The following is a 68,862-nucleotide window of genomic DNA, read 5'->3' as shown; positions in this document are numbered from 1 at the left end:
AAGTGCCTGGCGATAGCTGGGACTTAGCTGGATTGATATGTTAGACCCTGTGTGTAACCACGTATGCGTATATGTGTCTGTGTAAAGTGTCTGTGTGTGGATACAGGCTCTTACACACACACACACACACACACACACACACACACAGAACAAATACACATGGCACTGAATGAGCAGTTATTGCAGCGTCTTCTGAAGGATCTGCGGCTGCATGTGCTCGAAGTGCTGCGGAAGCTCCAATGAAGACGGAGTGTGAAGGTGAGTGTGGGAAGAGGGAGGAACGCTGGATAGAGCCAATCATCTCCTCGTAATGACGGTTAAATCTCACCCAAAATGGAAGAGAGCTTGATCCTCCACATTCAGACACCAAGGCCAGAACACCGACTTTACATGACTGCCTTCATTATGCAACACCATGCACCATGTTGCCATTACCATTCACTGGGTGATCAAAATATTGAGGGTTTCAGTCATGACTCTGCCCATGTTGCAGTTAATATCCCCCCAGCATGAAAAATGACTTCAACTTGCACTCAGTCAATAATTGAGGCCACACTAGCAGCCTGGCAATTTTGGTCGGTCGGCCGGTCCACCACTTTAGTTCAGACTGAAACATCTTCACAAATGAATGCTAAATTTACTAATGTACCATATAAACTTCATAAGGTGATGTTAGATGTTGCGTTTACAGTTTGTTCCGCTGCCCCCAACTGGCCAAGTAATTCATTTATTGCAGTGTTAAAAAGGACAGTAAGCATGACTCTTTATCTTATGATGAACAAAACATTAAGGGATAGATAACACAACAAACGAGAGGGCAATGGACTTTACAAATATGCAGAGGCCTATGGAAAGCAAGAAACCTCCAGGAACAAAAACAAAAAAAGTAAATCCCTGTTTTTGTCAACAGAATTTGTTTTTCAGTTCTTCTGATATATAAAGCTTAAAATGTTCCTTAGAGACGGAATGCCAGGCCTTAGTTGCAAATAACTGAGCAGACTTACCGAATCCAGTAGATGATGTAATCAAGGCCTTATATCAACTGCTATTTGACAAAACTTATGGTGATCTGCAACTGATATAAATAATGATACAATACTTTAATGATTCATGAGTTTAGGTTTGCAAAGCGGTTGGCAGAGTGCCGAAATTCCTCTAGCCCATGAGTGCTTATTGCAAATGAGAATATGGGCTGGAATTTTGTGGATATATATTATACTAATTTTGTGCTAGTGGTAGATTAAAAATTGTACCTACTACCCTTATATAATTTGATTTAATATAATTTAAACAAGCAGAGAGATACTGGAAAGAATATGAATCTCTTTCTCTATTTTCTAAAGGGACGGAGTTTAAATTATCCATAATGTCCAACCTAAACAGCCTACTTAGCTACTGTGTTTGCCTCATTAGTGGATATGATAAGAGGGGAAATTCGTGAAGTGACAGATTGTACTTCATTATTCAATTGTTTTTCCATTTTGGTGGGGAAACACTTATCAAAAGGGAAGGGGATTATGAGAGAGGCTGGGAAAGTAATGTTTGCCAGCTGATATCACGGGAATTCCTGAATAAATCCAGCACACAAACACAGATGCACATGCGAGCACATACACAATCACACAAATGACTGGCCCTTACTGTTCCCACGACATCTAGTCGAGTTGGTCGAGTAGGAAAGCCACAATGATCCCTCCTAGAACACAAGAGGAATTCACAAAAACATGAGTGAGTTGGCCCAGAACAGAAATAGATGAGTGGATATGAGTGGCTTTCGTGAAACTGTGCCATTTTTGTCATCTTATTAACAGATGATTAGCTGTACTCCTAATGTTTTAATACTAAGAATAAAGATTTATTCTTACTTCAGTAAATAACTCCATGGTGAGTTGTTTCAAGCATGTATTTTGTGTATTTTTATTGTTAACAAAACCAATTAAAAGACAAAAAAAACAATGTGTTGTCTATCAAAACTTCCCAACCTCTGAACTCTAAGTCCACTCATTGCTATTGACAACCCCATCTCCTAGAGATTGTGTTTATAAATGACTAAATTGGTTTCCCAATTATGTTGTGCTTGCAAACGGTGTTCGGGGTGAATGGTGGATGGTGGCTCAAGGGGGGGGGGGCAGCACCCTAGCGCCCTCTATTGACCAGCCGCCACTGCCTACCCGGCTTTGCAGGAACAGTGTTGTTTCTTCATTTCATTGTCATCTGTCTTGATCGCCAGGTGATCTGCTGGTTCACTTTTACACTGTGATCTGTAGGGTTATAGTTTAGCTTCTGTCTTTATCTTTTAAACCTGCACTGCTGAATCACTTTGACATCCTTCGAACATATTGAAGACCCTTCTGTCTGCTTAGCTCTGTCGCGGGGTTCAGTTCAAAGAGAGGTCCCAAATGCAGGACCCAAGGCAGACAGATAGGACTTAACAAAAAGTGAGCTTTTGAGAACAAAAAGCTGGGAACAAAAGTTAAAACCGACAAGAAACTACAAACACAAGGAAATCACCATAACTAAATACACAAGGGAAGGAAGGTGAAAACGAGGGACAGGTGAAACTAATCAAGAATGGGCACACAATAAAAAGGGCGGGAAAACTCACAAAGGCAGGCAGTAGAACCAAAACATGACACAAGAAAAGAGGACTTTCAAAATGAAGCAGGAAATCACTATTTCGTCTTTCCAAAAATGTGATCATATGTATGCAGGGAGTGCAGTTAGTGACAGTGTGGGCTCCATGGTAGCTCTGACAGCTAGACGGAATAGCAGCGGGGGCAGGGTTTAACGAAGGGTAAGGGGAAGCATTACGTTTTCTTCAAAACTTATTTCATGTTGCAAATGAACTGTATATAAACGTAATTCCTAGGTGATACAGTTTCTAATGAAGAAGTAAATCTGGGTCTCAATCATAGACTGTATATAAGAACATAATCATCATGACGTCATCCATTGGTTTGTGGACTGCCGTTTTGAAGCCTTGAGTTCAGTGATTTTGCCATCGCCATCTTGGGTTATGACCGTCGCCAACTTGTTTTTTTTTGCAACCAATGACCGGAGATTACCATATGTAGAATGGGGAGGAGTGATGTAGAAATGCCATTAATGGTTCTGGTAGCGGCAGTGACCTGTCAATCATAGTGAGCCCGCCCTAAGGCGTACTCATCTTTATGGTCTATTTTACTCTAAATGGACCATAATTTACTAAGTGAACATCATGCTGTATTGAAGAAGATGTGGAACTAAAGATTGAGACCATAAACTTATGTTTACAATGTTTACTGAGGTAATAAATCAAGTGAGAAGTAGAGTAATTTTCTCATAGAGTTCCATACAATTTGACAATTGTTTTTTTCAACCGGAGTCACATTGTCTGGTTTATTTGTTTATTTGTTGACACAAAGATTAACCTTTTGATTATTTTATCAAGCCATTACTCATGGTACACTTATACATTCACACATATACAGTATATATGGCAACAAATGAGGTGAATGAAGGAAGGACTATTTATTTAGTTTTTTCTGTTGGGTTTTTTTCTGGGAATGCGGCTCTTTCAGATGAATTTGAGGAGTGCCTTTAACCATTCTGTATCTCGAAGGAACACAAGCGAGAGGTGTAATACAGTATTTCTCCAAAGTTGTTTTGCTTTTAACATACACTAAACCGTTTTAATGATGTAACATCACTCTGAAGTTGCCTTATCCTTTGGTGAACTTAAAAGTTGCCGTGCCTCTAATAGTAACGTGGCAGTTGCATTGTGTCGAGTTTTGTTGCTCTAATAATGACAGTATTTTGCGGAATTCAAACAGCATCATTATGGGTTCTGCCCATGAGTAAGACATCCCGTTGCGTTATGATTGTCATAGAAACTGTTTTATAGACTGCACTTTGCTTTATTTGTGCGGCCCCCTACCAATCGGTACCACCACCACTCCCAGTCTCCCGCAGAGCTTGACTCTAAAAGCTGTAAATATGAACCTTTTTATCAGGATGCACTAATGAAATATAAAAGCATTTGAAATGTTTTGTTGTAATGTTTTCTTTGCAAATTATAAGCTTAGAAACGCACCTCGGCTGTTTTTCAATATGCGACATGCGGTTTGTTGTGCTTTGCAACTCAAATCGTTCTATTACTCTTGCTAAAATACAGTGAAAATCTGACTTTAGAGTGGTGGCAAAATGGAAAAAACTATCTTGTAATATACCTGTAATTCTAGACAGCTTAATCAGTGTTTGCGGCACAAACAACATTCTCTCAGATGTAGAAACACAACCAAAGAAAGCAAGGGGAGTAAATTGAAAATGAGGCACGAGCAGTGAAAAGAGCAGAGAAGGAATACATCAAACCTTGCCCGTTTGAAGTCGATCATTGTCTTGTGTTTTTTTTTTTTTTGCACAATCCCAGCTGGCAAAAGATGATGTGCTGCTGAAAAGTCTCCCTGAAAGAAAACAAACAAACATTAGCATCATAAAGCAAAGGCTGACACATACGTTTCTCTTTGGCAATGATGGTCAACAATTACGAAGCAAGCACTGTGGCTCTATCAATTGTTTTTTCATGCCATGAGGAATAGATTAGGACCGACTGGTGACAGACTGTAGGCGGACAATGCTAGCCTGGATCGAACAACCGCGGAGCACTCCTTATTTTTTGTTTTCACCCACATTAGTCACATGGGTAAAGAATAAATGCGAGCAAATACATAACCGGGGATTTGTGAAAGCGAAGCCAGGCTTGTGGATTGTTCATCGACAATGTTTTTTTATACACGTGTGAACCAATTATTTTTCATAGCAGGGGCATTTCTGCTCCGCAAAACCATGAAAAATCTAGTTAGTGCAACATGGCAGTGTGAGGAAAAAAGTGGGCCTCCATTCACTCAGTAAAGTGACACTTGAAAGCCTGACAGCACAGCACATTGACTTTCTTATTTTCTAACTTTTAGGAGAGATGTTGGTGAATATAAATCAAGAACTAACTGTAAAACACTTGGGGGAAAACAAAAAAAATCCATTTTGATATTTTTGTGGTAAGCAGATATTGTTTTGAAGACTTTGTCTGTGAACTGCACTGTACTGTGGATGGCAGTTATTAAAGATGCAATAAGAGAATAGAGAATGGGAATGCAGAAGAGAAAGTGACACACAAAACAGACTTTCTTGTCCGCACACACACACCCACATCAGTGGAAATGATGCGTTTGAAAGGCTTAATAGTGGAGATTATCCTGACACACACACACACACACACACACACACACACCCACACACACACACACACACACACACACACACACACACACATAATGTGTGGGCTCCTCAGGAGTTGGCCCTTCTGTGACATTTGGAAAGGGCGAGGGGAGCATCACTCATACACACACACACACACACACACACACACATACGGCTTTGACCTCCACACCATCAGGTGTCAGCATGCCCCCCACCCCTACCCTCCCATGCAGAAGCTCAATACTCAGATTAACATCAGGCACCCGGATTAGCTTCGCCGCCTGTGGGTTTTTTGGACAGCACACACTCGTCTCACCTGGCTGCCCCGTGGCGCCCGGGTGCCGACCACGCAACCGCGGCGCGTGCATCTGGCGGCGGCACACACCAATGCATGTGCACACACATGGATAGGTTGAGAGTTATTGTTTGGCATTTGCTGATTAAGGCCGACACAAAGCTAAGGGAACGAATTCAGTCACCGAAAGGCCCTCACAAGTATAGCGACATAGATGTGTGTGTGTGTGTGTGTGTGTGTGTGTGTGTGTGTGTGTGTGTGTGTGTGTGTGTGTGTGTGTGTGTGTGTGCGTGGTGTGTGTATGTGTGCATGTTTTTCAGAGGAAAAGGCCTTTGACCCTCGCTGTATATTCATGAAAATCCCCCTTCTCCAGTTACATAAACAGCAGAATAATGCATTGATGCCGTTCGTCATCTCACATTCACCAGCCTATAAGACTCATTCTGGGACATTATTTCTGCTACGAAGTACAGAACAGTTGAAAGAAACTGCCTCGGCAACAAAAACTCTGGCCCATCCTTGAGTCTGTGCTGTCTTACATAACGATGCCTCACCAGCCACCTCGCAGCAAGTGAGCTTGTTCAAAATCCTTAAGAGGCGCCTCTTCCCTCTTTTAAATTGTCCGATTTAGCAAAGCACTGCCTGCCTCTCACCAGTCCGTCAAAATTAGATCATTGATTTCTCCAATGCGAGGTTTGGAGAAAGGGCACGCTGGAAGTGTCTGAACAAAGCCTAAGACTGCTGGCCCTGGTTTTGGAGGTGTGACAGCATGTAAGACCTCTACGTCTCCTCCATTAGAGAAGCTTCGCTCCGTGGTCTTCTCTCTCTCTCTCTATATATATATTTAACAAGGAAATCTGGATGCTTCTGCAGCCATGGTGTGGGTTTCACCGGGAGAGGTTAGAGGACGAGCTGCAGCCCTGAGACCGGGGGTCAACACAGCAGCTTTGACTGTTTTCATCTTCTCTGTCTGTCTGAGAAAGGCTGCGGCTCCTCTGGTTCGATGAGTCACTCGCCGGGCTGCAGCAGAACATTATGCCGTTCTACTGCCACCTTTTGGCCACTGTAATCGTAAGAGCTCCAGTCCAAAATCACTCCTCACAGAATTATCTCGTCACTTTGGCACTTCTCAAGGTACAAAACGTAAAATACTAATTGATATTATGCATGAATGTGAGCAATGTGTTCACAAATTCAATACACGGTACCTTGAATCTACTTTGATACCAAAGTTAAATATAAATAACTTACATAATATGAAGCTGATGTGAGTATTGTAATGGAGTCAACACTATGTGGCCAAAAGTATGTGGACACATACCTTTGTGTATTTTTGGTTCCAGGGTTATATTTTATGGTTTGAGCTTTAAAGGTGCTAAATTCTGTTAGCTAAAAATCCTGTATCTGTGGCTGTCGCAGGACTGTTTAAAGCCTGTGCAATCATTTCATTCGGCACAAATGTAATGATTGGACCTGCCTTGTCTTCCACAACCTGCTAGCTTAACAGTTGTGAGTACTAACAAAAGACATTATGTTCATAAAGATAATTATGAACAAAAAACCCAACTCTTTTCCAATGTAATTAACTAGCAGTGCTAGCTCCAAAAGTCGATAAATAGCAAGAAAGTCTCCATGGCCGAGGGAGGCCTAATGGGACAGGCTGTCGGTGTTGCCGACTTGGTAACTTTCTTGCTAGATTTAGCTACTTTTGGAGCTAGCGCTGCTAGCTACTTTCATTGGAAAGGAGTTGGGTTTTTTCATTTCGATACGTTTTAAAATATAGTGTACAATTGCTAGTTTAAAAAAAAATGACCAACCCTGTCTTTAGTCATCTCAGCCGTCGCAATGTTGAGAGCCATTAAGCGGCAAATCAAAATGCTCCTAATCTCGTATTTTGAGACTATAATTATATTCAGGTAAAATTATACAAAAATATTTTAAACAATAGTGTGCTTCCAATCTTGAGGCAAAGGTTTGGGGAAGGCTCAGTCCTGTTTCAACACGACATACACACAGCTAGGTCCATAAATAAATGATTTTCAGTTTGGAGGGGAAGGATCCTGACTGGTCTGCACAGAGCCCTGACTGCAAACCCATCCGACACCTTTGAGATGAAGTGGAACACCGACTGCGAGCCACGCCTTATCTGCCCGACATCTCTACCTGGCTCCATGCTCTCGTGGGCTAAATGGGGGGGGGGGCAAATCCCTGCAGCCAGCTTCCGAAATGTTCGCGAACGTTTCTTCCAGTAGAGTGAATGTAGTGTTTATATTAAATAATGAAATAAATAAATGAACGTGTTGTTCTCCTTGCTCATACTTTGTTCACTAGTGGCCACTGATTCCCTCTCAGTAAAGGCTGCAAAACACAATCTATATCCATTGAACACTCTCAAACACTCACAGGCACAGATTACATACACCTACACAACAAAACGCATGGTAGTACATTGAGTTCCAGTGTGCAGTACCTGCCTCTTCGTTTCTTTTAGGGTTTAGGTCCGACAGCCCAGACACCTGAGAATACAGCACAACACAACAAATGTGAGAAAAAGACGAGAGAGAAAGCAAATGAAAAAGGAGAGAGAAACAGTGAGTGTGTGTGTGTGTGTGTGAGTGCATGTGTGTGTGTGTCCGTTCTTGTGTGTACAGCAGGTACTTTCAATTCGGAAGCTGTGACATCAAACTGTCAGTGAAGCCCAGAAGTGCTGACAGGTAGCGCACACACACACACACACACACACACACACACACACACACACACACACACACACACACACGTTTCCTCATACTGTTGTAATTGAAAGCTGTCACTTTGAGATTTTCTCCTCCACGGGGATTTGCACTGGTTGGCTGCAGCTCCAGGATTTCACTTGTCTCTTGTCTTTGATATTACTCCTCACCTCTAGATTACAGTGCTGTCTTTCTCTCTCTCTCTCTGTTACTGTAGTACACCAACTCTCCCTCTCATTCCTCTCGCACGGAGACCTGCTAATGAATGACCGTCCCTCGCAGTTTTAGCAGTGAGAAACAACCACACAGCAAATAAACCTCCACAGATTGATAAAGGGAACGCGGTGACTGCTAAAATGAATGCAGTTCAGTTGGCTCCGTAGTGACAGCATCGGTCTAATTGGCCGTGGTTACACCTCGACCAGCCGACCAGGTTGCTGTGGCTTGAAAGTGACTGCAATTGAATCAATGGTGAGGTTGAGGCCTTCCGATGCAGAATAATTTATGTTTGTCACTTCACAAGTCTCGCTATTCTCTGATGTCTAAATCTCCTTCGCTCTTTCCATTCTCTCTCTCTCTCTCTCTCTCTCTCTCTCTCTCTCTCTCTCTCTCTCTCTCTCTCTATATATATATATATATATATATATATATATATCTCTGCTATGACTAAACAGTGCAATTCATTCATTATGGATTAGGCCCTAAATTAGGTTAGCACATATTTAATCATTCATGTGGGCTCACTTCTTTGACTGGCCTGCTGAATCATTAATTAGCAGTTTTGGAGATGCTAATTTGCTCTATGATCCGCAGGAGCATCTGAAAGTCGGATGAACAGATGTCAGTTTTTATGTCCTGCTCGGTGCACATAAAGACAGTGGCACCCCCCGGAAAGTGTTCGTCGGGGTGGCCAGACTGGGCCACTAAAAAGCTAGTGTGTGTGTGTGTGTGTGTGTGTGTGTGTGTGTGTGTGTGTGTGTGTGTGTTTCTAAAAGTTGATTTTAGAAATTCTGTAACGCTGTTGTAGAATATAGTCAATTTGAGACTTAGGGAATCGCATACTTTGCTTTCTTATTTCACAGTTAATGTTAATCATTATCCAGCCTGACTCACCGGATGTAGACTATGGGTATAAGACTGGTGTCCATTAGCCATGTATCAACCTATCCCCCCTCCACAATCTGCGTGATCAATTTTGCAAAGGAACCGCTGCTGCACCCTGTGCTTAGCCTTAGCCCCACTCGAGACCATTGTGATTAGGGGGTAGCCAGAAAGGCTATGCGAGAGCACTAATTGACCCTCAGCTAAGTCCCGCTCTGGAACGCAGACTGGCTAATCATGGCGTAGCGTCTGTTAGCTCTTACCAGGGTCTGACTGGGCTGTGCTCCATAGACTGTAATCGCTTCAGATTTGAATGATTGTAACAGTGAATACAGACTGATTGCATAAGGGTGCCTGGCCACCCCTTGGCTGCGCCACTGCTTAAATAGTTTTCCACAATATTTGTCATCTGAGGACCTTGCAGAAATGTTTGCCCGACCGAGGACTCGTGTCCGCTCACCCACACGCAATTAAACAAACCTGAGGTCAGACTGATTTTTCCAATATCGCCATCTCAGGCCTTTGATATGAAGGCACAGGAACAGATGGAGGATACGAGATAAGACAAGTCCAGAGCAGAATATCCAGCTAATGTGCACAAATAAGCACACACGCACCTATTCAAATTTTCATATCCCTACGGAGTAGCTAATAATACACTTTGTGTGCTACAGTGTGTTGTGCGGTGTGTATAAAAAAAACCTAACTCTGGCAAGGCTTTTAAAACTGAGAATACAATACACATCAAAGGTAATCAGAGAGGTGTTGCAATTTACAATTTTGGTCATTTTCTCTCACTGTGGGTTGTAAAAAACAGTTCAAAGAGCATGTAGAGCATCCGTGAGAGTGGTGTATGAACGGAAATTGTGAAATTGTTAGCTTTTCACCCTTTCATTACAATTTGGTTTGTTATTTTTTACCCATTTCCGAATCACACAACGTACTTCATTAGCAGGGTTGTGTGTCCATGGAGACCTGCAGAATGCTAAACAACCGGTAAGATGATTGTGTTGAATATATTTGTAAAAGTGCCCTTCACATTTCTTTAAAGGGCCTAGAAAATCATCTCCTCAGTGAGATTGTTTTTTTACTATAAGCAATGAGGTTGTTCATGAACACACTATTAAGGCCACAGCACTGTTTTCACTTTATCTTTCTGTGCTGCTCTCGATGTCACATACTTCCCTGTACCAATCAGGATGTAACTTGAATTATTTGAATCGTTTTAATCTGGTGTAATCTGGTGGGTTGTTTGGTCACTGTCAAATCACTTCTGATCACAACACACCCATACAGGTAAAGTGTTCTGAGTGTTAAACTGGATGAAATGTTGAACAGACATACTGTGACGGCCCATCAAACAGAGAAACTCAGAAATGCTGTGGAACAAAAAGATCAATGCAAAGGAAAAACACAACGGCAAGTCCAAGCCAATCACACCCACTGTGAAAAGCTTCTTTATGTTAATATATCTAAGGAGCTTTTCACATTGCAACAAGTTAATGCTTGAATAGCATGAGGCAGCATCTTTTACGTTAAATCCCCTGCAAATTAATCTATGCGTGAAAGCTTGTGCATGCGCAGGCCTCGAGAACTCTTTTGGGGTGAAATGCCCTTCGCTCCTTTCTCACAGTTTCCGGCCACACCGGGTCTCATATTCCACGCTGCACTGCTCCTGGCTGCTTAGCTCTTCATTTTGCTTTGGTGACCTGGTTTATATACAGCGGCCTTATCTCACCCCCTCTCACTTGACTGCCCAGTGGTGAGGTTGCTGTTCCCTCCTCTGTCAGCAAAGCCCCAGCTTCAGCTGGATGAACTGATGCACTTGGTTTCATAGCAACCGTCGGACATTAAGGCCTTTTTTAAAAAACTTACACCAGCTCCAGCTTCCCACATGGCCCACATCTTTGAATGCAGTGAGCAGGGACCAGTAACGCTGAATCATATTTATTGATCAGCGCGCAGAATAGATTATGGACTCAGCCATGGCAAAAGTTGCACTATCGGCACATAATGATATCAGTTCCTCTGGGGAGTGGATTTTTTTTCTTTGAAGGGATGCCAGAGGACACCAATGGGCTTATGAGTGCTGAAGGGTTTGCCTCCATACATTAATCCCTAGGACACTGCAGAGATACAGCACTCCTTCTCTCACAGTGGATGCCAGGGGGTTTTCATCATAGCAAACTTCCCACACAATCAAACATGTTTGTACTTTAATTTGAACAAACACAGATCTCTTGTTGCACTTCATCTGATGTACTTTATATCTTTTATTTTTACCTTGATGCTTTTATCTTTTCTCTAATGACTTGTACTCTGTTCCTGATGAAACATTATTAATTTGAACAGATGAAACAACAGATACACATAATCCTGAAGTCGTTTCGCCACTCTGTTGTGATATTTAGGGGATATTACTAACCAGGCAGCGTGAAAGCTCTGGTGGTGGTCATCTGAGCTCGATAAATGTAGCGGCACATCAACACTCAATTATTTCTTTGTTGGCAAATAGTCAGCCTAATAGCAGGCTATGTCAGTTGGTCACATGCTTTTCTCTCTCATCTCCCTATCTGTTTATTGTCAACTTGAGAGTCAGAATAGAGAGTCTCTTCATACTTACCCTGAAAGGCCTGCATGTGCTGTTTGGGTGGCACGTCACAGCAGACAATTCCTCCACACTAAAAATTCTCCACTTTTAGTCAGCTGAATCAGTTTTTTTTTTTTTTTTTTTTTTTTGGGGTGGGGGGGGGGGGGGTGGGGGCACACATAATACTTCCATTATCCTTGGAAGCCAGAGATGAAAAAGACCTACTGTACAGCTGTTCGTGTGTGATGGAATAGCACAAACCAACCACTGAGTGGCGCCCTTTCCCTGTGCCATCCACTCCCTGGATACATGGACAAGATGCGTGATAAACGATCACAAACCCAACAAAGTTTAACACATTAAACTTCCTCAAAATCTGCCCCCCCCCCCATGTTTTAAAACATTCTCTTTCTCCAGTGGTACCAGTACCGTTCATTCAAATTCAATGGGTGAAGTGTATCTCATTATCTATTGTCTCATACCTATTTAATAAAAATCATTTGTTCTCAACTATTGCTTTTCTTTTGTTGTAATAATAGCCTAATAGTGTAATATAACTCGCATACTATTATCAAAGGACTTGATTGATAATGGTATACTTTATACTCTTATTAGCATACGTGATGACGTCGTCCAAGGATTTGCTGTCGATGTCCGACAAATCGAACAAGGAACGGAAGTGCAGCATGAGAGAGAAAAGAGATGTTTTGTCTATGAAGTTAGTTCGCTAATGTTAATATATATTATCATTAAAGGAAGAAGTGAAGCGGCGAATTGCTGAAGGACGCGTTTCCTTCTTTGCGATAGCCCGACATCAGATAGTCCTCCTGGACTAACCCGTCACTGTCTCTGAGAGCAGCAACAACTCAGGTAACGTTACGCTCACCAAGCTCATCAAGCTAACGCTATCCGACGTTAACGAGCCAAGTGTCAAGAGTGTGTGGCTACGTTTGCTCACCTGTGTTATTCAAATAACCAAAGTAGTCAGCGACGTTCGGTGAAGTGGACATCGTCAGCCATGGTTATGTTGCGAGTTCACATTGCCACAATGACAGCAACAACGCCAGGCTAACTTATAACAACGCCGACTAACGTTAACTGGTTAACCTAACTTAGTTGTTAGCCGGCTAGAAATAAGATAACTAGCTTATGTCAACGTTAGCTAACCTAGCTAGCTGTTAAGCTAGCGTAACATTTCGAGGGTCTTACCTTGGTCCCCTGCTCGTTGGTGGTGATGTAATATTTACATGTCGTCCAGGTTTAGCTGCTAAGACTGTGGTACAAAGGTAGAGCTCAGCTATGGACAACTTTACGCCCAATATGTGGGCAAAACAGGAGTCCTTTATTATTTATATATATATATATATATATATATATATATATATATATATATATATATATATATATATTCATCCATCCATCCATCCATCCATCCATCCATCAGGTGGCATGATGAAGTATCATGCCATGAGGCAATGAATGTCTGCCTTTATGAAGAGACTCTGTTTCTAATGGAGCCCTTGCTTTATTTACTGGCTTGTTTTGTCTTGAAGCCATTGCTGTATTTTGACATGTTTCGTGTGCCCTGTCAGCCAGGATGGATCCAGCTCTACTGAGGGAGAGGGAGCTGTTCAAGAAAAGAGCTCTGTCCACTCCGGCTGTAGAGAAGAGACAGGCTGCCTCCGACTCCGGATCGCACAAGAAGAAGAAGTCCAAAGTTGACAAGGAGAGCTCCTCTGGGTCCAAACACAGCGCTGGTAAGTGAAGAAGGCTTGCTTACCTCACACGTTTGTTACAGCAAATGGTTTCCTCCCAGTGTTGTAAGTGGGTTGTGTCGGGATGGAAGCTGACATGTAACTGTGGTGCCCATCACTGTGCTGTAAGTATCGGTAGAGATGGAACAATCACCATTTTAATGGCCGTAATGGCCATGTACAGCTTACGTTTCAAAATCGGAATCGCTCCTCCGAAATAACGTATATCTCTATTATCAGTTTCATCCTTCTGAACTTCTTAATAAGCAGAGCACAGCTTAAATAGTAAAAGGATTTTTTACTAAACAGCCACTCTATTGGTGGATGCATTGCAGTTTTGTATGCATGTAAACAGAGGAGGAAAACACGTCAGTTCTGTTGCTGCTTCTTCTGCTTTAAGCATCCATCAGCTTACAGCCTGTTTTCCAGTAACATGCACTTGAGGTAGCTCTATGAGGTTCCCTCATCCGTCCTAACTTCTCTATGGACCGCTACTTTTTCAGTATCTTGACCGTCAGCGCTCATATCGTCTGAGCCGGCTTTGTCCTTCTCATATTCCAGTCCTTCATTTTAAATCATCCGATTTTATAAATGGCACAAAAATAAATTCCCCATCATCAGTAGCCTATGGTGCAGCTTCATCTCCAGAGCTACTGTCATCAGAGCCCTCCGGTATCAAAGAAAAGGCTGCTCTGCACTAAACCCAACACTCAGGTGCTGCACCTTGTGTTACATAGACAGTAAGCAAACCTCTTCATCATTGTGTCTGTATCTATTCATAGTTGACAGTGAGACAGCAGTGCCATCAAGAGGCCAAACAGGGTAAACACATTACTGGCTGCTATGAATACAGAAATGTAATGCGTAGACTCTACAGACCTCAGGTCTCTAGATACTCAAAACACTTTATCGAGAAAAACAATGCATACAAAAGCATTTTAATCATTCTGACGCCATGCAGAACATTGTTAAACAAATAGTTTGAGGAAAAGCAGGGAGTTGTGGCTCTAATGGAATTAAATTAATCAATTAGACAGGGTGTAATTACCAGGTTGCGAAAGACCCGAGGTCTGCATTAATGATTTAATTGGAGCGAAAACTGCAGTGCGATCACTGTTGTGTTCAACACACACCCATACATACATACAAGTACATACAGAAATAGAAACTGCGCTTGTCTGATAAATGTCTGCCCAAGTATGAGTCTGTAACTCTGACATGAACAATGTCATATTTGTAGTAGTGGGCTAAAGTTAAACATCGAAAATGTCATCTTTCCGTGTTGTCGGTTGACAGAATCAGTACTGCACACATTTGAGATGTCAAACTGAAGCGTTTCAGAGATGGAGAGAAAATGTTGTAAATTGTTGAAACCATTAACAAAATTTACTCTCCAACTCTGAAACGCTTTGCAAGTACTTTTCTGCTGGATAGTTATAGGCGTCAAAAGATTTATTTGCCTTCAATTTGTCTTAACTATGTCCTTACAAGGCTGCCGCTAGCTACCAACCCGCTATTGGACTAATTTTCTGCAACCGTGGTAGCATGAAAGCAAGGTGGAATGGGCAGGCTTCCCGTGCTTTCATGCTGCACTGGTAACAGAAAATGAGCCGAACAAAGACAGTCATCCGGCGATGTGCTTTCCTACGCCGTGTGGATGAAGCATTGAGCTGTTAAATTTTACTCATTAAGCAGCTGGCTAGTTAGCTACCTTGCTAGCTCCACCATGCTTTCATGCTACACCGGTTACAGAAAAGGAGCCCCCAGCAGGCTGGTGGCCAGCGGCAGGGCTGGGTCCCTCAGACTGACTCCTCGCCGCTCAGGAGACGGACTAGCTAGCTAGCTAACTAGCCGTCCTCTCCGGAGCTCTCGTCTGCTCTCCTCCCGGCGTAGGCGTCAGCTTATCTGGTCCCGCCAGTCAATATTAACTTTCCTCGGCTAACACATCCGTCTTCCTCGCAAAGAAAAGGCTGGTACATAATTCAGTGACAATTTATTAGGCATTTTGCATTTAGGCCTATGAAATCATACATTGTGCTCAAGACGGCATGATAAATGTACAGCACTGTGCAGCAACCAAGTGTCATGAGGCAATGCTAAACATGTTGACAACACTTGCATACAATTTACTAAAGAGCAGAGAAACGCAGGTTTTATTCGATGTTGTCCGAGTTAGCTTGATCATTTGTTTGTTGTTCCTCAAATCCTGGTGTGAAACTCGGATAGTGTCTTTAACTTGGGACAGCGTTTTCTAACCGTACACAACAATTTACCATATCTCTTATAAGCGCATGTGCAGCCGGCTCAGTGCAGTACTCACAGGGCAGATGTCATAGAACAAGAATACTGATATTGGGTCATAGTAGTGTTTTTATGTCAACATGGCCACTCTATGAGAACTATTTCTAGCACTAATGTTAATCGACTGCTCTGTCTGTTTCTGGTGTAAAAATGTGACTTTCAGAGCCCCCTCCCCCCCGTGTATGTGGCAGTGAATGGAGATGTGTGAAGATTCCCTCCTAACTGAAATAAAAAAGCTAATTAGACTCGCCCCAAATCGGTGACAAACTGCCCCCTTCTTTCTGTTTTTTTTTTTTTTTTTACATTGTTCTGTTACCTCATTCTCTGCATCCTCTCAACTGTCAGCAACTGAACCACTAGTGGGCACTTTTATTAGAAGTTCTTTCCTCAGGGCATCTGGGTCAACGCTGTGGTATTGCCCAGTTCAGAAACCTGAATTCCTACTCTTCCTCATCTTGGTCCTCGCGGCCCCCTACACCACCTCAGTGCGGGATTCTGGCTCCTTGCAGATGCTGGTCATGAGCTTGCCGCAGCCTCCCGGCCCCTCCTCCTGTAGCTGGTGGTGTGTCTTCCCTTTGGCGCAGCAACCGCAGTCCAGCAGCTCATAGAGCACGGCCAGGGCCGCCAGAGACACGACGGTGAGGATGAAGAGCAGCAGGATGATGAAGCAGGCCACGTTCCAGCCGTCATGGAAAGGGTAGACCTCCTGGACCTGCAGGGAGACACGGGGTACAAGGACGGCCTCCGGGTGCCACGGGAGACTACTTGGGTGTATGGCAGTAGTGCTGTTGGCCATGATTTCTGGGTAAAGAAGCAACAAAAACAGGGAGAGAGACAGATTGTTAAACGCCTGCAACAGTGTTTGGTTCTAGGTTGTTCTGGGAACAGCAGCAGGGAGCACAAATTAGAGAGGTTTCCATGGTGAGAGGATGATATAGGAAATTAAAGTAGTAGAAGAACGCCTCCCTACAGATCGTGTGCCTGAATTTTATTTTCACTTTTACACAGATAATGTACTGTTTGACAAGTACGTAGTCTAACCAGAGACATAATTGTGAGTTAAATGAGAAGACGGTGTGTTATTAGAGCAAAAGTTTATATTGCAAAAGAGCACAAACCCCGCTGAGGCCATCTGCTCGCAACCAAAATAGACTTGAAAGCCTGGAAGAAAAGGATGGCTGCACAAGGAAATGTGGCTTTTACGGTCTATGGTTTGCAACTCTATGGCCATAATGTAAATGTTGCGATTGAGGAACTGCAATCTAGTAACGAAGTTAAAAGGTGTTCTGCAACATTCACACTGTCAGCTCGTTGGTCTTTCCTCAGATAGCCTTTCACATTTTCAGCCAAAGCCAACCATTTAAAAATCCACAGGGAAGAGCACGCCAGTGTCTCTGTACACACACACACACACACACACACACACACACACACACACACACACACACTCTGATTCACTCATGTGCACATGCATGCTCTAAACACACATATGCACACATGCACACAAGCGGAGACATTTTTATATTGCATACTGGCACCAAGGAAGCTGACCCAGATTACACTTGAGTGAGCCACAGAGATGAGTTGAGGAAGCATAAGTGCTTCTCTTTAAGCTGTAAGGTTACTTATTTATTTATTTTTTGGCGTATTTTCTTCTTTTACGATTATTGTGACTTGGCTTACCGTGTGTAAAAACACCCATTTGTCGTGTACGAAAGTAATAGATTTGTGTCGTCTCATGTGACCTGCGTGTGTGAGAGTGTATTCGGACGAGTGCTTCCTGTGTGATGGTTTTTTTTCCGCGTTACTTGACACTAATGTCACAGAACCCCGTCTGTTGTCGTGGCTTCAGTTGTCTCAAGGGGAGGGGTAGTAAGCTTAAGTGCCAAAATACTTACACGGTGACGCGGTGATTTTAAAGTAGGCTAGGTGAGGCAGGAAAATGATGTCTATCAAGGGGGGGCTCGGTTTATGTGAGCAGGCTGAAGCACATCCGTCAATGCACAGAATGTGATGCAACTTTTACTCCCTCTTTAACATCAACTCATTGCCATGACAACAACCTCTTTTTACTAATTTGTCTCGGCCGGTATTGCCCCCCGCCCCCCCCCAGGTCTCTCTGCTCTTTTCTTCTGTCACATACGCAATGACAGATTGGCTCCCTACAGCATCTGTTCACCCCCCCAAAAAATGAGCCCCACCCCAGCCAGGCTCTTAAGGTGTTACGGGATTGTATATTGCTCTCTGGATACACACAGCGGCCTCCTCTCACGAAAACACACACACACACACACACACACACACACACACACACACACACACACACACACACACATTGATGCACTCCTAATGCCCCTGGCTGGCTCCTCACAGCTGTCGGCCCCTCATTGATTTTTGCCTCCAGAGCTGCAGTTTGCATCTCCACAAAACAACAGACAGGATGCACACGAGTGTCTCCCCACACACGCTGGCATTCCAGCGGGGACACACATCCATGTTTATTTAATCCATTGCGTGTCTGCTCAGCTCTTGGCCTAAATATTACAGGTGCCACCTAAAGCTCTCAGTGCAGTTATTGGTACAGCATGAATTACATTTTCCATACATAGTTAGATATAATGATTTGCAGTTTTAGATTTCTCTAATGCAGTCAGGAATTGACTTCTGCTGTATTTAAAAAAAAATAAAACTAAAATGCTTGATCCCCCCCCCCCCCATATGTTCATCATAGCTACACAGTGAGACCATGAGCCTGTAGCTTAAATTCACGCTGTGGATTGTTATGATGTTTTGATGTCAAACATGCGCACGTTATTCTGATGATGCAATGATTGGAAGAAGGAAGAAGAAGAAAATGCACACTCACCGGTGTATCTGGCTCAGTCTTCAGAAGATGCAAGTCAACAAATGCGGCTCTCCCTTCTTCTTAGTGCTCCACCTCTCGCTCCCGTCTTCCGCTCTCTCCCTCCTCCGCGTTCGCTCCTCGACCTGTTTTTCCTCCTCGGCACTCTCTCTCGGGCGCGCACTTCCAGCCGCCGCCGCCGCTCGTGCACCCGCCCCGCCCCGCTCCCCTCCCCGCCACTCCTTGCGGCTCCTCGCGTCCCGGCGCGGCCTCCGTCTCCCCCGCCATTGGCTCTCTCCGTGTAGCCCTGCCTCTGCACCATTCGTTCGCCGGTCTGTCACAATTTCCAGCGTCCCGCCCACAGCGCAGCTCACGGCGGCAGCAGCTCCCGCCCACATATGGTGAATCATTCACGAGCCCGGTGTCTGATTTCAGCTTTGATTGGCCAGGCCTCAGACGGTCTAAAGGGGGGGAGCATTGTTGGACTCCAGCAGAGAAGAGGACCGGCTGGCAGGGCTGCTCTCATGTACTACTCCTGCAGTATTTATATGGTATTTTTGCTACATTAAAGTATCAGGCAGATGATAGTCATAATTTTTCATGTGGTCACCAAATCCCATAAAAATACCAAAACTTAGCAATGAGTCTATCCAACTAACAAGTTGTGACTGTCATTTTCCTCTGTGCCATGGAATGATTGGTTGTTATTAAAAACACACATAAACACGTGAATATGGCCACTACAGATTATTTGAGTCAATTCCACATGCCTGCTGCTATAAATACTGGTTAGCCCTCCTAACGTGTTAACTCGCCCCTGGAAATAGTCTCCAACTTTAGAGAAATATAAATATTGTGATCCTTTTTTAACAAATTACATCTTCAGCGGGAACAACTAGGCTTGAGTGCCACAGAATGCACTGCTTTGTTGGTTTTAGTCTTTTCACAGCATTTGTTGACAATAAAAAAGATGTAATTAAAATGTTATACCCATTCAAAATAAAGATTAGTGACCTCCATAGACAGTAATGCCAGTTGGGCTTTGTCTCGCGATGGTTTTCTCTCCACTGGTTTCAGCCTTTACTGTCGATAATGTGTGACATTTAAATATTTTTCCTGAACCTTTTTCTTTCTCTCTTCCTCCACAGAGTCTAATAATGGCAACTTTAACATCAAGACGAGCTCTGGGTACAAGTTTGGCTGCCTCGCCAAGATAGTCAATTACATGAAGGTAGGCCTCCCTCTCCTAGAAAAGGAACGTTCTCTGGTAATTTACTGGGGATTGTATTAAAGCGACGGTTCACCCCGTAATAGAAACTACATGTTTTCCTCTTACGTGTACTGCAATGCTGTTTATCAATCTAGATCGTTTTGGAACTATTAGGCATGTATTTGCTAGATTTTAAGCTTGTCGTCATCTCATCTGTGAGTCAGTTGAGTCCGCTGCGTAACATTTGGTCCCCAGTCTTTCTTTTGGTCCGCTAACAGCTTGTTTATCACGCTGTGACACTGCAAAGAGGCAGCCGGGCCCCGTCACACATAGCTGTCTGAGTCATCCCCCGCTACAGAAACTCGCGCCCTCCAGTTGACAGATTTTCCTTTTAATGTGTGCTTTTGTGGTGTCATCTGTTGAGCACACAGTTTCGTAAACCGTGTAAAGTACCCCGACATTTGGATGTCAGGCGCAAAAATCGCCGCAGACGTTTGGCTGAAAGGTGGGAGCTGAGAATTGCTTACATCTTAAAATTAACGCAAAGGAAGATTTTGTACTTGGTGTGCAGGTGCGTGTGTGCGTGCGTGTTTTCTTTATGTAAATCTGTGTGTGTCTCTCTCCTTGACTCTCAGACTAGGCATCAGAATGGTGATACACACTGCCTGACCCTGGAGGAGATTCTGGATGAGACCAAACTTCTCGACATCGGCATGAAACAAAAACAGTGGCTCATGACCGAGGTGTGCTTCACGTTTCCTGAGTATTCGCACACATCACCCAACATTCAATACCTTGTGTGCATGCTCCGAAAGGTGAATACGTTCGGTTAAGTGTTTCCTCTCCCACAACCGGCCTACTTGTTCAGTTCGATGCAGAAACAGACACAGAGGTTAGAGTTAATTCCCCGACACATATGCACATCGCCCAGCTCCACCACTTAAAGCTACTTTAGGAACTTTCTTTTTGCGTCGAGTAGGGCGGTCTCTGTGGACAATTCAATTTAATTGAGACCGTTTCATAACCAGTTAAAAGTTCCTCACAGTAACTTGAACTAGAGACTTTAAAAACCTGACATCTACCGCTTCACTCTCCAACAATGTCAGGCCTTGGTCAACAACCCGAAAATCGACGTCCGCGATGGGACGTATGGCTTCAAGCCCAAGTACAACCTGAAGGACAAGAAAGCCTTGCTGAGGCTGCTGGACAAACACGACCAGCTGGGCCTGGGAGGAGTGCTGCTGGACGACGTGGAGGAGGGGCTGCCCAATTCAGCCAAGGCCATCAAGGTTACCACGCATTACATGTAGCACACGCGTGCCTGCCAGCTAATGTATACTGTGCATTGTGTTTGTTAATGGAAAGGGACGTGTTTGTGTGTCCTGCCTTCGAACACGGTGGAGACTTAACAATAAAGACATTTTAGCAGAAATGTGAGCTGTGGTGTGTTCGCAGGCTTTGGGGGATCAGCTCATTTTTGTGACGAGGCCAGATAAGAAGAAGATCCTCTTCTACAACGACAAGCACTGCCAGTTTACGGTAGACGAAGGTGAGCATAATGTCTCGGTCCACTGTAACACGTCTCTCTCTCTCTCTGTGTCCGTCCGTCTTGGCTGTATTTGACTGACTCTGTTTTTATAAGATTTGGCTGCTGGAGGTTTTGATAATCGATTGTTTAAGTCGTCGTAAAAATTTGAACGTCAAACCAGCCTCTAACAGACAAATTATTTGGGTTTAGCTTTCCCTCGATCTATTTGATATCATTGGAACATAAATATGTTTGCCACTTTGAACTGCTGGTCAGATAAACAAAGCATTATTGTCTAGTATGTTTGGTCAAAACCGTGAAATAATTTGTAAGACCATCTATTGGATTGGAATGTTTCTGGATCAAAAAACTTGTCTTTAATTGTAGAATTCCAGAAATTGTGGAGGAGTGTTCCAGTTGATTCCATTGATGAGGAGAAGATTGACGAGTACCTGAAGAAACAAGGCATCTCCTCCATGCAGGAAACCGGACCAAAGAAAGTGGTCGGTGTCCCCTTGTCTCCCACCTGCTTGATTTTCATTCTAACTTCCCAACTCTACATTTGCTTTCTCTGGTTTATTTCACTGGGAAAAAAAATATTTTCAAATGTAAACAATTACATTTCTACTTTATCGATCAAGCATCTTAATCAGTGCTGACTGTGTTTGTGTGCTCTCTGTGCAGTTACCAGTTCAAAAGAGGAAGAAGCAAGGTGGGCAGAGGAAGAGACACTTCAAGACCCACAACAACCACTTGGCAGGCGTTCTGGAGGACTATTCGGAGGGCGTTCCTGTGAAGAAGTGAGAGGCTTCCCCTCGCTGCCTTATGCCCTCAGAGAGGTGATGGAGCCCCTGACCACACGACAATTCAGAGACTATTTCATGGCAGCCTGTTGAGCTCATTTTTCTTTCTTCGCATTCCTGTCAGTGATCGCCGGCCGTGTATTACATGGAGTGAACTGCAGCTGTGTTGTGGAATCCTTTTTAGTTTATTGATCAGTGACAACTGCAGGAAAAGAGTACTGAGACCATTTAACCAAAACCACCATCCTTACCGGGAGAGGCAACCCCACTGTTAGAATTCAGATGAGGTTTCTTCATTTTATTTCGTTTATTGCAAAGAGGTGTGTCTGTGTGTTTGGAAGCTTTTATTTTGAAGGGCGGTAGTCCTCATCTGATGGCAGCCTTCCATCCCTTTAATAGGACTAGCAGCAGACAGGCTTGTGTTGTGCAGTGCATCACATTGAGCTCTCTCATCCAGCATGAACCATCTTACTTCTTGTGGACTTTCAAAGTTTTTCAATTCTCTTGACTTTGCAGCACCATGCGGCGTAGTGGTTTAAAATACTACAACTTTTTGGAACTTATTTTAATAAATGACACTGTTACAAGATACTGTGTCTTTGCTTGATTCACATGCACTGCGGTGACTTTCAGATCAGTTAGTTTACATTTTAAATGCAAACATTTAAGTGTTTTATATATTAAAGTCATATTGACAATTAATGAAAATACATGAAATGTCTCAGTGTGATGTTGATGAACACTGAAAACTAACAATAAATTCTATGTATTCTTACTGCACTCTTTACAACAGAGTGATGAAATGACCAGTAACCACAGTGGTCATATACGATGTCTGAGGTTATTTAATTAATCAATCATAGAAAAGGGTGCATGAGCAGAGCAAGATGAAGATGAAAAGCTTTGTGGTTAGAGTAGAAAATCTTTTTCAGAAAGTGACAAGCTAGGTACATATTATATAATTATATACAGTACATTCACGCTTCCTTCCAGAATGACCTATTTAAATACGGGTCTGCTAGCCATTTACAAGTCAACTTCAGAAGCATTCAGTTGCATTCTAGCTGGCAGTGTGGCCGGCTTTAACTGTTTTCTTCAGATGGTGGTAGTTCGGCAAAATCTTCATCAGAAAGTCCAGCTGAAGAGTCTGAGGCTGTGAAGGTGAGAACAAACATTAATAAGCTGAGGATTTATGAGTGGTGTTTTTCACATTGGAGATTTAATTTTTTTCCTTTACTACGCAGGAATGTCCAAATCCTAATATGAACCTGCAGTGTAAATGTTATTGCACACTTTTTTTAGTCAGCGGAGAGCCATAAAAACATAGCACATTTGCTATGGATTTCACACAGGGTGCTATTGCACGAACCATGGTTGAAATACTTTAAATATTTATTTATGTAGGAGCACTTAGACGTGAAATATGTGCTTTGAAGACGAGCAATATCTGTGATCATATAAACACTAATGCAGGGCCCATTCAAAACTGGCAACCGCTCGTACAAACTACTTCACGCTCGACGCTGCATTTCCTTTGGTCCTGAGAGATACACCGGCCAAGCGTGAAGTACATCGGATGAACTCCTTCCATCATTTAGATGACCAAATGTGTAACCAATCAGCAGGGATTCACCATGATATACAGTAAGACCTTTTAGTAACTTAGCAGGACAGGTGTGCCAGTGAAATCTACTACAAAATACCACCTCAGGCTCCTGCCTCCAGTTACCAATGAGTTAAATCAACCCCTCTCTGACGGCCTCAGTGAAAGAAAACACACATTTTAATTGGTCCACCTGGGAGCACAAAACTTAATGGATCGCCACGGTACCTGCGGCCTCTCCGTCTGAACCCGCCTCATACATCCAGAGCCGTAGATGACCGTGTTCTCTGGTATGACTTCACAGGTGTTGACCTGACAGAAGGCTCCAATGATACAGCCGCCGGTGAGGATCACATTCCTCCCGACGTCAGCTAGACAACAAAAAAGAGGAGAATTGAAATAGGGTGATCTGATTGGTTTTATTTGATCAGATAAAAAAAAAAACACAACTATGCACGGCAGTTATTACACATGTTAAAAACAAAGATGAAAACGCAATAGAGGCCGAAGGCTTATGTCCATAGCGGTCCTGCAGATGTTTGTTATTCACACATAAACATACGCTGAAAGAAAACAAAGACACAAACATTCTACCTTTGGATTCAATCACGTTGTTGTCCCCAATTTTCAGGGCTTGTGATACTGTGAGTTGTCAGCTAAGGCATTTTTTTTATATAGTTAATGGTCACAATATGAAATTATTTGACTTCTAGAATAAGAGTGGTCGGAGAAGTCAAAAAGGATACCACAGCCAACTTCAAACACGTTGTTCATGCCGATGGTCATCGTCTTTGGTTCCACCTCGGACTCCGGTGTGATGTTTTCTGGGTAACTGTGGGGTAGAACAAACAAGTGTGTTATTGTCCTGATGCAGTCACAGGTGAATTCAAAACAGAGACAGCCCCTGTACCAAGAGTACCCATCTTATAACAGTGTTATAGCCGACGTGTTACACATCGAGGAACAAGGAATCGTGAGTTACCCATTAATGATCAGAGCTTGCTCCTCGATCAAGTTGCCTTCTCCTATCACGATGGGTCCTGCCTCTGCGATGATGCGTGCTTTTGGGTGGACTACTGTCCTTGGGCCTGAGGAAACACAGATCATTACAACAATAATAATAAGTTAAGTTAAGTTAACGCAACGTTAAACCTGCAGAATTAGTTCAATTTAATCCGATTGGAGGTTAAGAAATGCAAGTTTTGTCAAGTCAGCATGTCTACGTCTACACCTTACCTATGGTGACATCTCCTCGAATTTCACTTTCAACACAAATTACGGCTCCAGCAGCTATCTTGACACTGTAAAAAAAATAGTAAAAAAATAAGTAAAACAGTGACCGAGGACACGAGAGACGAATAAGGGTGAAAATGTTAGCTAACGTTGCTAGCTAGCCAATTCACTAGCGGTCTAAACAAGGTACGTAGTTACTTTATTGTGACCATTTAGTCACTTTTTTGTTTGTTATTAACTTTAAACTTAGCGGCTATACAGCATTAATGGGCTAACATGACTTTTACCTTTTCTGAGCATTTGGTTTATCAGCCATTGTGACCGAGGGGAGGCACGGTTGATTCACTCGATTATCGATTTGGTGTCCTTGCTATCACACCGCTATGCGCATGCGTCAGTCGACTCGATAATAAGATGGCTCTAATTCTAGCATGGTGATTATCTGGTTAAAGATGGGGATTGAGAAGAGTTCAGCTCACTTCAGAAACGTCTATAGTCTGTACAAAATGACCAGGACGACATACTTAATAACACAGATGCAAACTAGTTAATTATGGGAGGAAATAATATACGTTACTATAGTAACAGACAGCCTCATTTATGACCTCAGCACTCCAGTCATTGGGCCACACAACATCATTTTATCTTTAATTCAACAGTGAGGTGTATTTTCCGTGATCCACGGATCTGTTCGTTTGTATATAAAGATAAAGTGTTTCTCCAGGGCAAAAACAAAACAAATAGCAACGTGTAAATTCAACATTTCCACATACTGCATCATCCAGTGCCGCAGAATTAACGCACAGTAGGAGAATAGGGACCGCGCAGTCTATCTTCAGGACATACATGTGGATCACATTAATTTAATTAAAGATACACACAACTGGCTCAAATGTTTTCTAATATTAACTGGGGCCAAATTTACCATAGTAAAATAGTGTCGTTAGAGACACTTGCTTAAAAGTGATTCTGTGATACATTTGGTTAATCATAAATCACACACACTAGGTCATATCTTATTGTAGCAGTCCGGAGATGTAACGTTAGTGGTGGGATTGAACATTATGAGCCATATGTGGTGACCTGTGGACTTGTGAACCTTTGAGGGCGACAGACAGACAGGTAAGTTTGCGTTAATAATGTACTTTGACCCTCATCGCTCCCACTACAATGTCAAAACAAGGAAGGCTCGGAAGTGGCGTCTGCTTGCTATGGCAAAAGGGAAGCTGAAGAAGAAATCAGAAGACACATCTTCAGTCATAGGGGTGAACCAGGCAAGCCAGAAAGAAATGAGACAACCAGAGAAACAAATGTTTTCCCTCGCTGCCCTCGCTTTGGTCGTAGCCGTTTGCGTGGTACCGCTGACAGCTGAAATATCTACCTGTAAGTATCCACGACTGTTGACAAGTGGAAAATAAAGCAGCATAGTGCTTCGTAGCTAGGTTAGCTATAGCTAGCTAGTTAATTCACGCTACCTAGTTCGTTAATGTCCAGCACAATATGACATTACTTTCACCTTATTACGCGTTTAAATCGCATTTCATCAACCAAGTGGAGCATCGCCACGATAGATACGTCGCTTAAGTATTTGACTATTAAGTCATAAAACCGGTTAGCTCGAAGCTAACTGTAGAGCAACTATAACAGCAACAACCCAAATGAACAGTTGTCAGTCCCAGAATGAGTAATTTAAACTTCCCTCTTGGGGGTAGTTTACGGATTAATACAGCATGTGACCACGGGGGCTGTGCAGCCATAACTTCAGCCCTCTCACATGCTTTGCTATTCCAGGCAGCAACGTTAGCTGTAGTTTGCAGTTGATACTGGGCAGTTTCGTCCCTCTGCCTACCCAGCTAGCTAACCCTCTCTCTGGTATGGAATAGGCTTGTCGTCCATAAAGGTAGCAGTGAACCACAGGTTTGGGGTAAGTATCAGATAGCTAGCTGCGCAGCTGTAACCTCTGCTGAGGTTTTTAAAAAATGAACGCCTTCACTGCACGATTTCTCTGACTTGCACGATATGTAGGTCAACATGAAGTCAAGGGAACTGTGGATTATTTTGCGCATGTGCCCCCTGGTTCTAACTTTTGCAATGACAAACGTATTGCAATCGGTTTCTCGTTCATATGAATAATGACCACAAGGTTTGTTCAGTGAACATTGCCTTCACACAGTTGGGTGTGGTCAGCTACACTTGATGCGGTTGCATGTGGAAAAAAACAAAAACGTTTTCAACTAATGCTGCTATTTCTTACTCCAGCTGGCCACTCTCATCAAAAGCACATAGCCCTGAAGATGGATGAGGCGATTCTGAAAGTCAACAATGAGCTGGACACTGACGTGGTGGTGTCCTGGGTGTCAGAGCGATGCTATCAGGTACACACACACACACACACACACACACACACACACACACACACACACACACACACACACACACACTCTAGATATTGTCCTGCTGTTGATTGTGTAGTTATGAGACTTGATTCAGATGAGGATGGTGTTCTGATCTGGACCCATCGTGTCCCTGTGTGCTAGTGTTTGTACCAGCAGCTGGGGGTGCTACCCGCAGGACCCGGTCCTGGCCAGCCCAGTTCAGCAAACTTTGTTGTGAGCACACAGCATGAAATCACACTACAGCTCAACAGCCCCTCTAGCAACCTGCAGCTTTGCACGTGAGTAAAAGAACACAGACATGCTTCACAAACACCAGAACTGGCAATATGGTAAAACATATACAGTGTAAACGATTCAGAAATTTTACCTTGAAATCCATTCTTAAAGTGATTTACAGTACATCTATAAATTAGTGTTTCATAAAATACATTTCTTAGTTTTATATGTTACTAAACAGGTATTCTTTAAGGGGGATTGAGTATCTTATAGGATTCTAATGGGATTGATGCCCTCATGGACATGATAACACAGCTGAGCTGATTATGAATGAATATAACATTCGAGGGTCTTCACAGATCCTTCACAGTTCCACTTCACCGCTGAGATGCACAAGCACATCTTAAATATAATATTTCATTGTTATTTCATAACCATATAGGGTACATTTTTACAAAGAGCAGACTGGAAAGTTCAACATTGCAGTGGACATCATTTTCATTTATTGGCTTTTATCTAGTCTTTTATATCTTGTATTTTTTATTTGTTCTTATTTAGTTTGATTTTATACAGTGTTTTTAGGCTATGGTTTATACATATTTTACTTCACTCTAATTTTACTTTTTATTAACTTCATACCGTATTACCATGCTCCATTTATTCAGGTTTGTATTTCATTTTTTATTATTTTCTTAACTTGACGTGCGTTAGTCTCTTCATCTTCTCTCCTTTTAGTCTTGTTTTATGTGACTTCCTGTTTGTTTGTGTCATTCATTTGTTATCCACTTTGAATTGTGTTTGATTTGTTTGAAAGGCGCTATACAAGTAAAACTTGACTGATTGATTAATGATGTATTTGACAAACAGTATAATTTCTTCCACATTTCATCAGGCTTAGTGGAGTGCATCAACTAGCCACCCTGTTATCAAAACATTGTTAAATGACCATCTACATATATAGAATGACGGATCCATGGAATGACCATGAGCATATATACGTATATCAGTCGGCCTGGTTGGTTTGCTGCACGGCATTATGCATCATTTTACCATTTCAGGGTTCCATTCCACTTTGGGGAGCACGGGAACTACTCTCTGTGGGTGAAGAATCTGAACGACCCCTCAGTAGTCAACTGCTCCATCGTGACTGATGCGGACCCCGTCAACAGCTACATCTTGTACGACGTGCTCATGTCTGGAGTGTTTTAATGCCATATTCATCCCTGTCACGCTGTACAAACAACGTGGCACGTTCAGATAATGATCTCTCTCTCTCTCTCTCTCTCTCTCTCTCTCTCCACACAGCGATCTCGGTAGCTTTCGCTATCTTCGCTGGGCTGGCCTTGGCTTCTGCCATCGGAACAAAAATATTAGGGTAAAGTGATAAACATCTCTTGCTGAGATTACTGCCGAGTACAGATAAACCCTCCTGCTGTATTCGTGTGTCTCGAGCGTGAACTGTGAGTGTGTGTGTGTGTGTGTGTGTGTGTGTGTGTGTGTGTGTGTGTGTGTGTGTGTGTGTGTGTGTGTGTGTGTGTTGTGTATTATAGACTTACTCCTAAACTGGTTGATTTGCTTTTTGTCCAGGCTTGACGTAGTGAAGGGTATCCTGTTCCGAATCAGCGGCTCCATGGAGACGGAGAGGCTCATCAACTCTGTGAGTGTTTGTGTAGAGAGGATATTTATTCCAACCACAAACTATAGGACCTGATTTTGCCAGCTAAATGTCTTTTATTTATTTATTGTGGTTTGCATTTGAACTCTGCATTAAAAATCTCTTTAAGAGTTTGAAAAATGTGACATGAATACATTGTTTAAATTTTTTATGATGCATCACTTGGCTCTTAGGGGCTGTTGACACTAAAATAATTAAAGGTTTAAGTGGAGAGTATTGTTATACTCCTTCAAAATAAAACTAAATATTGAATAAAAATGTTCTTCAAAAACCTCATAGTGGTCAAATCTTCATGGGAATTGTCTTATCCATGATTTGTAAGTCCAGTGTTGATATCTAACTTTCATATTCAGGAGCTGGGCTCCCCTGGCAGGACGGTGTCACTAGTGGCCGACAACATCCTCCCTCCAGCTCCCAGCCCCAGCAAGAGGCTGCGATCTCTGGACACATTCAGAGGGTAAGCCCCTCCCCCTCTCCCCTCCTCACCCTCAGCCTCCTCAAAGACGGATATTAACTGAATTACCAGTTGGCCTGATCTTTCATATCATGTGATTTTTCACTGCAGAGTGACATTCATTTTAGGTGACTGACACTGGAAATGTGACTCACTAATAAGCCCCTACTGATGATGTTTCTGTGGTATTTTAGCGGTGACGCATCTATTGAAACAAATATGTCTGTGTAACTTTAGTTCTGTTTGGTGTAACCTCGATGCTTTTCCTCTATTTGCTGTCAGTTTGTCCTTGGTCATTATGGTGTTTGTGAACTATGGAGGAGGGCGGTACTGGTTCTTTAGACACGAAAGCTGGAATGGTGAGCCCCACCTGGTTCTACTTTTTATATGTTTAATCAGGTCAGAAATAAATCACAGATCTTTTCTGGCTTGGCGTTGCGGTTGATTTTTAAAGCCTGTGTTTTTCCCATTTTGTCTTCTTCCAGGCCTGACTGTTGCAGATCTAGTCTTCCCTTGGTAAGCCTTCATGCGATGTTCACCTTCTTTTTCTCTGCATCTCCTGATCTCACTCTTAGTGTCCCCCCCCTCGCCAGGTTTGTGTTCATAATGGGGACGTCCATCGCGCTGTCGATCAACTCCATGCTCCGCGCAGGCTCCACCCGCTGCTCGCTGCTGAGGAAAGTTGCGTGGAGGAGCGTGCAGCTCTTCATCATCGGCGTCTTCATCGTCAACCCAAACTACTGTCAGGGGCCATGTGAGTACGAGCTCACCGCTTCGCTGTCGACTTTAGTATCGCGAAACCATTCAGACGATTGACGACGCCTCGTTGTGTTTCTGCCTCACGCTGACACTCGTCCACTCCACAGTATCTTGGGACAACCTGAGGATCCCCGGTGTGTTGCAGCGCCTGGCCTGGTCTTACCTGGCTGTGGCCTGTCTGGATCTGTTGGTGGCGAGAGGTCATCTTGACATCCTTACAACGGTTAGCCAATGATGGAGCTCTGTCGTTCTGATCTCTTGTTTACCTGTGATGTATTTAAATATGTGTTTGATTGAGGGGCGTCTCTGTTCCCCAGGATGCTTGGTGGTCCCCTGGCCTGGACATCGTGCTGTACTGGCCCGCCTGGCTGTGTGTGCTTATCTTAGAAGTCATCTGGCTGTGCCTCACTTTCCTACTTCCTGTACCAGATTGCCCAACGTGAGTAAAACCGGGCGTGTTTGTGACCTCATAAAAAGAGAAGCGCTCAGCAAGCCACAAGGATTCGACCACTTCTGAAAAGTATTTTGTCTACGTGTCTTCCTTTGGGGTTTTGTAGGTGTTGGTGTGAAATAATCACACTGAAATGCAATGGCAGTTCAGTGTGATTATCAGGCGACGCTTTACTAGTGTCTATCAGTATGTTTTTGAGTCAGACCCAGGTTTTAAGATTTTCCGTCACTGAAATATGTTTAGGGAATTGAACAGCCAACACCATAAAGGAATTGGTAAAATAATAAAGAGTTGAAAAACCAATCCCTTAAAATGTAATCCTTAGTTTTGTAGTTTTCAAACCATACTCTTAATCCCATTTTTGGTCTCTAACTGGTGAGCCTGAGAGCACCATCTAGTGGGCTTAGAGGTACTGCTAAATGGTTAGATTAAATTAACAAAATATATATTTTTTGTGGTAACTTACAAAGCTAATAGGTATATCTGAATGTGCTCAACAATTCAAAGACATAAACTGAACAGTTATTCAAACAAGGCATAACTTCAATGACCAGTTACGTTTAAATATCAGCACTCTAATCACGACACATCATCAGAGAGGGGAAACGTGTTTAAACACTGCAAGCTAGCTCACGTTCCTTCGGATACGGTGACTCAAAAAGGATCTGGTTTCTGAAACTATAAGTGATGTGAAAAAAAAGGTTGAGAGGCTGATTCTTTGATCCCACATTGAAAACACTGACTCCCTCTGGTTCTGAACAGAGGCTATCTGGGTCCAGGTGGGATCGGGGACATGGGCTTGTACGCCAACTGTACCGGTGGAGCGGCCGCTTTCATTGACCGATGGCTGCTCGGAGAGAGCCACATCTACCAGACTCCTTCGTCACGGGTTAGTGACCAACAACACAACCCAAACACACCAAGAGCGGTGATACGATACTCGACTTTACACTTGAGTTAGCTTTAGTACATTTCAAATTCTGTTTCCGTTTCAAAAAAGGTGATTTATGCAACTCGTGTGCCATACGATCCAGAAGGTGTTCTTGGCAGCATCAACTCCATCCTCATGGCTTTTCTTGGACTGCAGGTATGTCGCCTCTGTTTGTCTGGTTCTCTCTTCTTTTATCCATATTTCTGATGTCAAAATTCACTATGATATAGCTGTTAATTGTTTTGTTTTTTTTATTGTCCCCCAGGCAGGAAAAATAATCTTACACTACAGAGATCTCCACACAAGTATAATGTCAAGATTTCTTACATGGGGTCTCCTACTGGTAAGCACATTCTACCGTATGCACACATGTGTTTCAATTTACTGTTACCGTTTAATTATATTGCTGAATATGATCTGAGTCTCAATGTTCGTTTGTTTGTTTGAGTTTAAATTTTGCTTTGCTGAGTGACTAATAAAGTGTCTTGTGACACACAGGGAGTCATATCAGCAATTCTGACCAAGTGCTCCACCGACCAGGGCTTCATTCCTGTCAACAAAAACCTCTGGTAAAGTAAAACCTCTGGTAAAGTCTGCTGTCAAACACTTTCAGACGGGACGGGTTTTGCAAATCAGTTGCTTTTTGGTATCTGTTGATTTTGAATGTTTGAGGAAGTAGCTGCAAAGTAATAGGCAGTTTAAAAAAATAATAATTAGCACTGAAGGGCTGTCGGACTGTTTTTCGTGCCTGCTATAATTTATGTTTAGGCTAGCTGGACTACGATTCCTCATCCTAAATTTGGAAACCATAAACATTCCACCAGAAAACAGAGTGTAATTAGCTGAAGTGTAAGCATGAGGCCGGGATTAAAGGCACGGTCAGGAGTTTTGAACCTTCAGCCACTGTTTTTGTGTCTCGTATGAAAGTTAGACATGAGAGAAATTATATATTTAAAAAAAAAGCTCCCCACACCTACAGGGATATTCCTGATGCATAGCTGCAGTAGGATGTCTTTCACAGCGCTGCATCACGTGTTCATTTCAATTCCAGGTCTCTGTCCTATGTGACGACGCTGGCCTGTTTTGCGTACGTGCTGCTGGTGCTGGTCTACTACACGGTGGACGTGAAGAGGTGGTGGTCTGGAGCACCTTTCTACTACCCTGGTGGGTAGATTGTAGACTGGCAGGCCTGCCACACACCTGTTCTTTTTTGTACTTTAAACCAATTTGATCAAGCACTTGTGGAGATGTAGTTCAGAGAAATCAGATCAACCAGATGCGCCATGTCTAAATCCGCTCTTCACTCCGATTCCCAGGTATGAACTCCATCCTCGTGTACGTGGGCCACGAAGTGTTCGAGGAATACTTCCCCTTCCGTTGGCGCATGGCCAACAGCCAATCCCACGGCGAGCACCTCACCCAGAACCTCGTGGCCACGTCCTGTTGGGTCTTCATCTCCTACATGCTCTACAGGAGGAAGATTTTCTGGAAGATTTAGAAGCGGAGGCCCCTAAATGATGGGACACAGAGGACAATGTTGATATCAGAATTGTAGGTCAAATCTGAAAATATTTGGAAAGCGGGAAACTGGAGACTCTTATATTTTGTCCAAACTATGGTGGTTATCTGTCACTACTTTTTTTTTTTCGTTTTTCGTTCAACCAGCACATCTTTTCATTTTTTAATTTCTTGTTAATTTCAATCACTAATTTACAAGACTTTTTCAAAAGATCTTCAGATACACAGCGGCTGCCAAACATCTTAACTCACTCAGGAAGAACACGTCGTAGAATGGTGAGGGAATTTAAAAACTGTGAACACTGACATTGTTGATCTGCCATTTAACTGTGTTATAGACGCTCGGTTTTCATTCCTCATCTTGCACCGCAGACGACGGCAGCAGCAGCAGGCTGTTGCAGTAGTGGTTTGTTGACTTCCCTTTGGGAGAATCCCTGCTGCCATCTTAAGTACCGTCGCATTGCTCTGAAAAGCTGAAGTGGGTTTTTGTGAGACTGGCCCTTCAAGAGCAGGAGGAGACATTAAATGATGCGGAACAGGCTACCAATAATGCATTGTGATCTCCCGTCGTTTCCACTGCAGAGTGGATGATGGAAGTGATATTCAAACAAGGGGAAATACGAATGTTTAACTATCTGCTGCAATATATCATTCCTCAGTTGTCTTTTCTTCTTTTCTTTTTCTTTTTTTTTGCAATCCTCTGCTCCCCCAGTGGTGTGACGCATGAAGCTGCATGTTACCAAGAGCTGAGGGGAAGTGAAGGAGGGCATGTGAGATGACTATAACCCGCTGGAGGGTGCTTGCTTTGCATTTTTTGGTTCATGCAGAAGGATTCATGTGTATGAGTTTCTTTTTGATCAGGTTTTCACAGAACTGACACGTTTTTGTAACACAATGTTGGCATTGGCAGAAGTGATTTGCCTTTCTCTTGAAAAAAAAGTTAGCTATTTTTGAGTCGCCATTTTTTTTCACATTTTGTAAAATGTTTCACAAGTTTATAGAAAGCAATTGTACTGTACAGTAGTTCAATTATGGGATTCTGAGGTGTGGTGACATCTTACCTCACCATAACACTGTTGCCATTACTGTCACAATACTGCATACATGTACGATTGGCAGGTATTACTTTTATTAACGCAGTCTGCAAAATCATATGTTCAGTCTGTGAAATATCCAAATGCTGTGGGTGATTTTGGAATAATTATTCATCCAGTATTGTCTAAATTGATGAAAATCATTGCGCCAAACTTTTATACATTGTTTTTTATTCACCGTTTGAAAATAAGTTTATGTAATAAAATGTGAATATCCAAAACATTATTGCTGTTTGACTCGTAATGTTGTTCTAATTAGTTTTCTCTTATCAGGCGTTAAGCCCTTAAATGAGGGGACTTCTCCCAGAACAATGATTACTAGTTATATAACTGCCATATGATGACTTTATATAACAATACATATTTTCCAGAGTTACAGTTCATGTAACATTATTTATCTTCAAGCTGTGTTTATTTATCTTCAAGCTGTGTTTCCAGCTCTTCGACGTGGAGGCAGGTGTAGTTTGCTTTATTGCTCAATAAGCCGTGGGAATCGAGTTACAGTGTGGGTGCCTTGTGGAGAAAAAAAAAAGCAAGTTGTGAGAGTGTCTCTCGGTCTCGCGATACGATCGGTCTCTCTTCATTTGTGTCTATTGTGAGAGTTTTTGCGCTCTCGCGCGACTTTGCAACTTTCCCACGCCTGTTGTTTTGGCGTCTGCCCGTTTCTCACCCCTTTGCCCCGTCACACCTCCCCCTCTTTTCTCTCCCCCCGCTCTTCCTTCCAGTCTGCTTCTTCTGTTGTGCCGCTGGCTTTGGCGAGGGGGCTTTGGGGGAGGGATCTCGCGATTGTTGGACTCTTTTTTTTTCTGGAGGGGGGGAGTTATTTGGAAGATGGCGCCCGTTGTTACGGGGTAAGTGCTGATATTCAAAGCATAATGATATTAAAAGTTTTTTTTCTCCTCGTGGTGAAACGCTGCCAGTCGTGGTGTGTTAGAGTGATGTTTCTGGGTGTTAGCAGCGTTGCCGCGACCCCCGTAAGCTAACCGCACACAGCGCTACTCTGCGGCTTGACGTGGGGTCAGTTATGCTAAACTATTCTTCGTAGTATCGCCTGGCTTCTCTGCCACTTGTTGACTTGTCGCACGACATGGACCGTTTCAAACTACTTTAGAAACTTTCTGGGCCATCAACGGTTTAGATTTTTCCCTCAAATAGCCTGCTGCGTCTGTTTACTGCGTGTTTCTACTGGTTGAGCACAGCTCCACTGTGATAATGTCTTCACAAACTAACGTGTCGCTCAGCATAGCGCTACATTGTTAACGTACATTAAAAGCATAGCAATCGCGTGGATTAGCCCGTAGCAGAATAATACTAGACTAGTTCATCATCATCCTCAGCACACATCTGCTGCTTCAATTTCATTTTTCCTCCTCAAAAAGTAGCTCATAAAAAAGAAGTTCATAATGTTGCTGTGCCATTGTGCGGTCACATTATTACTAACTGCTTAGAAGCCAACAGAGGTAAATCCTTTACTCTGTGTGAATGAATCCGTGGTATTACACCTTTTATACACAGTATGGTAGTAACAGATGTCACTAACATGCTCTTTGCCAACTCAGTTTATTCTCCCACTTTCTGTCAAGCTTGTTGTTGTTGTGAAACCACATGTAAACAACCCTGATGTGTTTTGTGTTTATGCAGGAAGTTCGGTGAGCGACCTCAGCGTTTGACAAGGTAGAGAGAGACACACACCTCTTCACAGTGCAAACAGCCCAAAGAACCTTAAGTGCAAACAACTTGACTCATGTCAATGTTATATACTGTATATATATATATATATATATATATATATATATATATATATATATATATATATATATCATTTGTTCTTTCTTCTGTTTGTTTCAGGGAGGCTATGAGGAATTACTTGAAGGACAAAGACGACCAAACGGTGCTCATACTGCACGCAAAAGTTGCACAAAAGTCATACGGCAATGAAAAGAGGTTGGTGCGGGAGGATTCTGATGGCGAAAGCTCAAGTGCGTCGTATGTTTGTTTGTTTGTTTGTTTGTTTTAAACGCCTGTTTAAATTCTGTCCATCAGGTTTTTCTGCCCCCCGCCGTGCGTGTACCTGATGGGAAGTGGCTGGAAGAAGAAGTTGGAGAGCATGGAGAAGGAGGGCTGTACGGAGCAGGAGGCCCAGCCGTGTGCGTTCATCGGGATCGGCAACAGCGAGCAGGAGATGCAGCAGCTCCACCTGGAGGGAAAGGTGGGTCGGCTTTTATGACGACGCAGTGCCACAGGGGGTTTTTTGATCCTTATTTCCATGTGATGGTGTCTCATACTTCTCTCATTGCACCACCAAACTCTCAGACGGAGACGAGATGGAAGTGAAAGGGGGACAAACAAAACAAAAAAACACACACAAAAAAAAGAAAAACCCTAACTTGTATTTATTTTTAGCACTTCTGCACGGCTAAGACGCTGTACATCAGCGACTCGGACAAAAGGAAGCACTTCATGCTGTCGGTGAAGATGTTGTACGGCAACAGCGCCAACATCGGCTTCTTCCTCAGCAAGAGGATCAAAGTCATCTCCAAGCCCTCCAAGAAGAAGCAGTCCCTGAAGAACGCCGATTGTGAGTTGAACCAAAAGAAAAAAAGACAGATGTATGGTTTCACCACGCACGTGACGCGTTTCTCTTTTCTCCCCAGTGTGTATAGCTTCAGGGACTAAGGTGGCGTTGTTCAACCGTCTGCGTTCCCAGACGGTCAGCACTAGGTATCTTCATGTTGAGGGGGGGAACTTTCTTGCTAGCTCCCAACAGTGGGGAGCCTTCTACATTCACCTCTGTAAGTCTTTACCTGCGTTTACTTTTATTTATTTAGTTTTTTGTATATCCTCTGTGGTCATGTCTATAGTGTTTTTATATTTGATTATTTGAAATGTTTCTTCATGTGTCCCTTCACTGTTTGCGCTGATCTGAAACACCTATTGAAAGGTAGAGAGGAAGTTATAGACGTGTAAGTAAGTTTTGTGTCATGTTTCGTTTTTGTTTAGTGGACGACGAGGAGTCTGAAGGAGAGGAGTTTGCTGTGAGAGACGGCTACATTCACTACGGCCAGACGGTCAAATTGGTCTGCTCTGTCACTGGCATGGCCCTGCCCAGACTGGTACGCATGTGTCTGTGTCAGTTCACGTACACGTAGGCGTGTTTGTAACTCTACAGGTGTGTTTGTGTTTGTGTTTGTTCTGCACACGCGTACGTTATCTGTTTCCCGATGGGTGTGTTCGCCTCGATCCCTTCAGGTCATTCGCAAAGTGGACAAGCAGACGGCGTCGATGGATGCAGACGACCCGGTGTCCCAGCTCCACAAGTGTGCCTTCTACCTGAAAGATACGGACAGGATGTACCTCTGTCTGTCACAGGAGAGGATCATCCAGTTTCAGGTGTGTAGGGCAATCTCCCACACACACACACACACACACACACACACAGAGACAGGTTTAAGTAGGTTTTTTTGGGAGTGATTTAAATTCTGCTTCCTGAATCTGGTTCTTGTAAAATCTCAGTTCCAGTTTGTTTGTATTGATTAAAACAAATAGCAGATGGTTGAGACTAAAAGAACCTTTATTTCTTAATCTTGAGTTTTCCTATAAAGTTGCTTGTTCTGAATGTATTATGTCTCCTCATTCCTTTGTTTTTCAATGGCTCTCAATGTGACTTACCATAGAAACCACAGATCACTCCTCCGGTTATGTTGCTACAGGTTAATGTTGTGGCCATCAGTTTTAGTTATTTCAGCTTCGCTCCTTAGGAATCAAGTTAGTCTTTCTGTGACGGGCAGCTCTAAATGCAACACCCATTAAACTCGAATGCTGTTGCTATGGAGAAGAAGTCTTCCAGCTGCGCAAATCAGTGCTGCACTAAATTGAAAACGCTTTGTCGGTGCGGTTTTGGTGACAAAACACAGTTGCCAATTTGAAATTGCCCCAAGTTCGGCAAGACTTGAAACTAGTGATTGAGTCCATAAACTCATGTTTACAATGTTTACTGAGTGAATAAATCAAGAGAGAAGTAGAGTCATTTTCTCATTGACTTGTTTTTTTGCAACCGGAGGAGTCGCCCCCTGATGGCCATTATAGAGAATGCCCGTTTAAGGCCCTTCCACATGCACCTATTATGAATGCATAATGCTGGTAGTATGTTACCTCTGTAATGCTTCTTTCGGTGTTAGCATTAGCTAGGGCAGTGCTGCTGTTTCTGTCTGTACACAGCAGAATATGAACTTGTCCGCCGACAGCAGGTATGTGTTGTGAAATTAGTACCCACACAGAGCTCTACCCATTTGATTTAACAAGCATTCCTGAGCAACAGAAGAAGAGAGTCTAGTCTTTGTCCCCGTCATTGGTAAGCTCCTGCCTGACTCTACGGTAGCTTGCACAAGTGTTTTCTAAATAATAAAGTGGGTCCTGATTTTTTTTCCCAATGTTGTTGTTTTTCCTCCAGGCCACACAGTGCTCCAAAGAGACTAACAAGGAGATGGTCAACGACGGGGCATCCTGGACTATCATTAGCACTGACAAGGCAGAGTACACCTTTTATGAGGGCATGGGCCCCGTCCCCACGCCGGTCACACCTGTCCCCGTCGTGGAAAGTCTGCAGGTATGCATGCAAATTGAAAATATGCTCGTTAAGCGTTTTACACGAGTGCCATCTGGTTACCGACTACTTCCTGTTTCAGTTTTTACTCTGTTACTGGTAAGGCCTTTTTAAAAAAAACAAAACGGTTTAAAACCTTTTTTTTGTGTCCGAAGTTAAACGGCGGAGGAGACGTGGCGATGTTGGAGCTGACTGGACAGAACTTCACCCCTAAGCTGAGGGTGTGGTTCGGAGACGTGGAGGCCGACACCATGTACAGGTGAGCGTTTACAAGTGTGTGTGTGTGTGTGTGTGTGTGTGTGTGTGTGTGTGTGTGTGTGTGTGTGTGCGCGTGCGCGCGCGCAACCAACCGTCAAACCCTGTCTCATCTGTCTGTCCCCTTAGATGCGGGGAGAGCGTCCTCTGCGTGGTGCCGGACATCTCCGCCTTCAGGGAGGGCTGGCGCTGGGTGAGACAGCCAGTCCAGGTCCCCGTCACGCTGGTCCGCAACGACGGAGTTATCTACTCCACCGCCCTCACCTTCACCTACACCCCCGAGCCCGGCCCGCGGCCCCACTGCAGCGCCACGGGGGCCATCCTGCGGACGCGCAGCGCCTCCTCCTCGTCGCCGGCGTCTTCCTCCTCGCCGTCGTCCTCCCTGGGCGGACTCGGGGACGGCCACGGGGTGTACAGCGGCAGCGACTCGGGCGTGTCTTCGGGGGCGTCGACCATGTCGGTGCTGTCCCAGTGACTCGGGACGAGCGCGCGGCGTTCTCGCACGCGCCTCGAATGACTGAGCGGGAGAATGCGAGCATGGACTTGTGAGCCAAAGAGGCTCGTGGACCGGAGTCGGAGGCTCTTCATCGGAGGCTCTTCATCAGAGGGCAGCTGTGATGCTAAAGAGGGCTGGGGAGGAAAAAAAGACAAGCTTAAAGAGAATACTTGGCATAACTGAAGACTCTTTGTCTCCCTCTCCTGGTTTGTTTCGGACATGTCAACAGCCGCACTCAAAGGACTTTGATACCTTTGCACCGGAAAGAAGACTAATCTGCCATCTAACTCTCTCAACGAACTGAATTGTACAAGAGGCATCTTGTTTTTGTAATGACTCTGGGTTTGTAGGCTGTTTCCACTTTGCTCTCTTTCTACTGAGATCATGTTCTGACTGAAACTCTGTCGTGTGCAAGGGAAATGTTGTAAGAGTAACATAGTTTTTACGGACCAAGGAATATCATTATTTTTATTTTGTTCATATTATATTTTATAAGCTTGTGCCGAGGTACATATTGACTTTTCTTTTTCTTTTCGGTATGATACTGCATAGTAAGTTCACTTTTGTTACCAAATAGAGTTTGTGTTTTGTCTCAATCTTCTAGGTCAGCGGGTTTAACCGATCAGTCCCAAAAGACTTTCCCCAACTTTTTATATCAAAGATGACATTATTCATGAGTGTAGTGTATGTGTGTGTGATAACTTGTGATGCACTCTCAATGGATTCTGGGAGATCAAGGTCGGTGTTTTCTAATCACTGTGCCATTTTTTGTACCAGAGTGCTTCAACTCCAATCTAATCGTGCCTCTTTTACCACAGCGGTGCTTCTTATTCCACAGTGGTGAAGCCTTTTAGAAGAAATGACAGTACTCAGTGTATGTAGAATAACTGCTAAGTCAAGGAACAAAGAAGGAAGGTCTAAACTAACACACTGCTTTGTTACTGGTCACAGTAAATATTTCAATCTGTGCACATGGCACAGCACTTAAAGGGACAGTTCACCCCAAAATCAACGATACATATTGTTCCTCTTACCTGTAGTGCTATTTATCAATCTAGGGACAAAGTGCCTTAAAAAAAATAAAAAATACATTTGAAAAAAATCAGAAATCATGACGGTTGCTCAAGATAATTCACAGAGCTTGTTGTGAGCATTTTTGTGTGGGAACTGTGGTTGAAAGAAAATAGTCCCCACATGAAACTTTGCTGCTTTATGTGCCTTATAGTCCCATTGGATTGGAGGGGGAAGCCTTTTTGTCAAATATGGCGTCTGACTGTAAATGCAACAGAACTCCTTTAAAGCTGCGGTTGTGCTTCGGGTCTTGCACGATGAGGCGATGACTTGTACAGATTCAGACTCCTACTTTGTTCAGCAGCTTGAGCGAGAAGAAGTCCCTTTATTCTGGCTTAATAAATCAGGAATGATTAAAAGGACATCTTCACAATCACTACACTGTATTTGTCAGGTGTGTGTGTCATACGCTCATGTTTCAAGGAAGGCCTGCTTGCTGCCACTTTTCATGAAGAACGATGTGAATCATCGGACACCTCTTTGTGGTACCACAAAGTCCCAGCCGAATGGTGCGTTCTCCTTAATTTTTCATTCCATGCTCCAAGAATAGAACAGTCCGACTGACGGGTCGGCTCTTGGTTTGATTCAGTGCTTTTTTCAGTCGCCATGCGCTAAACTAAAAACCCTTCCTCATATTTGCAGCTTTTTGGAACGTTTTTTTGTGGCTCTTGGTTAATGGAACTCACATTCTTCACCCCCCCCCCCCCCCCCCCCCCGCCCTCCATCTTTTCATTGTGCTGTATTAGTCTTTTATAAGTAAATCAAGCTGCCACGGTTCCTCGCGGAAATTGTGTTGAATAAAAACAAGTTGCTGCAAGTCGTCACTCAGAAGCGTTTGGTTGTGTTTTTTAAGAGAGATTTAGTTTTTGTTTGTTTTTGTATGTTCAATAAAATATAAATATATATATATATATATATAATATATATTAATATATATATATATATATATAATGTGTACTCTCTACTCACTCAGACCCTGCTGAGGCATTATTGGACATGTGCCACTTGGGCATGCTCCACAGGCTAGAGGTCAAAGCTGGTCCACTATTTTTAAACCTGGAGCCGAATTGCTGGAAAGAAACCTGACACTTTGTTACTGTTTAAGTCGAGTTGTTACCGTGTGTGTGAGTGTTTGTGTGTGTAGTCCTGTGATCTCTCTGTGCCCCTCACACTCTTGATACTTCTAGTTTGAGGACACGGTACTGACTGCGTCTGGGTGCGCTGGAGAAATCGTTGGCAACAGGTGCGCCATCATTCACTTAGTCCATTCACGTACCTTGCAGATCTGCGAACAAGTACCCAGACAGGCCGGGCCACACACGCTCCTCCCGGCATGATAGTCTTGATCCTCACCTCCCATAGTGACGGCTAAGGAGGGCTTTAACTGACCCTCCAGTAAAACCATAAAAACCAGACAGGTGGTGTAGTCAGCTGGCAGGAGTGACTGTTCTGTTGGTTTTACGCGTCCACGTTGTGGATTTGAACGCAGTTGCTCAGTTCTGTTACAAATGACATGACTATATAAAACCTCGTATGGAGGTCGCTGGATCAACGCTGCAACTCCGTGTTTTTGGCTGTGTGTGTGGGGGTGAGGGGGGGGACGACATAATTAAGTGTTAGGGGCCCTGTTGCTAGAGAAAGAGAGCGAGAGAGAGAGAGAGAGAGAGAGAGAGAGAGAGAGAGAGAGAGAGAGAGAGAGAGAGAGAGAGAGAGGATGGGGGTGTCAGATCCATGTAACAACGTCACATCTCGATGTCTCTTCTTGGGAAAGGGGTGAGAGGAAGAGAGAACAGCACAAGCGCAATTATGTGGCTCGCCAAAACACTCTCCAAAAGGACGAGAGGCGCCGAGAAGCGGTCTGCACCCTAAACAGGATTAGAGGATTATTTTTTGCCTTATTTTTAAACATCAACTGAGTTTATACGACTTTAATGTGCCCTTAAAATCAGATTTTATGAATGATGGCTGAGCCTCTGGAATCTTTTATCCAAACTTTTTATTAGGCCAAGTGTGGATTTATAAAAGCAGTATCTGTTGTTTTACCGGAATACCATCGCCCACGTTTTGGAGTGTTTTTACGCACAGCCCTCTCGTGTTTGGATAAGCCAGCACATCATCACTGCAAACTTTCCGAAGAGTGTTGGAACTTTTTTCGTGCGCTGTCACACATTTCGAGTCATCCAGCCTGCCAGATTTCTCAAGCGGATCATCGGTCTCACGTCTAGCTTGTGGCTGTAAACAGCAGCGCGGGGTCGCCACGGGTGCCTCCTAAACGGGGGTCGGCACTGTGCATGTTCTTTCTCTGTCTGTTTTGAATTGTTTCTCGACTCTGGACGACAGTACCATCCGCCATCTGAAATGCTTCCCCTGTCTCCTCTCTTGCTCCTCGTTTTACCCGCTGCGCTCTTCGTGGCTGCGCACGGCGCCGGGGACCTCCAGGGTTTCACCTTCCCCGGTGGGAGCGCAAGCTTCGACCCAACAGGTATAATAAGTACAATAATCAAAAAGGAAAACTCAATTATCAACCTGAAATCTGCCCTTTTTACGCCAATAATGCGCCAATTATCACAGGCATGCCGTTCACACATTGGCACTGCCGAAAATGACACACTGGCATCTGTCTGTGTTAGTTTTTCGTGATTTGTGAACGACCCCTCCCACACACATTTTTTTCCATTCCCAAACCATTCAAAACATATCAACCATTCATAGTTTCTGAAAGTATGTTTTAAAGGCCATTTAGGCCATTTTATATGACACTGAAAGCTAGAGTGAGTCATCATCTGCATAACAGAACACCCAATTAGTAGAAATGTGGTTTTTGAGTCTTTGCCAAAAAGACATTTAGGGAACAATAATCTTTTCTTTCTAATTACATTGAAAATAAACTTATCACACTCTAAATCTCACAGTGGGTTTTATAATAAAAGTGTAACCTCGAGTTGATATGGCTGCTTTGTGCTCAAGTCCAGTCCAACAGTTGCAGCTCACCTGTGGAAAGAGTTAAACCCAGGTCATATGTGGCGGTCCCACAGGGACACAGATAACACCCACACACCCACACACACACTTTTCAGACGGCCTTTGCATACACCATTGATATTTAATAGCCTACCCAGCTTAGAGGTTTCCTCACTGTTGAGAAATGCAAGTTTCATCAACAACAGGGGATCAATGTCTTTGCCTTGTATGCTAGTACTGGGTCTGGCTATGGGAATGAGATGATGGGTCACAGATAATTACTCTCAAAGGTCTTACTTTCAGCAAATTGTTAGGAATTTTAACAATGTATTACCATGCCAAATAACTGTAGTTTGAAAAGAGCCACTTACATCTGTCAGGAAACCATCATTTTGACCCCCTTATGTTCAGTTTGTGTGCTTTCTCCAAGCATGCCTGACGCTAAACTAGCAGTCTATAGTGGTCTGTATCACAGTATCATCTAGCCGTAGCATACTCATCGGTCCTGTGCTGACGTGGGCTGGTTGCATTAGGACTTGTGCCATGTGAAAAAGATGCTACTACTTCTAAGATTAATGCTGTTATTTTTTCCAAAAATATGTCCTGGGATCAGTGTTAGAACTTTTGAGAGATATGAATTCACTTTGTTTCTCTGAAGTCACTTTCCCATAGCTTTAATTTTCCTTACATTGTGGGTGGGGAAGCTGGCTTTGATAGTGGGATTTAACTATAACCTGTGACCCCTGGGCCCTTCATCTCCCTGGAGCTCCAAAACACAGAGTCACGGAGACAAAAATGGACTCAGTGATGACGGAAAGCTGTGTGTCATCTTCTCCTGTATTAGTGTTCCCATATTATACCAAAGCCTGGAACACGCTGTACGGTTTAAAGTCTAATTACAACAGGCTGTTCCAGTTGTAACAAACATGTCTTATTTTTGTGTTGTAATAGTTGATATGTGTTGTCAGTTCCTAGTTAGTTAAAACTGTAACTGTAACAGTTTGCTTTAGTATCCATGGCACTTATAGTCACTTATACAAACAGTAACTAGCCAAAACATGTCAGTCTAGGTTCAGTGGTTAATTCAATCTTAAATCAAACAATGTGAGCAGTACATGGAAGCCCTGGTGCTCTGCAGATTGACATTTGGGTTTTGTTATGATGCTAATCTGTAAAAGGTATCAATTGTAACACCTTCCTTGATAATGGTGGTTAAAATGCTTTGAATGACTGGTATAGTTGTATTTCATTATTGACCTTAGAAACAGCAGTGCGAGGTCCATGTAGCTACTAAATACATTTTGAGATAAGATTGTTTTGTTAAATGGACTATACTGATTATGCAGGTACTTCCTAATACAGTATATGAAAATAATAGCATTTTTTTAATTATTAGATAATTAATTTCAAATTAATTAACAATTATTTTTTATTTTAATGAGTATCTAAAACCCAAATGTTTGGCTGAAGTGCCTCTGTCCTGGAAAACAAAAAATGCCTCTAGAACATGAAAAAACAGTATAAAGATGAGTAGGACTGGGTGCTAAGGAACACCCAGTTGCGTCTATCACCATTTTCTCTCTTTTATGTGGATTTTTCAGTGTTATTGACTGATTATCTGGCGATAGCAATGTGCTTTCCTAAATTTTGACAAGAGTGTGTGGATGAAGAATTAATGCTAAGTTTTGTCAGGGCTGACTAGTTAGCTAGCTATCTTGCTATTTCCACCATGATGTTATGCTACAGTCACAGAACATAAAAAGCATCACATGAACTGCTGGGTCTATGTTACTGTGTAGCCAGACATTACTGTTTTTTACTTACAGTTCTTAATGGCCATTGCCTTTTAAAGTTAGCTAGCATGCTGATTGTTTGTAATGATTATTGTTTGGTTGCTGTAAAGAGTCTGTTATATTGACAAAAAAAAATATAAACTGTTATAAACATTTGTGAATTTTAGTCTACATGCAAGGCTGGGATATGTGTATGCCACCAATTAGAGTTAGCGGTTCAGGCTAGTTGAAAATTCGCTGAGTCGGGAGACGTTGGTTTTATAGGATGGGTGGGGAGGGAAGGTCATTGGTTTTAAAAGCTGACTCCATATTTGTCACTTTGCTCCAGATCAGCTAATAGCCAGGTTTCAACCAGTGGAGGGTACACAATATGTAGAATTTGAATACTTTGCAATAACATTTCAAGATTAGAACCTGAATCCATCAACAACATTACTAAATACCCATATAAATTGGTCTTTAGCTGAAACAAGTTGTTTAGGGGTTGGGATACTCTTTGAGTTTTATTGACACAGCCAGTCAGGAAACACATTGGGGACATTAACATTAATGTGTCTTTTTATATTGCATGGGTTTTAACCACAAGGCTAACAGGACACCCCGCATGACTCATTTTGATGAACACGCAATTAATAATTGCTGGCCCAAACTTTGTTTGTATTCTAAGAGCAACCATGGCCATTGACTTGCACAGATATTTTTTTGTCCAGTGAAATGTTGACGTTTCGGATAGGCAAAAAAGGAGACTTTTCTGATGTACAGTAGCAGAGATGGATGAATAAGTTAATGTGCACACTCCCTCTCTGTTGCTCCTACAAATGTGAATGTGCATTCCATGTATAACTAAAATAATCACTATGACTCAGTACTGAGAGAATTCCTTACATCTGCTCCAAAAGGAGCAGTGAGGATAGAAAAGTGTGTGTAAGTATAGATTAGATGCATTAAACAGCTGAGCTTCATCAAAGGATGAATGATGGATAAGTTGAGTGAAATAATAATTGATGTCATTGTCTCCCTTAATCGACGTAGACCCCTGTATGGTGGTGTATCCACCGTGCATCAGCGAGGCGGATCGCTACAGCCTGGAGGCCCTGCGGAGCATCCACCAGATGATGGACAATGACCAAGACGGAGGGATTGAGGTGGAGGAGAGTTTGGAGGTACAGAACTCGCTCTTCATGAGATGTTTACCCTGTTTTCTTAGCTGTGTGTAAATCCTTGTGCGTGCATGCTCTTGCATGAGACAGACGTGGTAATAAAGTTCAACAACAGGTGTTCAGGCTGCTGGAAGAGTCAAGGATAGCAACGGTATAACTTTTGCTTTTGGCTCGGTGACAAAATGGGTTTGCTCTAATAGAATACTGCAACACTGGTGACCTTCATAGCAATACTTGACAGCATAACACCTCTTAATATTTTCTGACTCCAGCTTCCTTAAGTCTTCAGCCAGTTTCCTAAAGTTGCCACAAACAAACTTGTAAAGATACACTGTTTGCCTCAGTGGTGAAATGCATTCTGCAAATGCCAATGCAAAATACCAATGTCTAACTTCAGTTATTTATTTTCATTTAGTCATGTAAACAAGTGATCAGTGGTTCATCTCTGCATACGGCTCGGTACGTGTGTGTAAAGGCATATTTGCTGCATGTGAAAACTTGTTTTTGCACATTGTGATTTTTTTATTTATTTTTTGTGTTGAATTCAATATTTCCGAATTAATGATATCCAGAGTGAATAAGTATTTTGTCCAATGACTGTGTGAGTCTCTGGCTGTATGTGACATTGGTAGTAAATCCAGAATTGCCTTCTAGAATGCAGTTCAGGGATACAGTATCCAGGGGCTCGGGTTGCGGTTGCCATAGAGACTTAAGGAGGGAGTGTTGGGATGGGGGGGGGGGGGGGGGGGGGTCTGGGCTCATCAGAACACCCCCAAGATTCCCTCTAGCCCTCACATTTAGCCTCCGTTTACAGCCAAGGACACATTCCAAGACAGCACCAACACACACACACACACACACACACACACACACACACACACACACACACACACACACACACACACACACACACACACACACACACACACGTTTGCAATACACACTCATGCTTCTGCTTGCATTCTAAATAAATACAGACTCAAAACACCCACTCCCTATTTCTAGATTGAAATCCAAGTACACAACACACTGCCACATTCACCCAATTTATTTTTGACGGAGAGGTTTTATGCGCAGCTAAGGTTACGTACTTCGTGACCCCTAACCTTACTCTTCAAAGTTTTCACTTGTTCCTTCTATCTGTCTCTTGTCATTCTGCAGTTTATCATGGAGGACATGAAGCAGCAGCAGACCAACAAACACAGCCACCTGCACAGAGAAGACCAACACATCACAATTGAGGAGCTCTGGAGGGGCTGGAAGTCATCCGAAGGTGTGTGTGTGTGTGTATGACAGAGAGAGAAAGTGTGTGTGTTCCAAAGTAACAAGCTCTACTTTGTCTCACTTTGTCTCCTTTCCTTGTGTCACTTCTCAGTCCATAATTGGACTCAGGATGATGTGCTTCGCTGGCTGAAGGATTTTGTCGAGTTGCCCCAGTACGAAAGGAACTTTAAGGACTTTAAGGTCAATGGAAACACACTCCCCAGGTGAGGATATCTCTTGTTTGCTGTTGTCCGAGCGAGTCGTTGTAAAAACAAGTCAGTTGCCGCAAGGAGGCGTATCAACGCGCCAAACTTTGACACCTGTGTGCAGGATTGCAGCCAATGAGCCGTCCTTCCTGAGTGGCCATCTGAGGGTTCAGGACCAGAGAGACAAACAGAAGCTCAACATCAAAGCTCTGGACGTTGTCCTCTTTGGACCGCCTACACGTAAGGACAAGTCCTCACCCCTTTCCCTCGCCCGATGCCTCGCAGACCTAAAAACCCTCCCAGTTTCCACAGAGAACTACTGTCATACATCGATTGTCCCATCTCATCATCTATGATGCATTTATGATCCATCCACCATTAATAATCATGACCTTCCATTGCACCACAGGCCCCCCTCATAACTACATGAAGGACCTGCTGCTCATTGTATCGGTGGTGATGGGAGTTGGAGGCTGCTGGTTTGCCACGGCCCAGAGCAAAGCCAGTAAATTCCACATAGCCAGGATGATGAAAGATTTGGAAAGTCTGCAGAGGGCTGAGCAGAGCCTCATAGATCTGCAGGAACAGTAAGTATTCGGCTATCAGTGTCTCTCACTTACTGTACGTTGATGAATTGACTTTGTTTGGTTTGATTGCCTAAAAATAACGTTCACTTGCAGACTTGCAGAGGCGCAGAAGGAAAAACGCAACGTCGCAGAGGAGAAACAGAACCTGGAGGAGAAGATGAGGGATGAGATCATGGGGGCGCAGGAGGAGGCTTACCGCCTGCACGAGCTGAGGCAGGGAGCCGTCAGCGAGCTCAGCCGCCTCCGATACGCAGAGGAGGAGCTGGTGCAGGTAGACACGCAACAAGAGGAATGCTGCGCTATAGACGCTTGTCATCCTTGCTTTAGTTTGGAAAGTTCAAAGGATTTAAAGGACAGAATAGAAGCTTTTCAAGCAATTTTCCAGAATTTGCCTACATATTGATCCCTAACATTTGACCAATGTGACCCCCTTCAGGTCCGCGGGGCACTGAAGCAGGCGGAGAAGGACATGCAGGCTAGCTCGACTGCCTCCGAGGCCCTCCAGCTGTGGTTGCAGATGACGCATGAGGTGGAGGTCCAGTACTACAATGTCAAGAGGCACAGAGCAGAACTACAGCTTGCCGTCGCCAAGGAAGAGGTAATGTATGGAAAAGGGGGGGCACAAATGAAAAACACACAGGTGATATTTAGTGGGACTGCACTGGATACGTAAGCAAGTAATTATAAAACATGTAAAGGGCACTTACATTTTTATAATTTCTCCTATTACTACATAAACTGACCTGCACCTGTGTATCCTTGCAGGCAGAGAGGATTAAGAAGAAGAGGAGTTCTCTGTTCGGGACTCTCCATGTCGCACACAGCTCCTCTCTAGACCAAGTTGACCACAAGATCCTGGAAGCAAAGTGAGTTAGAAATTACATGTGCAGGTTTCGTCTGTGTACGTCACAGTAATGCAACATATCGTCTTTGTACATCCCAAAGGAATGCCTTGTTTGAAGTAACAGCCTGCCTGCGGGAGCGCCTCCATCGCTGGCAGCAGATCGAGCGCCTCTGTGGTTTCCCCATCATTAGGAATCCCGGCCTGTCAAACCTCACTGCTCAGCTCTACTCGGACTCGATCACCCTGGGGTTTCCCAGAGTGTCCCAGCCATCTTGGTCTTGTCACAGCTCTGTCCATGGATCTATGGAAGATTTGTTAGAAGAGTCTGCTTCTCCAATCATACCTCAAATGCCAGGTAAGTAACAGCAATGGTGGCTTTTTGATTCTTTATTTGGATCCCCATTAGTGTCCACATAGTGTTCGGATCCGGTGACTACAGAGGCCATGGCATGTGATTCACATAACTTTCATACACATCAAACCATTCAGTGACCCCTCGTGCTCTGTATGGAAACGTCTGTAATTTATTTTGTTAGTCAATGGTACAAATCCATCTTTTTTAAAAACTGTGAAACAGTGTGAACTTACTGTCCTGTTAGCCATCGAGCTAACAATGTTGTTAACTGAAACTGATGTTGCCTTAAAATGGAACTCGTGACCTCGTTGGTACGAAGTTGTGTACACGTTAGGCCTGGCGTTCAAGTGGTTAAGTCGTGAGACCACCAATACTAGGCAACGGCAACATGGACGCTACAATCGTGTAGAAGCCACCGAAATTTAGTATGCTAGCGAGTGGGTAACATAATTCAAGAAATGTAAAGGCATAATGACAAGAGGGAAAAAGCTGTTGGGAATATCAACATCTTCCACAGAAGTTTAAAATCACAAAGAAAAATGGACTAAAATTACAATATATTTACTTATTATCCAAAGAAAAAAGAACTTCAATGGCCTCCGCCATTTCTGAAAACATCAACAAACACGTCACGACTCATGAACTCTGACCTTTCTGAAATTTTCACTTACACAGTTGTGAATACCACAAGATTGGGGGCCGTTTCTATAGACTCGACTAATGAACAGAGTAAACAGAACCCCATTTGAAGACAGTGTTAGATAGGTGGCTAATTGAGTTTCTATGCCTATAGAATCATATATTTTGCAAAGATGTGTGGACAAATTGTGCTGTGCCAGATTCTAATGTTGTAAACTAGGGGTATATATTCATCTCTTTACCACTGTCTTATGTTATGAATTGTCTTATCTGTTCTGCTGATTGGTTCATCTTTGATCATCCTCGAGTTCAACCACTGAAGCGCTCTCCTCAAACACGTGGATCCACCATATGTCGGTCACGTCATCCCGGCACGATCACTCAGCCAGCGGCCACCATTATCGCCCCAGACCCAGACCTTCTTATCCCCATCCGAGCCCCGTACCCTTGTGAGGAGGAGGGGCACTTCCCGAAAACTTTAAAGAAACAGTATGTCTTCCTGCCCATCAGTTTTAGAGGCCAATTTGTTCTTACACTTTGCTTATGCTAAAACATGGTCTATCAGTGACACAGTCTTTGTTCATTCCTTGATTCATTTTTTCTTTTCTTCCATGTCATTTCTTTCCCCTATTCTTCCTTTCATTTCTCTCACTAATAGAGACTCCCAAGAGATGTTTTCAGACACAGAATATATGACTTCTCCTCCTCTCAGCAAAATGTTCCCTAGTCCTACTGTTGACACGTCCTCTCAAAAACTCTATCATGATGAAACTGAACTGCTTTCGGACAGCTCCATTACAAAGCATTTGAATAAAGAAGTCGAAGCTGTTGTTGAATCTCCAGTTTGCAAAACTTCAGCAGAAGAACTTGAAGCTTGTCTAGACGCAAGCTGCAGAAAGATGGCAAAAGACAGAGTGTTGGACACTTCTTTGGAAACCCCTTTTTTGAAGATCTCAAAAGAAGAATCTTTGATAGAGACTACATCAAGGAAGATATCCAGAGACAGGAGGGAAGCTCCCATGGATGCTGCAGTTCGAAAGGTGCTTTCCAATGAGTTGGATGCGGAATTCTCAGGCAGGAAAGTAGAGAGAGATACAATGGGAGATTTGAGGGACACTGCTTCAAGGAATGTATACAGAGAAAGAAGTGATTTACCTCTAGACATGAGAAAAATCATTTGGAATGAATTAGAAGCAACAACAGATGCGGCACCTAGGAAGAGTTCAAGAGATATGATGGGGGCTTCAATGGACAACGCCTCAAGAAAGATGATACGAGATGATGTTGAGCATTCATTTTACTCAGTGCCCAGAAGGATTACAAGAGATTCAATGGGAACGTCCTTCGACACTGGTTCTAGAAAGTTTCCATGGAATAATGAAGACTGCCAGCTTGATTCCTCTGTGAGGGCGTCAGCAATGGATGAAATGGTTGAGGCCCCTAGAACACCACCAAGAAAGATATCCAGAGATGAACCGGAGTATTTTACAGATACTGCTTCCACAAATTTGCTGCCCAGAGAGAGATTTGATGCACATATGGATACCTCGTCACCCACAGAGAAGCAAGAGTTCGGTTTAGGACTGTCAACAAGTAGAAGGATACTTAGAGATGAACTTGAGATGTCTGCTGGTTCTCTCAAAAGGAGAATACCAAGAATGCCAAGAGTTGACATTGACACTTCCATAGACACTCCCACAGGAAAAATCTCCTGGGATATAGTTGATGTTCCAATGGAAATACCTAAACAATCAATACTCAGGGAGGAGTTGGAAGCATCTGTATCAAGTTCATATCAAGGTGGAAAAGGACAGCCAGACCTTACGGTAACCTCCCAGGTACCATGGAATTCGTCATCAGACCTTTTGCCTGGCCCGCTGAGTCAGCTTGTGTATGATGGAATCCTCGAGAAGTCCTGCCACTCCGGGGCTACGAACCCATCCAGCCTCTCTGCCTCAACACCCAACCTGCCCCAGAGCAGGCTGCTAGCAGAGGTGGAGCCACCATTGCCACCGTCAAGGATTGCTTTCCCATCTCCTGCATCGCCCCCCGAGACTGGAGATGAGAAGAACAAACATAAGGAAAAGAGCAAGAAATCTTTGAAGCTCAAAAATCTTTTCAAAAAGAAAACTGAGTCAACTCCAGAGAAGCCTCAAAGTGGTCTACAAAAACTCTGACGACCAGCTTAGAATGTTTCCCCTTTTTTTATTGAACTTGAAAATGAGAGTTTCAGAACCTCATAGACGATATCTGGCATGGAAAGCTGAAGTTGATTTATTTTTGATTATTAAGTCTTATGTAGACATATAGTTGATACCATATATTATATTAGCTGCAGTTTATTGAGGCTTTGCCTATGGTTGAAGTATGAAATTGTGCTGCTTTTCTGTATAACAGAGGCAATGCTTGAATTCAACATAAACCTCCAATGAAGACATTTGAAGACAACAACAGTTTTGATTATTTCACATGAGAGATTTCTGTGTTGCTTGTGTTCTTCTCACTGGTTTGAAGTTGTAAAAACGTGATGTAAAATATCTCATCCACTAATCAGGATTTAGAAACATTTCAATCAGGATCTGATGACAGTTGTGGGATGTTTGATCATCAAGTTATCGAAACCACACCCACACAGCAGATTAGTTGAGTTTTTTAAGTTTAGAGTCTTAACTTTGAACTTTTTCTTAACTTCATATTTTATTTTTACTTATTTAGTCTTGACTATTTATTGTTACTCAGGATTTATTTAGGATTCGTAGCCAAGTTTTGAATGGCCTGAATTATGTTTGACACCTGAATAGGTCTGCACTAAGAAAATATAGCCTCCAGCAAATAGTTCATTTTATAACAAAGTAACAAAATATATACATTTTGAATGCTTTCATATCGTATTTTGTATCGGATTGTCCAATAGCGTTTGCATATTTATGGAAAGGGTATGTCAGTGTGGATCTGTTGAGGCCTTTTCTTCTCACCAGAAAAATTGAAAATTGAAAACCCAGCACCTTTTAAGGTTAACCTGCTAAAATGTTGCTGAAATAGACACAAAATAAAACATTTTGATCACATTGTTTCCTGATGCACATACTCATAATTTAAACTGCAGACTGCCTTTTCTTAATTTTTTGAGCTTGGAAATGGGTCAACCTTAACATAGCCAATACTGACCCATTTAAAAAAGCATCTGACCTGATCCTGTGGATCGGCCTGGGATATGCAAAGTTTTATTTAAATGTTTTTGCATTAATTTGCCAAATGCTCATGAACAGCTGGCTTACTATTTTTTTTTCTTTCAAATTGTTGATTGGTTTTATGCTTCTTTTATTGTTTACAGGCATACAGTCAGTACCTTGAGTAGTGTATTGGAATTCAAATAATTCAGAAATTAATTTTAGTTGATTTGAAGATTGCTTATTTGTATATGTTTTTTCACGTCATTATTATTTTGTCTGTTTCAAGCATAAGGAATAAATGACTAAAATCTTTACCCTTATCTTAGAAAAGGAAAAGCACTAAACTGCAATATGAATGTAAGATTTCAAAGGCTGTTGTTATCTGATGATTTAACAAGTGACGATAAAGAAATGAAATTTGAAAAATATTGTGCATGATTCTACAATAAAGAATCTAAACATTGTCAGCATGTCAATTCTTTCAAACCTTTGTGAAAGGAATGTACAAGGGAAAATGCAGCTTAAAAAGGAATAAAGTCTCAATTGGGTATGAATTTTTCTTTCTTTAAAAAAAAAGGATATATATTTATATATATATATATATATACCAAAATGCAAAAAAACAAAAAAACACACACTTACCATAGTTAGCCAAATGACTTACAGAAATTTAGAAACAGTTAGAATCAATTTAAAAATGAGATAACACAATATAATGCAGTGTGAACTGTTGGGTGACATCTCGGGGCCAAACCTTTATTGAAGGCCTTTTTGGTTTAGGGTTTACTCATCATGACCACTAGAGGTCAGGAGAGAGGCTAGCAATTGGCCATATAATTTTCCAGTAAATACACTAATGTGATTTTAGGATCTCTTCCATTTGACCACTGCACTGTATTATACGTTAACAAAAATTTACTGATAAACAGTAAACACAGTGATGCCGAGCACCAACACCTTCATCGGGGTCACTGGTCTGCAGCTTCAGTGTGTCTGCATGTGGAGTTCTGTGGTCGTAGGAGGGGCTGTTTGTCACTCTGGGTTTCCTGTCGAGCTTTACTGATCACAAGGACTACATAATATTTTATTCAGCATGACATGTTCGACATGTAAAATAATACAACTAATTCTTAAACTTCATGTTGACTCATTCAAAATAAGAGCAAGGTATAATGCTATAGCTTAACGTGCAACAAAGTTATAGTGTAAGAAAAGGACATTTGAAACAGATTGTAAAAATGTATGTATGTTAGAAAAAAGAGACCGTTGTCTCTCACGCTGTCTGGTTGATTGTAAGCCTGATAACAGATTGGCCCAAAAGCCTGCACCCACTTGCTTGAGGCGTTTCTTAAACCACAGGACAACAAACAAGAGGAAATGGAAATGATTTAATTCTGTTTGGTTTCCGTTTGAATAAAGCAAACGTGCTTGTGCCGTCCATCCTCTGCCTATTGGTGTGTTTGTCCATCCTGAGCCCGGAACACAACTCGAGAGAAACACGCATCTTCATCCTGAGAGACAATTTGACATTTGTTGAATCTGTGACTGAGACACATTACAACAAGTGCAAAGACGAAGAGATGGCTGCTAAAAGTGTGAGATGCTGAGTAACACTTAATGTACTTAACATAGACTCAATACATTCTCACTGTTCATTACCTGGTCCCGTCTCCTTTGTCTCTTGGTGTCAGTTTGAGATTCTTTGTCTGCAACAAAAATGAACACAGTCACATTACAAAATGGCTACTGCCTCTTTGCAAAAAAGTGATATACTGTAGTGAAATCTCCCCTACATGTTTAAATAATTGATTTAACACAATTTGAATTGGAACCAAAGCAGGGAAAACACCTGTTTTCAGACAGAAGTGATAAACCAAAATGAAGGAGATGACGGAGGAGAGAATAGTGACGGCTGGACTGAACACCATCAAGGACTCAACAAGCATAGGGTTTTCATTCCACCCACTGGGGTCACTGCTGGGATCTGGAACAAATACATATGTGGATTACTTCTTAACTTCCTACATTCAGTACAACATTGAACAATATCTGCATCAGTGGTGACTGGTCAATAGGAGCAGGTGGGGCCATGCCCGAGATTCACCACAGAAAGTGTGTGCAAACAAATTATGACATTATTAATTATCAAAGAATAGCCTACTATCTGCTATAGTTCATTATCTACGAATATAGCACCCTCCTGAATTTTATACAATTTGTTTAGTAGTGCTTCAGACTGCAATTCGTGTCTGCACTAGGCCTACGGTGGCCTGTGAGGCCAGTCCCTCTCTCACAACATAATAATAGTTAATTGTGCGCATAGATTGCATGATAGATTGTACGTGGAAAAATATGAATACGCATGCTCCGAGAGTGTGCAATCATACGAGCTTGTTGACCATACCCGTTGCCGTGGCCCATGGGTGTATGAAGGGAGACCCCGTTGCCCTACTATAGTGTCAAGTCATATTTGAGATTTGACTGGCTGATCTGTCTGGCACAAACACTCGTTTGTGGAAACTTCCCGTAGCGAACGAAAGCGCACAATGGAGAACATGAAGGAAGTGGATTAGCTAGCTACATAGTTCCTCGAGGACAGGCTTGAAACCATTACACTGCAGGAAAGAATGGAATTAAAGCCCCTCAGTGCCCACCAGTCAGTGAATATTGTCATGCTCAAACTGCTTGTGAAATTAACTGAGAGTTTGAGGTGGAGCTGCTTTCAAAGAAAAAGGTTAAAAAATGTTTTTTTCTCTTTTCAATGTCTGATAATTGTCGAGGACGGATCACAACTCTTTTAAACATCTTAATAAGAGGATAGTAGTAACTGAGAGCAGAGGGAGTCATTTGAATAATGCTGTGAAACTCGGCTTACTTGGACGAGTAAACTTTGCAAAGTTGAAGTCTGCTCTGACCACACTTGAGCTTCATACTGGTTAAAAACGACCCTGTCACTGTTAACATCATCCACAAAAACATCAGAGAGGAGACCGTCACTGCTGAAAATAATAACCAGTCAGAGAGGAACTTTTGAAGAGGATGAAAACTTTCACTCGCAGTCGCAACTCAACGACAACTGAGACAAGCCATCACCTTTGCCCAGGGAAAGTTAAGGTTGTTTGAAAAGTTGTTTGCACTTTGTTGTGGCCGTCAATGTGGTAAGGCTCGAGCTCAATGCTGTTCGCTTGTGTTAAAGTGTTTTATGGGCTCATGACATGTTTAAAAAACCCACATCAGTAGCAAAGGAGAGTATAGTTTTCCAGGTATGTAGCTTATCTATTGAAATTGTTAGTGCCCCACCATTTTTTTCTTTACATATCAAAACGCCACTGATGATGTTTGAGCTGAAAAATGTTTGACATTCATTTTGTTCCCCGCTGATTGAACTTTTCCAATTTAGACCCATCTTCCAATTTAATTAACCAAAATAGTCAGTGCTTTTTTAATAAAAAATGTTTCATTGGTGATTGATTTTATGCCAGCAACAGGTGAGATCTTGAACATTTTTAATTCACATGTGAAGCTGTTTTCTGTTCTCTCAAATGCATTTCCCCCCCAAACTGAGGCTGCATTAAAAGATCATAGTGGAAAATATTGCACTTTAAGAACAGCTCATTCAAACCCAAGAGGTCTCTTTGGAATTGGAAAGAATCATGTATTCAGTTTGAGATTAATGGCTGTATACCTCTGGATTCAATTTAACATGTTAATCATAATATGGCCCTTTTGCTCATGCATTATGATACATTTGACTTTTGGACTTGACATCTTGATCACTCACAAACTTTAATAGAATGGGAAAAGCACATTTTCATACTATCTAGTGATCGGTGAAATTGTAACATTCACTGCGTACTAAACATTTATTAACATAAAAAGAGAAGTCAGACCAGCATACTTACTGAATAGGATTCTTGTTGAGATGTTGCCATATCTGTGAAGAGTTTTGGAACCAACATATTCTTTATCCTCCACTGTTTTCTGTTTAGTTCTACAGTAGTAGAGGCCCTCATCAGAATCAGTGATGTTCATTATCAGCAGGTCATAGGATTCAGAAGAAAAGTTTCTCACAAAGTGGAAATGAGGAAGGGGGTTCATAATGCGTGCCAAATCAATGGTTGCACTCCATTGAAGGTTTATTTCAAGGACAAGAGAAGGCTGGTTCTCATGAGAGCAGTTCCTGTACCACAATATGTATACTCCACTTGATAATTTACAATCACAGTACAGAGTGATGTTGTCTCCCGGTCTGACTGTTGCCTCCAACACTGATCCAGAGATCCAATCCTGACTGCAGGATGCAACTCCTGGAATACAAACACAATCGTAAAAGTAGATTGAAATGTGCTCGGTGTTACACGACTTCACATTACAGCAGGTGCAGGTTCCTGCTCAACACAACAACAAGAATGTGTGTGAATTGTTTTCAAAATGAACCCTAACAATTGTAATCAAAACATCCAAAATTTATCTCAAAAGAATTACCTAAGAGAGCGACCAGAAAAATGTGCAGCCCATCCATGTGTGATGATGAGAGGTGAGAGTGAGCGTTTGAAGACAGCGACACAGATCTGTGCACTTTTTTCTGTCAAAGGAAGTGTACAATGTGATTGGTCAGCCAAGTGAAACATTTTCTTTTGAGGTTGTTTTCTATTGGTGTAAAGATATTTTTTCTAGCCATAGAGATTCTGACGCATATATAACAGAAGTTAAATACGCTCAAATTTGTCATTTATGGGGTAAAATACATGTTTGTACTGTAGAGTGACACCCGTAAAACTGTTAAGTTGTTGGACTATTTATTTTCTTTGATATTATCCTATATTGTATTACATATTATATTATTCAATCTAATTGAAGAAATATTTATAAAAAAATATTTACTTATTTATTCTTTTTGATATAGGATATGGAAATGCTGGAGCTAAAAACAACATAACATATAGGTCATAATCTATCTAAAATATTATTACATTAATAAGTATTGTTACATGCCAGTATTGTGTTTGCACAAAGACAAAGGAGAGAACCGTGTCTTGAATTTACTTCCTTCTTATGCATCTAAAAGTTGGCTCATTTTGGAAGATGCAACAGGACTAGTTTCCAGTAGCAGCTGTTGCATAAACTGAGACTCATGTGATGATCGCATGAGCAGCAGACTAAAAACTCATTGCAACTTCAAATGTTGAGTCGAGTGGTTGGACAGAAAGAGCATCAATGTCTCTACCAAATTTTATGTCAATCCATCCAAAAGTTTTTTTGATCATTTTGAACCTAATGGTGGAACTAGAGGAAACATCATCAGTTCACCAAAGTCATTCAAAAAACCAAAAAGCATTTTCAGAGAGAAGCAGACAGAAGAGTCTACAGTGGTTGGAGGATGTATCCAGGATGTCTAACTGATTCAGCAGTAAACAGGTTCATTTATGAAGATAGATACCTACTGTTTAGCTGCCTTCAACCAAGGCCTGCACTATTTAACCCTACATTGACTACCAATGGAAACCAGAAAGCTTCCGATAACAAAATCTTGTCCCGTTGCATGTGAATGCAGAATCTGTTTATAGAGATTAGTTTATTCCTCTTTTATTCTGCTGTTGATTCTAAAAGAAGCTTCAGGCAAACATTTTTGTCAAATTGTTTGAGTTTTGTTTCACTTATGAGGCCACACTGATGAAGGCAGTTGTATATTGATATTGATTGAAAGCATAGTCGGTTGTATGCATGGACTGCAGAGACTGCCCATTTGTTTTAAGGTTGTTGCTGATGTTGCTGTATAAATTGACATTAAATGCAGTCTATTTTGTAGCCTAAAGATATTCTATATTTAACCTTGCCATCATATATCATAACCTTTCACTTTTACTTAAATACATTTCTACACAGGTACTTATCTGAGTTAAATGCATTTACTTGACTACAATATTGTAGTTCTCGTTCCACCTCTGAAACTGAGCGTTGCACTGCCATCTCTGGTTGAAGCGTTGCCGTTGGACCTCTGAACACACCCAGCGTCACTGCTGGATGTGGTCAGAAGTGTGCTTTGTTGCATTAGTGATCACGCCCAACACTGACGTCCTGATATCCCCTTGAATACACTTCTACATAATTGCACCAAGGTGAGACGATGAACCTCTGTGGGTCGGCAGGACCGGGCAGTGGGTGGAGCAGGGCACATACCTGATCTGGGCTGAGGTTGGTTCTGTAGTCTAGCTTGGTATTCTGTTTCCTTGCAGTTCCCAGTGTTTGGTACACATATGGAAAGAGAGGTCACATTGTGAGATACCATGGTTTCATCTATGTCTAGTTTTACTTTCTGAACCTAATAAAAAAGCCCTTGGACTTTTGGTTGTGGTGTGCAGTGTCGCCAACCTGAGGTCAATAATGTTTTGTAATGTTGGATGTCACTGAGCTGATGCTTTTGACGATGAGCCAGAAGAGGGCCTTGTCTTGGTTGCATCCTACATGAGTGTTTTCATCTGAATTCATGTCACAGAGTAGTGTGGTCTGCAACTTCAGTCCGCCTGCACAACTTGCTATTTGTCTGTGTGGGTTTCCTGTGACAGAATGTAGTGGAAATTTCTTGCTTCTCTGTATTGTGTTGTTACTTCTTGGAAGAAGCACCCCCCCCCCCCTCCAACAATGACTTAAAGAACTGCTAGATACATATATATATATATTATTTTATTTTTGTTATTTTTTTTATTTTCACAAAAAAACTGACAACAAGAAAAGAGTTTATCAACTTTTCAAACACATCGTTGCTTTTGAATTGAAATATAATAATAAAACGTAACTGCCATCCGTGTTTTCATACTGTATATGTTATCAATGGTATTGATTGCTCCTCTGTCTAATGAGTGTGTAAATTACAGGTCACAAGTGTTGATGACAGAGTAGGCGGCAGAACTCTGTGTCATCTTCTTCTTCTTCTGTGGTCTCTGTGATGCCTGACGGATTTCCAGTGCAGCATAACACACATCTTCATCCTAAAATGGATTATAAATATTGTTATATTATTCTAAATCATAAACATGTATTCTTGCAATACAATGATTGACTATAATGCTCTATTAAACATTTAGGTATTACATAACTAATGTGGAGCAGCAGTACATTTCCCATGGTCAACATTTTTTTACCTTATTCTCACTCGTTTGGCCTCTGGCGTCGGGTCTTTTCACATCAGTTTTAGGTTCCTTAGCTGCATGAATAAAGCATAATTATAGTATAACGTCCAACATCCCACAATACCTTAAAGCACTCTATAACAAGTTAAGTAAAACAAATAATACAACAAACTGAAGAAAGAAGTGAGTGACATATGCAGCGGTTACCTGTTTTCTGATAAACCAGAAGGGAGGAGAACACAGAGGAGAGAACGGCAAAAGCTGGACACAGAGAGTACAGCAGCATCCAGCACATGCCACAGTCTCCTGTATTCAGGCAGCGAGGCTCGCTATCGTCTAGATAAAACACAAAGTTGTGTCAATAAACTCTGCAAAGTGTATTGGAGAAATTTTGATCTCGTAAAAATGTAAGGGAAATGAGAAGTGTTTATTTTACTTGTTCAAAGTCACATGGGTATTAGTTTTTCCTCTACTCCAGTAACCATACAAACCCTGATATTTCCAGGAATAAATGTTAATAAGAAGATATTTCTGTTGGTTTTCCTGTTGGTTGACGTTTATTGGGCAAAAGCTGCATTACCATTACTATCTGCGCTCACTCTTGTTGTTGAATGATACAAATGTCAGCAGCTACTTTCCAAAGTTCACAGAGTGGAGGCTTCTGTAATATGAATGCCCATGTTGTGGGAATGAGATGTTAAATGAGTGTGTCCACATACTTATGTCAATGTAGCGCAAGTACGGCACAAAGAAAAGCCAGATCTGAGTACTTACCAAATAGAATCCTTGTTGTTATGTTGCCATATCTGTAAACAGGTCTGGAAGTAATTATTTTGTTATCCTCCACCTTAGTATGTCCAGTTCCGCAGTAGTAGAGGCCTTCATCAGAGTCAGTGGTGTTTATGATCATCAAGTCATAGAAGTCAGAGGAATAGTTCTTCACAAAGTGGAAACGAGGAAGGGGTTTCATAACGCGCACCAAATCAATGGTTGCACTCCACTGAAGGTTTACTTCAAGGACAAGAGAAGGCTGGTTCTCATGAGAGCAGTTCCTGTACCACACTATGTATACTCCACTTGATAATTTACAGTCACAGTACAGAGTGATGTTGTCTCCCGGTCTGACTGTTGCCTCCAACACTGATCCAGAGATCCAATCATGACTGCAGGATGCAACTATTGGAATATCAAAACAATACAAAAGCAAGAAATGAGGTGAACGGTTGTTTCACAATACACTGAAGGCAGACTCAATACAAAAACACTGAGATGTTAGCATGGATTCATTAGAAGAAAAAAGTAAATCTCAATAACTTTACTAAAAATTACTTTGGAGAATGACCAGAAAAATACGCAGCCTGTCCATGTGAGATGATGAGCCGGTGTAGAAAGACAAGGAAACAGGTCTTACTGCCAGATGTCGTGACTTTTCCCCAGACAGGAAATGTAAGTTGTGATTGGCTGGTTGATTGGAACATTTTCTTCTGTGACTGTTTCTATTTTTGTGTGACGCTCTGACTTCAAATGACTGTACCTGTACACACACTGTAACTGGGGACTGAATCTCTTCAGGTGCTTTTGCACTTTTTGCGGTTATGGTGAGACGGTCCACTTTAGAGAGCAAAGACATATTGTCAGCAATATTGATCATATTTAGTAGAAAGTCTGGCAGACAACTTGACTGCATGATGATGCTTTGGGGTAATGTCACGGTGGCTGTAAAATAATATAGATTTTACATTATCTCATTTATAGACCCTCCTCTGTTGAGCAATATGTTTGAACAATTCATAGAATAATAGTATTGCAAACGCAGACTTTACGAACATGCTTAATGTTATTGAGCCCCGTGACACTACTCCTTCACGGGCCCATTCCAGCCAGATCTTAATTCTGATAAAGTAGAGAATCGAATGTCCGAAGCACCCTCTGTTACTCTGACTTTACCTTTACCTCACCACTGAATGGGAGATGAAAAGCCATGTTCTTCAGACACGTCCCCTGAGAGTCTCACCAGTGAGGATTTGGCCCAAGAGACGACAGAAGCAGTGGAAGTTGGAGCGAGCTGATGTTATACCATTCCTGTGACTACTGACAATGCCAGGAATATAGTTGGAGCTGCTGGTCCAGGGCCACAGATAGTATGCTTTAACCATGTCATTAATCTAGCGTCTCAGAAAGCAACGGCAGTGCAGTGGATCTCTCGCTTCCTCCATAGATCAGAGAGATTGTGACCTTCTTTCACTGAAGCACAACAGCAGCCCACGTGTTAAAGACAAAACAGGAGTTGCTGCAGCTTCCTGTTCACAAATCTATCCATCATTGTTCAAAGTCAAAAAGAACATACTTTACGATGTTAGTTTTAATAAATACAAATATTTCAAAATCAAGGATATTTCTCTGGCATTTACCGTGGCACCACTGTGTCGTATCAAACCGAACCGAGAATTTTGTGAACCGTTGCACCAGCAGAAATGAAGGCTGTTTCTTTACTCTTTCAAAGTTCACATTTTGGACCTGTGACATTGTCATCAGACCACAATAGTCTGTAAAACCTGACAGCGTGTTTCACGTCAGAGTATAATCTGCCTGAGGAGGTGAGATGATGCTTCTGGTGTCAAACCTTCATGGTAATAACTTGAGACACATTTACTTATTTATTTTCAAAGGGGAAAAAACAATTGACTACTGATACATTGTTGAGCTCGGGACGAGTTTCAACTGGCCACAGAACACAACTCCAGTTAAAATCACATCTTAATCCTGAGAGACAATTTGACATTTTTAATCAATAATCATTATAATGCAGATTAAGAGATATGACAATAAATAGAGATAGAGAGAGAAGAGAAATAGTTCTTCTTGTTGGTTACCTGATAGTGTTTTGCTTTCAATACAAGAATAGATATGATTTGCTTGGAATTTTTTTTTTCAAAAAATGAACGTGGAAGTACTTCTAGGTATTACCAGAGTAAGAGTGGATAAAAAAAGGTACAAGTAAGCAAGTCAGAGAGAACGTCATCATGCAGAACACTCTTTTGGAGTCGGGATGAAATATATAGAGAGGATTAGATCTTTTAAAAATGTCAGAAGCATCCAAGCATACTTTCATAAAGCCCCACATTTTATAATACTCCTACTATAAGTAAGTTGCACCCTGAAAGAATCTGAACTGTGATCGGCTCAGATGTGCTAACTGATACACAAGGACTCCTCTTCCCCCTGTGAGACTATTTGTTCCTTGTGCTCGTTGTTTTGGACTCTTGCTGATAACAACTATAAGCTCACATACTGCAATAAACTAAAAATTTAAAAATTCTCAGAGTACATGACAACGTAGCAACGTACATGATATGATAATTGCATTACTTGTTCTGTGCAAATAAAGTTTATTACCTTTGGCCTCGTCATTTTGTGACACAGGGATTTATATATTGTCACACTGCGTGGCAGGCTGGTCAGAGCCAATGCAGTTAGTTTTGTTTTGGTAATAATACAATCTAGCAGCTATAGCAAATGTGGCAAACTGCTACTAGGAGTGAGAGGTGGACATCAGCATTTCCCCTCCCTTTTTTAGCACATCATTTTTTTTAAAGAAGTGTTTCCCTAAATACCATGAAAATGTGTACGGGTACAACATCTTGAAATTTTGTCCCGCAAACAAACGTAAATCCAAAAATGCCATAAGATGTTGTTCAGACATCAGGTTGCAGCCAAACAGCATATCTTGACCATGTTACCTGTGTATGAAACCACATTCTGCATCTCTCTGTGAACAAATTACGCTCGCACACAGTGCACAGCAGACCGATCTGACTTTGAGCTCATAAAGTCAGGATGTGGTCACTGGTATGACATAGATTCAGAAATAAACTTCTAAATGTAGCTGAGAGGGCTGCAGAGCTCTGACCTGCCTGTCGTTAGACATAAATAATAACATCTGAATTAGCAGCCAAGCACTTCTTTCAATGAGCTAGTGGAGATTCCTTCCACGTGAACTATTTATAGTATGTTTCACAATGAAAACATTGAAATATTTTCTCACTTTTAACTTAATTCCACCAACATCTTCAGCAAGTCACTAGTCCGCAGCTTCAGTCTGTTGAGCTCTGCGGCCGTAAGACGAGCTGTTTGTCACTGTGGGTTTCCTGTAAAGCTACCTGGGAATTGTATCACTACTGGTGAAGAGTGTATGTGAGGGCTGATGGCAAACCTGAGATAAACACAGGAAATTATCTGAAAACAGCTTTGAGTCTCGTTACATTCGCCACCATTATGAAATGTTACAGATCAATTTCAATCAAAAATGTGAACCTGAAGCTGGATTGTGATCAACAACAACAGAGAGGTTTTCTGTCTGGATGCTAATGTGTGCAACTGATCAATCTTTAAGTTAAACCTAAGTAAAACACACGTATACTCTGTGAAGAATAAAACAATGAAGGAAGAAATTCAGTCAGTTTAAATATTTTTTCCTGAATTTAGTTCATATGCACTGTGGTTCATGCCACTGACAGTGGGGTTTGTCCAAAACAATGTGAAACATGAAAACATAGTTGAGGTGGAATTGTTGGAATTGAATGATCAATCAGTTTATTGTCACTGTTTTGTCAATGGAGACATTTTCTGCCAAAGGGTCCGTATTAAACTACTAATATTTTGTAGTAAAACTGTCAAACTAAATTATCAGTAAGAGGGAATGTCACATTAGCTGTAAAATAGTACCAATTACAGGGTCTTGATTTGATTTGAAGGATTGGCCCCTCTGTTGAGAAATGAGTATTATATTACAATGTTGCAGCTGCTATAGCGAATCAATTTTGAAACAAGATGCCACATGATCTCGTTCTGTTTGTTCAGGACAGCTTGGGGCTCCAACGTCATCCAGAAGTATTTTTGGTTTGTGACTTAACAGCTCCACTGGAGGTCAGGAGAGTTTCGCCTGGAGCTGGTGTGACGAACTGAGATTACACCACCAGCATTTCCCCGCCCATCACGCTGTTTTTAAAGTTTTTAAAGTACTCCTAAACACACCAAAACTGTTGTCAACAAATACTCCATCTAGCAATTCATACAGTCAACCAATTTAAAGCATTTTTGAGCTACAACGATGTAAAAGAAGGAACACTGTGTGAGACCAGGAGCCGTTGGTTTGTGTCTATTGGAAGTATTGTCTCTATTGTCAACATGTAGGATCACACTGAACTGTGGACGGTGAAGCTGTACACTAATCTGCAGCTTCAGCCTGTCTGCACGTTAAGCTCTGCAGTCCTGTGAGGGACTGTTTGTCACTGTGAGTTTCCTGTGAGCCTTACTGATTAGAAGGTGCGACACGATTGTGGTTGGCTTTACTGTCACTTCTGTGTTGTCTTTTTAACTTCTTTGAAACTGTGTGGCAGGGACATCCTTAAAAGAGTAAGCTTGGTAAGAATATTAAACAGTAGCCGTCTTGGCTTTGTATGATATGTCATTTTCCTCTGTAACAAAATGAGCTCCAACATAACAAATTCTCAAAGTTCCAAACTCTATATGGTCCGGATTGATGGCTAACTTGAGATAAGAACAGGAAATTGCCTGAAAACAGCAATCATGTCTTGTTACAGGTTGCCATCACAGCCATTATGAAATGTTACAGATCGATTTCAATCAAACAATGTGAATCTGAAGCTGGATTGTGATCAACAACAACAAACAGGTTTTCTCTCTGGAAGTTTAAAAAAAGGTGTATTTATTATAAGTGGGGTGAGGAAATTAAGTTTAGTATCAACTTTCAAAATGTCATTGCTCTCCACATTCAAAAAAGCAAACAACAAAGCAACAGTATTTTCTGCACAACTTTTTTAATACACATCAGTCATAGATATCGCCCCCCCCCCCCCCCCCATATTTTACAGGTACATGGCCTGACTTGGTGTTGCGCTTTGTTTGATCCCATTGTTAGATGTTATATAGTTATATTTGTTATTTTGTTTTAGTGTCTCTACATCCTAGAAGTATTGATTGCAGAATAGGTGCTGAATTCAGAACTCTGGGTTTTCTTCTTCTTTGGTCTCTGTGATGCCTGCCGGATTTCCAGCGCAGCATAACACACATCTTCATCCTAAAATTTGACATTTGTTGTTTAGAATCAAGATTGTGAACTAATTTATTGCCATTATTCAATATATCCTAGTGTTACACCTACCTGATGCAGTCTTGCTGGAGGTCTTTGCTGATCAGCTTGAGGTTCTGGAGCTGCAGAAATCAATACAACATCAGTACAGACAGCATGGTGCGTCCAAACTCAAACACAGATCGAAAGAAGGAACTTGTCTGAATTCAGTATTCTTTTTTTTCATTTAATTTAATTTTGTAGATTCTCATGGATATTCCTGACATTTAGCTCTAAAGGAGAGGTATACAGTCGTTACCTTTTTTCTGACAGAGATGATAAACCAGAAGAGAGGAGAGGAGAGAGGAGAGAACAGCAAAAGCTGGACACAGGGAGAACAGCAGAATCCAACATACACCACAGTCGTGTGGAGTCTCGTGGTGAGGAGTCTCACTGGAGTCTGAATAAAAAACAAAGTTGTGTCAGTTAGCGTCATTAAACTCTGGTCTCACCAAAATGGCAAACGATTTAGAAAAAACTACATTTTTGTGTAATTTTCCTGAACAAAGCTCTTTGCGTGTGAACATAAGTGTAATAGCTGTTCCATGAGCCCTGGAACCTAGAGCCCCAAAAATAAAAACACTGTTGGATTTGTATTAAATTCAGCGGAGTTTGTTGAGAACTCAAGTTTTCACTGAGCAGAGAAAAAAATAAACTGCATCGACATTATTATTTGTTCTGCCAAGATGTTCAGATCTTTTCAGAATGAAGTACAAAGTGCAACCTTTAACTTTGATGGAGCCTCAGATTTAAAATGTGAAATGATCCCAAAGCTCACTATGCATAAAAATACATATGGAAATGCACATTTAAGGATGACATACAAACCTTCAGATACATGAAGTCTCAGATTTGGGAATATAATTATTTGTAGAAACCACTTTAATGTTTCACTCCAGATTGGCTGTTGACACAATCTTACTCTCAGACTTCATGATAGTTCACCTTTTTCATTGTTAATATAAGTATATATGGGGTCTGCGTACATTTTCAGTCAACTGATATATTCACTGCAGTCACACATAGATCTTTTCGGAACAAATTTAGACCGGAACACTTACTGAATAGGATCCTTGTTGAGATGTTGCCATATCTGTAAAGAGTTTTGGAACCAACGTATTCTTTATCCTCCACTGTTTTCTGTTCAGTTCCACAGTAGTAGAGGCCCTCATCAGAATCAGTGATGTTTATGATCAGCAGGTCATAGGATTCAGAATAAAAGTTTCTCACAAAGTGGAAACGAGGAAGGGGGTTCATAACGCGCGCCAAATCAAGCGTTGCACTCCATTGAAGGTTTACATCAAGGACAAGAGAAGGCTGGTTCTCATGAGAGCAGTTCCTGTACCACACTATGTATACTCCACTTGATAATTTACAATCACAGTACAGAGTGATGTTGTCTCCCGGTCTGACTGTTGCCTCCAACACTGATCCAGAGATCCAATCATGACTGC

General features: G+C 42.2%; 8 protein-coding genes across 10 annotated transcripts in view; 4 read left to right on the top strand and 4 right to left on the bottom strand.

The window, feature by feature from the left end:
• The first annotated feature begins 12,615 nt into the window (after positions 1-12,615).
• On the top strand, positions 12,616-22,980 carry gtf2e2 (general transcription factor IIE, polypeptide 2, beta). 2 transcript variants are annotated; one of them, XM_068727204.1, is made up of 8 exons: positions 12,616-12,823; positions 13,546-13,710; positions 19,999-20,081; positions 20,696-20,803; positions 21,167-21,349; positions 21,516-21,609; positions 21,976-22,091; positions 22,273-22,980. In XM_068727204.1, exons 2-8 carry the CDS (start codon positions 13,551-13,553, stop codon positions 22,390-22,392), a joined length of 864 nt encoding a protein of 287 aa, XP_068583305.1. In that variant the 5' UTR covers positions 12,616-12,823; positions 13,546-13,550; the 3' UTR covers positions 22,393-22,980. The 2 variants fall into 2 exon arrangements, with proteins under 2 accessions (XP_068583305.1, XP_068583304.1); XM_068727203.1 differs by having other exon boundaries at positions 20,696-20,875.
• smim18 (small integral membrane protein 18) lies at positions 15,684-19,056 on the bottom strand. Its single transcript, XM_068727720.1, has 2 exons — positions 18,875-19,056; positions 15,684-16,809 (listed from the first exon to the last, which is right to left on the bottom strand). Exon 2 carries the CDS (start codon positions 16,802-16,804, stop codon positions 16,481-16,483), a length of 324 nt encoding a protein of 107 aa, XP_068583821.1. The 5' UTR covers positions 16,805-16,809; positions 18,875-19,056; the 3' UTR covers positions 15,684-16,480.
• A 240-nt stretch (positions 22,981-23,220) lies between the features above and the next one.
• Positions 23,221-25,596, bottom strand: LOC137885066 (dynactin subunit 6-like). The gene is made up of 7 exons (XM_068727205.1): positions 25,515-25,596; positions 25,231-25,295; positions 24,977-25,082; positions 24,741-24,826; positions 24,589-24,636; positions 24,223-24,365; positions 23,221-23,544 (listed from the first exon to the last, which is right to left on the bottom strand). The coding sequence occupies exons 1-7, from the start codon at positions 25,541-25,543 to the stop codon at positions 23,452-23,454; spliced, it is 570 nt and encodes a 189-aa protein (XP_068583306.1). The 5' UTR covers positions 25,544-25,596; the 3' UTR covers positions 23,221-23,451.
• Positions 25,597-26,276: 680 nt separating this feature from the next.
• Positions 26,277-34,945, top strand: hgsnat (heparan-alpha-glucosaminide N-acetyltransferase). Of its 2 annotated transcripts, none has more exons than XM_068727420.1 (18): positions 26,277-26,349; positions 27,487-27,602; positions 27,765-27,901; positions 28,898-29,014; positions 29,143-29,214; positions 29,427-29,496; positions 29,868-29,971; positions 30,251-30,327; positions 30,454-30,484; positions 30,562-30,722; positions 30,835-30,950; positions 31,045-31,166; positions 31,941-32,067; positions 32,179-32,265; positions 32,375-32,452; positions 32,608-32,678; positions 33,161-33,273; positions 33,426-34,945. In XM_068727420.1, exons 2-18 carry the CDS (start codon positions 27,522-27,524, stop codon positions 33,605-33,607), a joined length of 1,746 nt encoding a protein of 581 aa, XP_068583521.1. In that variant the 5' UTR covers positions 26,277-26,349; positions 27,487-27,521; the 3' UTR covers positions 33,608-34,945. The 2 variants fall into 2 exon arrangements, with proteins under 2 accessions (XP_068583521.1, XP_068583520.1); XM_068727419.1 differs by lacking the exon at positions 26,277-26,349 and adding an exon at positions 26,409-26,610.
• A 531-nt stretch (positions 34,946-35,476) lies between these two features.
• rbpja (recombination signal binding protein for immunoglobulin kappa J region a) lies at positions 35,477-41,522 on the top strand. Its single transcript, XM_068726915.1, has 11 exons — positions 35,477-35,572; positions 36,363-36,395; positions 36,570-36,665; positions 36,765-36,930; positions 37,125-37,299; positions 37,376-37,513; positions 37,722-37,834; positions 37,971-38,111; positions 39,172-39,327; positions 39,480-39,583; positions 39,709-41,522. The coding sequence occupies exons 1-11, from the start codon at positions 35,553-35,555 to the stop codon at positions 40,052-40,054; spliced, it is 1,488 nt and encodes a 495-aa protein (XP_068583016.1). The 5' UTR covers positions 35,477-35,552; the 3' UTR covers positions 40,055-41,522.
• Positions 41,523-42,917: 1,395 nt separating this feature from the next.
• Positions 42,918-54,591, top strand: LOC137884858 (stromal interaction molecule 2-like). Its single transcript, XM_068726914.1, has 12 exons — positions 42,918-43,628; positions 46,933-47,063; positions 48,222-48,333; positions 48,436-48,547; positions 48,654-48,769; positions 48,939-49,116; positions 49,210-49,387; positions 49,553-49,714; positions 49,882-49,982; positions 50,062-50,315; positions 51,263-51,443; positions 51,613-54,591. The coding sequence occupies exons 1-12, from the start codon at positions 43,505-43,507 to the stop codon at positions 53,129-53,131; spliced, it is 3,168 nt and encodes a 1,055-aa protein (XP_068583015.1). The 5' UTR covers positions 42,918-43,504; the 3' UTR covers positions 53,132-54,591.
• A 6,271-nt stretch (positions 54,592-60,862) lies between these two features.
• LOC137885211 (uncharacterized) lies at positions 60,863-62,647 on the bottom strand. Its single transcript, XM_068727379.1, has 5 exons — positions 62,587-62,647; positions 62,032-62,433; positions 61,465-61,593; positions 61,270-61,331; positions 60,863-61,116 (listed from the first exon to the last, which is right to left on the bottom strand). The coding sequence occupies exons 1-5, from the start codon at positions 62,621-62,623 to the stop codon at positions 60,997-60,999; spliced, it is 750 nt and encodes a 249-aa protein (XP_068583480.1). The 5' UTR covers positions 62,624-62,647; the 3' UTR covers positions 60,863-60,996.
• A 4,519-nt stretch (positions 62,648-67,166) lies between these two features.
• The window catches only part of LOC137885379 (uncharacterized), a 1,921-nt gene continuing 225 nt past the window's right edge, over positions 67,167-68,862 (bottom strand). The window contains exons 2-5 of the mRNA XM_068727616.1: positions 68,470-68,862; positions 67,668-67,808; positions 67,442-67,491; positions 67,167-67,357 (exon numbers count right to left, since the gene is read on the bottom strand). The exon at positions 68,470-68,862 is cut by the window's right edge and continues 12 nt beyond it. Of these exons, the coding sequence (XP_068583717.1) occupies positions 67,238-67,357; positions 67,442-67,491; positions 67,668-67,808; positions 68,470-68,862 (704 nt within the window). The 3' untranslated portion in view covers positions 67,167-67,237. The remainder of the gene's footprint in view (positions 67,358-67,441; positions 67,492-67,667; positions 67,809-68,469) is intronic.

The sequence above is a fragment of the Cebidichthys violaceus genome, unplaced genomic scaffold, assembly GCF_023349555.1.
Source record: "Cebidichthys violaceus isolate CVI_PGR_0920_01 unplaced genomic scaffold, fCebVio1.0.p SCAF_4, whole genome shotgun sequence".
Classification (NCBI taxonomy): Eukaryota; Metazoa; Chordata; class Actinopteri; order Perciformes; family Stichaeidae; genus Cebidichthys; species Cebidichthys violaceus.
Note: the sequence above shows the minus strand (reverse complement) of the source record. Positions and strands in the feature narration are given on the sequence as shown.

Excerpts from the sequence above, each read along its gene's own strand:
- LOC137884858 (XM_068726914.1), top strand. The coding sequence starts at position 43,505 with ATGCTTCCCCTGTCTCCTCTCTTGCTCCTCGTTTTACCCGCTGCGCTC. Across the intron at positions 48,770-48,938 it reads CCTCTTTGGACCGCCTACAC|GCCCCCCTCATAACTACATG; the intron begins GTAAGGACAAGT and ends ATTGCACCACAG. Across the intron at positions 49,715-49,881 it reads TTGCCGTCGCCAAGGAAGAG|GCAGAGAGGATTAAGAAGAA; the intron begins GTAATGTATGGA and ends GTATCCTTGCAG.
- LOC137885211 (XM_068727379.1), bottom strand. The coding sequence starts at position 62,623 with ATGGACAGGCTGCGTATTTTTCTGGTCATTCTCCAAA. Across the intron at positions 61,594-62,031 it reads AACAACAAGGATTCTATTTG|ACGATAGCGAGCCTCGCTGC; the intron begins GTAAGTACTCAG and ends TGTTTTATCTAG. Across the intron at positions 61,332-61,464 it reads TCTGGTTTATCAGAAAACAG|CTAAGGAACCTAAAACTGAT; the intron begins GTAACCGCTGCA and ends TTATTCATGCAG.
- LOC137885066 (XM_068727205.1), bottom strand. The coding sequence starts at position 25,543 with ATGGCTGATAAACCAAATGCTCAGAAAAG. Across the intron at positions 24,637-24,740 it reads CGTGTTTGAAGTTGGCTGTG|TATCACAAGCCCTGAAAATT; the intron begins GTATCCTTTTTG and ends GACAACTCACAG. Across the intron at positions 24,366-24,588 it reads CAACGTGATTGAATCCAAAG|CTGACGTCGGGAGGAATGTG; the intron begins GTAGAATGTTTG and ends TTTGTTGTCTAG.
- smim18 (XM_068727720.1), bottom strand. The coding sequence starts at position 16,804 with ATGGCCAACAGCACTACTGCCATACACCCAAGTAGTCTCCCGTGGCAC.
- rbpja (XM_068726915.1), top strand. The coding sequence starts at position 35,553 with ATGGCGCCCGTTGTTACGGG. Across the intron at positions 37,300-37,375 it reads GTCCCTGAAGAACGCCGATT|TGTGTATAGCTTCAGGGACT; the intron begins GTGAGTTGAACC and ends TTTTCTCCCCAG. Across the intron at positions 39,584-39,708 it reads GAGGCCGACACCATGTACAG|ATGCGGGGAGAGCGTCCTCT; the intron begins GTGAGCGTTTAC and ends CTGTCCCCTTAG.
- gtf2e2 (XM_068727203.1), top strand. The coding sequence starts at position 13,551 with ATGGATCCAGCTCTACTGAGGGAGAGGGAGCTGTTCAAGAAAAGAGCT. Across the intron at positions 13,711-19,998 it reads TGGGTCCAAACACAGCGCTG|AGTCTAATAATGGCAACTTT; the intron begins GTAAGTGAAGAA and ends CTTCCTCCACAG. Across the intron at positions 21,610-21,975 it reads CCAGTTTACGGTAGACGAAG|AATTCCAGAAATTGTGGAGG; the intron begins GTGAGCATAATG and ends CTTTAATTGTAG.
- hgsnat (XM_068727419.1), top strand. The coding sequence starts at position 26,439 with ATGGCAAAAGGGAAGCTGAAGAAGAAATCAGAAGACACATCTTCAGTC. Across the intron at positions 27,902-28,897 it reads AGCAACCTGCAGCTTTGCAC|GGTTCCATTCCACTTTGGGG; the intron begins GTGAGTAAAAGA and ends TTACCATTTCAG. Across the intron at positions 32,453-32,607 it reads TTACATGGGGTCTCCTACTG|GGAGTCATATCAGCAATTCT; the intron begins GTAAGCACATTC and ends TGTGACACACAG.